Source organism: Capra hircus, chromosome 23 (genome assembly GCF_001704415.2).
Source record: "Capra hircus breed San Clemente chromosome 23, ASM170441v1, whole genome shotgun sequence".
Taxonomy (NCBI): Eukaryota; Metazoa; Chordata; class Mammalia; order Artiodactyla; family Bovidae; genus Capra; species Capra hircus.
In genome coordinates this window covers 3,603,982-3,676,070 of record NC_030830.1, presented here as the reverse complement: position 1 = coordinate 3,676,070, position 72,089 = coordinate 3,603,982, and positions in this window count along the sequence as shown.

Below are 72,089 nucleotides of genomic sequence, written 5' to 3'. Positions count from 1 at the left end.
TTTTCTGTGACATCTTATAGAAAAACCTGAAGAAATATTTTGGCCAAACCAATACAGTATCAGCCTTATAAAGCAAATCCTGCAATGTGTGACAATATGGATGAACCTTGAGGACACTATGCTAAGTGAAATAAGCCAGTCACAGAAGAACAAATATTCACAACTCCACTTGTTTGAGTTATCTCAAATAGTCGAATTCACAGAAGCAGAAGGTAGAATGATGATTGTCAGGGGCTGGGGCCAAGGTGAGTGCAAAGCTGCTGTTCAAAGGGTATAAAGTTTCCGTTAAGCAAGAGGAAAAGTCCTAGAGATCTGCTGAACAGCATGTGCCTAACAATACTGCGCTGTATGCTAAACACTTTGGTAAGAGGGACCATCTTATGTATCCTTACCACAATAATTAAAAAATGCATTGAGGAGTGTTATATTTTAGACTAGCATTTCATTGTTTTCTATAATTTCCTCAAGCAGTATTTAAAGCATCAAGAGTAGTTATCATAAACCAAAAAAAAAAAAGCAATTACTGGTGAGGTTTTCATCACCTTCTTATCACTGTTATTGCATATTATTGAATTATGTTACCAATGCTACAGAAGCCTGCAATGCTCTCACTACACTTGGCTGCTAAATGAATCCTGTCAAGCTTAATACGCACGATGGGCAACATCTGGACTGGCCTATACGCATTGACTGGTCATCAGCAGCTTCACTGGCCACGGGAAGCTGCACAATGACAGCATATAATGAGGTGTGGGCTTCCCAGGTGGCTCAGTGGTAAAGAATCCACCTGCCAATGCATGAGACACAAGAGATGTGAGTTCGATCCCTGGGTCAGAAAGATCCCTTGGAGAAGGAACTGGCAACCCACTCCAGTACTCTTGCCTGGAAATCCCAGGGACAGAGGAGCCTGATGGGCTACAGCCCATGGGGTCGAAAAGAGAAGGACACAACTTAGGGACTAAATAGCAGTCAGGTGTGAGGGGAGGTAAGCAAGAGGCCTCTGCCTTTGGACCCCTTTTTTTTCTGAAGCCTCTCCTGGATCCTTTTTTTTTTCCCCCACTTTTTTCTTTTTTACACAAACAATTATATTCACCACCACTTACCACCGCCAAATAAAATAGTTATTTTCACATTTTACCCAACTGAAAACCAGACAATTGAGAAGTCCAACTGAGTCAGAATTATTACTATATCCAGTACTTAGGCATAAGTCTCATTGGTTATTAAGGTCAATTAATCCAATTATTCTTCATGAAAATCAAATTGGCAATGATATTCAACATTTCAAACGCTTGAATTTAAAATAAAAATTGTACTTCGAGCCTGGTGAAACCTTTACAGATTAGTTGTGTTGTTATAGATCAGATATTTTATTAGAGACTATCACTTATAAGATCACTTTTATTTTCTTCCTGGAAATCTTTATATTCAAAATAAGAAAATGTCTGTGCTGTGCTCAAAATGGAAGTGAGTTAGTTAGTAGTGCATTATAACCACAAATCAAATGAACTTTAAAAAAATAATCAGCTTTTTGGAACACGTAGAGTAAAGGAAGTTGCAGCCCAAATTAGGAGGGAAAAAAAAAAAACAAACCAAAAGTGCACCCTACCCTAGGGCAGTGGAAACCTGACTAGGAACATTGAATCAACGCCCGAGTGTAGATCACTGATGGATTGAGATGATTGTTCTGTGTCATTTTTGAATTATTTAAGAGACGTATTTAAGAATACTAACTAAAAGCATTTAATGCAGCATCAATATTCTAGATTTACCTATGAGTACTTTTTAAATGTTTACCTTAAATAGTATCTAAAATTGAGAATTTCAGTGAGTTTTAAAGTGAAAGATAACCTTTTACTTACACATACCTACTGTGATACTATTTATCTTTTATTATTGAATTTGTCAATTCTGAGTTTGGGGCTTGGCTCTGCATTTTGGCAAGGTACTTAACACCTGTGGCTCTCAGCTTTCAGATCTAAACTATGAGGGGTAAAAGCGATAGTACACACTTATCTTTTAGGTTACTGTAAGGGATTCGGTGAGGTTATGCTCACAAAGTGCCTACCCGCGCAGGTCTTAGCTATTATTTTTTGAATTAGATGCATGTTAGAACTCTGAACTACCACTGTCTGGTGTGATTTGGAAACCTAGGATGGGGGATGGCTCTGTCGTGAAGAATCTGCCTGCGATGTGGGAGACCGTGGTTCGATCCCTGGGTTGGGAAGATCCCTGGAGAAGGAAATGGCTGACCACTCCAGTATTCTTGCCTGGGAAATCGCATGGACATAGGAGCCCGGCGAACTACAGTCCATGGGGTTGCAAAGAGCTGGATACGACCAAGCCAATACCACTTGAACTGTGATCTTTATTTTGTTTATTGTGCCCCTAAAGTTTATAATGCCATGTGGTGTTGGTTTTACACAATGATCTGCTTCCCCGGTGGCTCAGACGGTAAAGCGTCTGCCCGCACTGCGGGAGACCCAGGGTTGATCCCTGGGTCAGGAAGATCCCCTGGAGAAGGAAATGGCACCCGCTCCAGTACTCTTGCCTGAAAAATTCCACGGACAGAGGAGCCTGGCGGGCTACAGTCCATGGGGTCGCAAAGAGTCGGACAGGACTGAGTGACTTCTCACTCACACTACATACACAGTAGATCATATTTTAATTTCTAAATGCTTCATCTGAATTTAGAAAGCAAATGTCACTATCTTCCAGCTTTAGTGCTCACTATTCCCTGGTGTCTCAGACCGTAAAGAATCTGCCTGCAATGCAGGAGACCTGCGTTCGATCCCTGGGTTGGGAAGATTCCCAGGAGGAGGGCATGGCTACCCCACTCCAGTATTCTTGCCTAGAGAAACCCATGGACAGAGGAGTCTGGTGGGCTACAGTCCATGGGGTCACAAAGAGTCGGACACGACTCAGCGACCAAGCACATCCACTCATAGGAGCAAAAAATTCTGTACGCAGAACGTAAACCTACTGTGCAAGAGTTTAGCAGCTACTCTAAACCAGATAATGCAAACAGGCTGGGTTTTTAACACCAGTCCACATCAATCTGAGGTAATTGTTTTAAACGCTGTAAATATTCATTTGATACCTCTACCATAGGATAAACAATTTCTCATCTACTTCTGAGATTTCCAGAATACCATAAGGATTTATTTACTTCCTGTAAAACAACAGGGGTCCTTAATCCTGTCAACAGATTATGGAGCTGTTTTCTCTTTGGGAGGAAAGAGCAGAAGGGCCCCAGGCTCGGCGCGGGCGTTGTTTGTGAAATGCTGCCATCTATGGGACCGCAGCGGGCACTGCACAGAGCCCGGTGCAGCCGACCACAGGGCCGACCGCTCCACGCCGCGGTTAGCTCAGTAAATGAAGCAGTTCTCGGTCAATACACAGGAATACAAATTATAGCACTGGCTAGAAAATAAATTTTAGAAACTCAAGCTGGCAGTGCTCGCTACCACAGCTAATCCTTGGAGAAAAAAAAAAATATATGAGTTCTTCTGCAGTTACTCTGCCGTAGCTTGGATCTAAATTTGTTTCTCCATTTTTCATTCCCCAAACACACCTGTACTTTTCATCTGAAGGGTTGCAATGTTTGCAGAACAATACCACCTCCCATACACTTGGAAACAGCTCTGCTAATTCGTTAATGAAACGTTTTTAAAAGCTGCCCCTTCAGAATAATGACATAAGCCAAGTTGCCACCTACTCCTGTTAAAGAATCTACCTGCAATGCAGGAGACATGGGTTGGATCCCTAGGTGGGGAAGATCCCCGGAGAAGGGAATGGCAACCCACTCCAGTATTCTTGCCTAGGAAATCCCATGGACAGAGGAGCCTGGTGGGCTACAGTCCATGGGGTCACAAAGAGTCAAACACAACTCAGCAACCATCATATGTACTTCCTGACCTTCCTGGATATAATTTTTTTCTCTTTAGACTTTTCATTATTTTTGTTCAGTTTTGAAACAGCACATGCTCAAAAAAAAAAATTCAGAGTACAGCAAAGTGTTAAGAAGAAAAAAGAAGTCACAAGAAATCCCTTCCTCCAGAATTAACTCGGCTAGACCTATGAGACAATGCCACATATTTCTGTTCAGAACGCTGCAAAGAAATATTGATTTGACAATTTCTCCCCCTCCTCATTCATCCAAAGTCCATACAATGATACCATAAAGACCCTTTTACTGTTTGAAAGACTCTTGTGTGTTTATTGAAAACACCTGGTCAAGCTCTTTCAACAATAATGTCATTTCATGCCCACTTCAACTACAGGAAGCAGATACTGTCATTGTTGTCTCTATTTCTTAGAAGAATAAATAGAATGTTTAAAAGTTTGAGTCACATTGCTTAGGTTTTAAAGGTAAGTAAGCGTTGACACAGGATTCAAACACGGTTCCTTCTACTTCTTCACAAGACAGTAGGTACCCACTCTCTTGCGCCTTCCTTGTGGTCAAGGAATAGGGACTTAAACCTTGTTCTTTGTGATTTTTTTCCATTTATGTAGCCTTGAGGGAATTGTTTAACTTTCTTTAGTCAGTTTTCTCATTTTTTCAGCAATAACTTTAGATTTTGTATTTCTATGTTATCTTCTAGCTCTAAATCATAATTCGCCTTCCTTGCTAAAGACAGCAAAAATTAGAGTCACAGATTGCCATTTGGATAGAATTCTGAAAGTTCAGCTCACTCATTTTAAACATGAAGGAGCTAAACTTGTGGGAAAAAATCCAATAGCTGTGAGGCACTGTCCTAGGAAGAATTACATTCCATGTACCAGCACCTTACAGAGATTTTATTTTAGTCTCCTCCAAGCCCTCTGGCTCTTACCTGGCCAGCGGAATGAGGAAGTAAAGAGCAAAGAGGAAGCCTGGAGTGTCTTCAACAGGCAAAATACTGGAGTGTCTTCAAAATGCAAAATAGTAATATGGTAGTGGTTACTCATCTGATATAGTCTAGGAAGCAACCAAGGATCTCTAGACTTAGAGGCCATTCTTAGGAATAAGTGAAAGTGAAGTCACTCAGTTGTGTCCGACTCTTTGCGACCCCATGAACTATAGCCTACCAGGCTCCTCCATCCATGGGATTTTCTAGGCAAGAATAGTGGAGTAGGCTGCCATTTCCTTCTCCAGGAGATCTTCCCCACCCAGGGATAAAACCCAGGTCTCCCGCATTGTAGGCAGACGCTTAACTGTCTGAGCCACCAGGGAAGCCCTGGACCTCAAATGTGATAACAGGTTTGCAAAACTGTCTCACTTCAGTTGGAACAGGAGAGAAAGAGGCAACTTTTATAGAAGTGAATGCAAAAAGAGTAAGCAAAAATATTTAAAGACTCCTTCAAGGCCAAGAGTGGGCTAACGTGTTAGTTTGGAATAGCTAAAGGTCCTAGGCAAACAGCAAGTTTGCACTTGCTTGCAAGATTCTATTCCAAGGTCCTTGACCAGATGCTCAGGAGAAAGACGAGGACCAGGCAGTGAAGGAAGTGATTGGCGTTGGTGAGGATACAGGCGTAAATCCTGCCCATTTTTCTGGATAGTTCTTACAAAGCAGATGCTGTAAGCCATTGACAGAGGAGAAGGGAACACAATCAAACTCTCGGGGTGTGTAAGGGAACTCAGACAAAGGCAGGAGCCCATTGCCTCCTAAGAAATGGCTGGAGGAGAGACACAAAACAGACACTTTGGTTGAAAGATTGAAAAACCTGAAAATCCACCAATATGAGATTAAAAAATATAATTTGACCCTCAATGGATGATTTTTTTATTTTGAAAAAATAGTGGTCTACACCTGAAACGAATATGTCAATGATATCTAATAAAAAGTTAAAAATACTAGTCAATAAGCAGTCATGTTTTAAATGCTTATGACTTAATGTAAAATGAATAGGCTTGATAAAAATCTATTCATGTATTAGTTCAGTATTTAGGGATATGCATAAAGTGAAACAGAATGAAAAAAGTTAAGCTTAGTTAGAAATGGCTAAGGTTTTCCAACAAATCTCTACTTACATTCCTCTGAACTTAAACATGAATGAATTTCTCTTCCCTTTTCTAATATTTTTGTCATGTGCCTATTAGTTTTACAATGAAAAATAGAATTAAAAATAATTTTTAAAACTGTGGAAAAACAACATATTTCGATACAAAAATTTCAGATGTTTTTCTTTATTTGATGACTAGGGCACCACAGCTGCCTACTTCCCCCCGCCCCCCGCCGCCCGTTATACTTCTCTGATCCATCCTCATCATAATCCTTGCTTGGTAGATTCCATCATTACAATCGCTTATTGTTGGAGAATCTCGGCTCAGTTTCAGATATCTTGTTTCTGTCCACATTTCCCTCCTTTCTTATGGCTTTAAATATTTATGTCATCATGACCACAAGCTTTATGCATTCAGCTAAGACTTCTCGCCGCACTCCAGGCTATTAAGGCCAACTGTATCCTTTTCATATCTACTAAATCTTTAAAAGACACCTTGAACCTAACACGTCTAAATTGAAATGCTGACCTTTTCTATTCCACCCTCTAAGGTCTGCCTCTTTTGCGGTTGTCCCCATTCTTCCTTTTTCTCAGGCAACATATGTATTACATCTTGGGTTTTCATATTAACATTCCACTTGAATGTGAATGTGTGAATGTGAAAGTCGCTCAGTCATGTCCGACTCTTTGTGACCCCATGGACTGTCCATGGAGTTCTCAAGGCCAGAATACTGGAGTGTGTAAGCCTTTCCCTTCTCCGAGGGATCTTCCCAACCCAGGGATCAAACCCAGGTCTCCCTCATTGCAGGTTGATTCTTTACCAGCTGAGCCGCAAGGGAAGCCCGAAACTCAACTTAGTGTTTCAAAAACAAACCAACTTAAAAATTCGGTAATGTCTGAAAAATAAGTGAGTAATCATGAAAGTATTAAATTTTCTAACATGACATAATAAACAAGATAATAGAATTCTGACTCATATTGTAGAGATGTTTAGAGGAAAGATAAAAATGCTTTTCAGAAAAAGGTATTTATTATTTTAAATACTCAGTACCAAGGCTTTTCAGAGTCTTCCTTGAATGGGGCTGCAAAGTGAAAAGGGGCTTTGGAGGCAACCAAATGCCCCTTTAAAGGACACTCCCTCCTTGTGCTATTTACTTTCTCTCATTTACTGATTTAACAACTATCACTTGAGCACCTAACTCTGTAAAGTATATTTTTCCTGACACTGGGGAGACAGGGATGGACAAAACCTACAAAGTTCTTGCCTTCATAGAACTTATATTCTTGTGAGGAAGACAGGCAATAATCAGATGAGTAAAATAAAATTATAATGTAAAAGCAGCAAAAATGTAAAGAGGGTACTATTTAGATGTTACCAGGGAGGGAGGCTTTTAATAGATAACCTGTGGCTCAGTGGTAAAGAACCTGCCTGCCAATGCAGGGGATGTAAGAGACATGGGTTCGATCCCTGGGTCAGGAAGTTGTCATGGAGAAGGGACCCACTCCAGTATTCTTGGGCTTCCCTGGTGTCTCAGATGGTAAAAAATCCTCCTGCACTGTGGGAGACGGGTTCGATCCCTGGGTTGGGAAGATCCCCTGGAGAGGGCATGACAACCCACTCCAGTTTTCTTGTCTAGAGAATCCCCATGGACAGAGGAGCCTGGCTGGCCACAGTCCTTGGGGTCACAGAGTAGGACACGACTGAGCAACTAAGCACAGCACTCTGTACATGTTAAACTTCTATAGCCAATTGACATGCATCACTGAACAAAACAAACCTTTCTCTCATGAAGCTTACATTAGAGCAGGAAGAAATAGTAATCGACAGATATAATAAACAGATACATTGTTTAGCGTAGTAGATGAGAACTGTAAAGTTGAGCAAGAAAGTGAACTTAGAAATGCCAGTATAAATGAGGGGGTACATTTCCAAACAGGATGGAAAGATGAGTAAAGGATGTCTGAATGTGAGCTATGCAGACACAAACAGTTAACATTCTGTGATTGTATGTGATATGGATATGCACTTATATATAAAATATATTTATATTCCAGATTGACATATACATAATACATGTATTACGTTCACCATTTCCATTGGAAAAAAATGTTTTCTTTAAGCACCTTAATGTTTTCATCAATCTATTTTACATTTTTAGTAAATAAAATATTCCTGATCTTCACTTGAAAACACTCAATATTAATTTCTCATAGATAAATGGAATAAAGTATAGGTAAATAAATACATGTGCAAATTCTTCCCACATAAGGTTTTGTTAACTAGCTTTAAAGGATAAGTTCAGTTTTCTACACACAAATGGGAAGGGGCTCGTGATGGATGAGATATGTACTGACCTGCCTTTGGAATTCAGATATTACAAACCTGCTTTTGGAGACAGTGGTCAATGCGTTGCCTGCCAAGAGAAGAGACATGTAAGCATTTCTAACGCCATTATATTGGGCTCTAGTTTTCTTCACGGCCTCTGTCTATAATATAAATGCACATGCATGGGTACGAAATCACTTCGGTAGTGTCTGACTCTCTGCAGAGAGTGTGTGCGTGTGCGTGTGTGTTCAGTTACTCAGTCGTGTCTGGCTCTTTGCAACCCCATGGACTTTCTTCCTTCCGTGTCTTTTCATCACTTGATAGCTCATTTATTTGTGTGTGTGTGTATCTTTGTGTGTGTGCTCAGTCATGTCCAACTCTTTGTGACACCCATGGATTATCGCCTGCCAGGCTCCTCTCCATGGAATTTTCCAGGCAAGAATGCTGGAGCAGGTTGCCATTTCTTACTCCAGGGGATCTTCCCATCCTAGAGATCAAACCTGCATCTTCTGCACTGGTAGGCAGATTCTTTTGCCACTGAGTCACCTGGGAAGCTCACTTATTTTTAGCACTGAATATTATTTCATTATTTGGATGTAGCACAATTTATTTATCCATCCTAGTACTGAAGAGTATCTTGGTTGCTTCCAGGTTTTAAAATTATGAATTAAGCTTCTATAAACATCTGTGTGCAGCTTTTTGTGTGAATATATTTTCAGGCCCTTTGAGAGAATACCAAAGAGTCCTGTTGTTGAATTGTGCATGGTGATAGTATGTTTAGCTTTGTGGGAGAGTGCCAAACTGTCTGCCAAAGTGGCTGTACCATTTTGCATTCCCACCAGCAATGAATGAGAATTCCTGTAGTTCTGCATCCTTGTCAGCATTTGGTGTTGTCAGTGCTTTGGACTTTAACCATTCTAGTAGGTGTGTCGAGGTCAGGATACAATCTTTAAAAACATTTTAGATATCTATTATCACATTATATTAGTACCAGGAAAAAATTATTATGAGTTTCATAATTAACCTTAAAGAATCTGATTTTTTTATTTTAGAATAAATCAGAAAAGCATCTGGAAAAGAATGCAATCACATATAGATCCATTTGACAGTGGTGAGTTTGATAGCCTTTGGTTAAACAGAAAATAAATCATAATTAAAATCTAATTAAGTTGAATCTTCAGCAGATAGTATTCTAAAAATATTAAGTTTTTTTCTTATTCTACCAGAGGAGGAAGGGAAATAAAACGTGCTTTAAAAAGTTCTCAGGGATGAGGCATAATCAACTAACTGTTCCCTACAACAAGCTGAAGTATATTATCTTGATAGACCCCACCCACAAGCTATACTGATTTAGGGTTTTGTTTGTTTGTTTGTTTGTGCTTTATTTTATTTATAGGAATTCTCACAGTGGTAGTTAAGGCAGAGATTTTAAAAGTCGGCATTTTCATGCCAAACAGTAAAATTGTTAAATGTTTAGCACAGTTTTAAAATATACACTATTCTCAAACCATTTCCAAGATAGAAGACATTTTTGCAGGGAGAAAGCGATTATTTAATTTGGCAAAACATAGAAATCTCCAGCTGAGGCACATTAAAACATTTTTACAATTGCCTCAAAGGCAGAAAATTTTCACCATTCCTTTAACTATAAAAATCTGTCTCTACTGAACAGAAATGACCAGTTTTTCCTGAAAAAATGTTAGAGTGCACACGCATTTTTTATCCATCCAAAGACTTAATATCTTTTACCCACTTCTACAATTTAAGTCTAATGTTGATTTTCTGTATAATTATTATTTAATTTTTAAAGATTTACTTATAAATTATTAATTAAAACACAATCTTTATACTATTTTTTAAAAGGAGATAAGTTATAAATAGTATGCACTCAATAAACTTAGTTATCCTTTTTGACAATGCACTTAGTTTCAGGTAACTTTCACATGAAACCAAATATATGAGAATGCCGATTGCAAGATAGGAAATTTTGCATGGAGTTGAAACATTATATAACAAGAGAGTCAAATGGGAATGAAAGAAATTAAAATAAAATGGTAAAAATGAAGACTCTCTCTTATAGTTTTGTCATCTGGACGGACAGAGCAAAGGAAAGGTTCAGTGAATGTACAAATAAGTCAATAGAAAAGATCCAAATTGATACAAAAGAAAAAGGAAAAAGGAAACAAATATATAAAGGTGCAAGTGAAATAAAAGCATACTCATAAAAGTGAAATTAAAAGATAGTTTCCCCAAGTGCTGTGAGACAATAGCAAATAATCCAACATACAAATAATTGAAGTTTCAGAGTTGGAGGGGTGAAAATGCGTGACTGGTATTTCTCATTTCAAGTCTAGCATATAAAATGCTTGGTAGTTATTATTCCTGGCCTTACAACAAGAAAAAACTGGAAAGTGAAAAGTGTTAGTCACTCAATCGTGTTCGACTCTTTGCGAGTCCATGGGGTTTCAAAGCCCGCCAGGCTCCTCTGTCCGTGGGACCTCCAGGCAAGAAGCCTGGAGTGGGTTGCCATGCCCTCTTCCAGCTGATCTTCCTGACCCAGGGGTCAAGCCTGTGTCTCCCGCATTGCAGGCAGATTTTTTGCCAGTTGAGCCACCAGAGAAGCCCCATAGACAAGGCTGGAATAACTGAAAATCCCCAACTTTTCTTAGATCCCTCAGAGAACTAAAGAAACAGGGAAAACTACGACCCCCGAATCAAGAAAGACAGATGAAGCTAGAGCGTCACAGCCAAGATAAGCTGACCCAGAAGAGACGCTGCTAGGGTTATGAAAGGTGCAAATAGTTTTATAATAATTTTTTTCTATGAATTGTTGGGGACTGAGTTTGGATTCGAGAGTGAGAAATTCCTGGGGGCTGCAGTTTCAGAGGGGTGCTAAACTCTCTTGTGGTTTTGGCCTTGAGGAACCCCGCCAGATTCTCACATTTTTAAAAAGCCAAGAGAAAATGTTCTCACGGCTTTGGCCGGAGGAAACGTAACCGTGGTGAACTATGCCAAGAGTGTTCTCCATAACAACGATCTACTTGCCAAGGAATGCATCCTTACCTGAGCCGTATTCCACACGCAGAAAAGGCATTTCTGGGACGCCAGCTTCCTCCCTCCATCCTGTCTCACCTCAAGCAACAAGAGTCAGGGGAGGACTGGGTGATGGTCACAGTTCAGGGGCACAGGCCCCTAAAAGGCTAAAGAAGGCCTTCCCTCCCCAGCAGCTCAGTTCCATACGCACAGGTCTTCAATATAGTAGCAGGGCACTGTAGTGGGAAGAGCTACAAGACAGACCCTGGGTCAGGGTACAGCAAGCTTTTTCAAGGCAACAGGGGTGCCGACAGGGTCCTAGAAGACTCTGAAGGCTTCATTCAACACAGCCCAACTCCTAGCCAGATAAGTTAAAACCTCATGCTAAAGCCCTATTTCCCTCAGTTCCTATTACTTGATGAGCTATTTCTGACTTTAGGTGAAGATTGTTATAGGTAAGAAAGAACATAAGCTGAAGAGACAAGACAGAAATGAAACAAAGGCCATCACTACTGAGCCCAGAGACATACAAGAAGAATAAAGCAATAATAAGAACTCATCTCACTATTTGATCACTTAGATGAAATGGACCAATACCTTAAAAGATCAAAATTACCAATTCACAAAGTGAAATAGATTATCTGAACAGGAGTACACACCTTAAAGTAACTGAATCAATAATTAGTAATTCTCCAAAGAAGAAAACCCAGGCCCTAATGGTTTCGATTGAGAATTCTATCAAACACTTAAAGATGTGACAGCAACTGTCCATAATCTCTTTGGTAAAATACAAGCAGAGGGAACATTTCCTAGCACAGTCTATGAGGCCAGTAACATCATAACAACAAAAACAGAAAAATAAAAGAAAGGAAAACGACAAGTCAGTTTCTTCCATGATCACAGATGCAAAAATGTCAGCAAAATATTAGCAAATGAGATCCAACAGCATAAAAAACATTACAATACAACCTGACCAAGTAAGATTTATCCCAGGAATGCAAAGTTGAATTAACATCAATAATTAATTAAAGTACTACACTGTAGTAATAAAAGACAAATCCACATGGTGATCAAACTGATTCAGCAAAATAATTTGATAGAAAACATAAGCTTTTCATGATAAAAATATGCAGTAACTGGGCTTAGTTAAAACCATCTTTAATCAGGTGAAGGGCATCTCTGCAAACTCACAGATAACATCATACTGAATAGTGAAAGGCTGAATTTTTTCCACTTATGATCAGAAACAACAATAAATGTGATAAATCACACTGATAGAACAAAAGGTAAAAACCACATGATCAACAGATGCAGAAAAAGTGTTTGACAAATTCAGCATCCATCCATGATAAAGACTCAACAAACTAGATAGAGAGAGAACATATTTCAATGTATAAATTTCACATATGACACACAGCCAACATCAAACTCAATGGCGATAGTTTCAAAGCTTTCCTTTGAAATCAAGTACAAGAAAAGGCTGCCCACTTTCCCTACTCTTATTCAACACAGTACTGGAAATCTTTCACAGATCAGTCAGGTAAGTTAAATATGAATTTCCACATGACTCAGAAATTCTTCTTCTGGGTACTTATCCAAAAGATGGAAAGCATATGTCTCCAAAAAAACCTGTATGTGAATTGTCAAAGCATCATCATTTGTGGCATCTAAAATTTGGAAGGAGTCTAAACGATCAATTGGGAAATATATACACAAATTGGGGTATATCCATCACATGAAATGCTATTCAAAAATAAAATGTAATGCTACATTTACATATGTAAAAACGTGATTGAATTTCACAAACATGATGCTATGTGAAAAACTGAAAGTTACTCAGTCATGTCCGACTATTTACGACCCATGGACTATACAGTCCATGAAATTCTCCAGGCCAGAATCCTGGAGTGGGTAGCCTTTCCCTTCTCCAGGGGATCTTCCCAACCCAGGGATTGAATCCAGGTCTCCCACATTGCAGGTGGATTCTTTACCAGCTGAGCCACAGTCAAAGATAAAACATCACATGCCATATAATTACATTGATATGGAATTCTAGAAAAGGCAAAACTAGACAGTGAGAAAGAAGATGAGTCCTCACTTGGGATCAAGAGTGGAAAAAAGGATCAAGAGCAAAGGGGCAGAGAAAACTGTAGGGTGAGGGACCTGTTCTATCCCTGCTTGTGGACATAGTTAAGCTGTTGTACAAATTATCCAAATATACACTTAATAATGTTTAACTTTAATATATCTGTAAATAATGCATTAATTAAAAAGTGAATAAATGAAATAGAAAATATAACCTTTCATGTAAAAATCTCCCCAGTCAACTGCACTTGCCTTCAGTGTGATATAGTAACAGATGGTCTAATAGATGAGGGCCATCTCTGTCATTGTGTTATACAGCTCAGAGCACCACATATTATCTTAATGTTTAGATCTAATGTCAAAAAAGAAAGCAAACTCTATCAATTATTTCTATTTGTCCTACTTACTTAATTCATAGTCTCAAATTAAGAAGTCCAAGGCCAAGATGTTCATAGTTGTAAACAGCAGTAGCCAATATAATTGATGCATTAGCAAGATAATGTGGCAGTCTTTGTAAGGAATACAAATATTTAACAATCGATTACGTATCTAAAACCTGCTACTCACAAACAGAAATGTGTGTGTCGCTACATATACATTGTAAGATGTGATATGTATGCTAATGTGCTCAAGATATGGACTAATTTACTACTGTGGGGAATATTGATGATGTTTGAATTTTAATTGTGCCTGGACGTGTTGGTGGGATTTAACCTAGACAAGGAAGATCATTCTAGATAGAGGAAACATTGTGAGATGATCCCAAAGGTTTATTTCACAATATTTGCCTAGGAAATGATGTTTTCCTTGATGTGGGTGAAGCAGAAAAGGAGAAAATGAGTAAGTATGAGAAGATAGCTGAAATCCTGAAGATAAGCAGAACTGATTGCTGTGGTAAGAACATTAGAACTTCTGATGTAGACAAAAACCATGAAGCTTCCAGAGAAGGGTAGGCATACTCATGATCTAATCCATATTCTCAGAAAAGACGAAGGATAAATTGCAGCAAAAAAAAAAAAAAAAGAAGTTAGAGAGAAGAGTTAGGAGACTTAAATGAGAAGAGCTACAATGGAAACAGGCAGTTTGGCAACTATGCTGATTAAACGGAAGGGTACAGGCTAGAAGGAAGTTAATAGATAGCTCAAAGATTTCTAATCTAGGTGAGAAAGAATGATGACACAATTGTCCAAACTAGAAGACAAAGAGAGAAGGTTTAGTACTGAGTTCAATTACAGCTATGGTGAATTTGGCATGTGTTTGGAAGCACAGTAGGATTTTAAAATAGTTTTCCTAGATCTCCAAGTAGAGTCAGGATGGAAATATGCATTCATAAACCATGTACATGTCAGTGGCACTTGAATCTGTCAGTGAATCACATAGTCACTGTTTGCCAAATGAGGAGAAAAAAGGAAAAATGATGGATTGTAAAGAGATATCTATTCAAGAGAATATTAGTTACTCAGTCATTTCCGACTGTTTGCAACCCCATGGACTATAGCCCACCAGGCTCCTCTGTCTAGGGATTCTCCAGGCAAGAATACTGGAGTAGGTAGCCATTCCCTTCTCCAGGGGATTTTCCCGACCCAGAGACTGAACCCAGGTTTTTTGTATTGCAGGCAGATTCTTTCCTGTCAGAGCCACAAGGGAAGCCCATATCTGATCAAAGGAAGAACCAAGGAAAGAGGCTGAGAAGGTCAGAGCTAAGGGGAGTTCCCATTGCAAATAATGTTTCGGGAGCAAGAGAAAAGTTTCGTGAAAGAAGCCCTGGTTAATAGTCTGTATGCTACAGAAAGTAGAAAGTGACTGGAAAAAAGACAATTAATTTATCAATTAGGACATCTTTGGTCTGATTAAAGAGATAAAGTACACACATATGAAAAATTAAATAGCAAAGTAAGAAATGAATTTTTTAATTACATCTCATTTGATCCTATAGAGTTGTAGCTCCTAGCTTTAGACCTAGCTCTGACCTCACAAGTTCCTATTAAAATAACAGTGTAGTGCGTATTTTACAGAGTGGTAATTTTAGTCATTATCTTATTCTAGTAACAACACCAAGATTAATAAAATCATGAACTTAACAAAATTGAGGTACAGTACTTTTAGTTACTTCGCCAATTGATTAGATATTCACTGTGATTAAAGATCTGTGATTAAAGGTTTTCCTTCAGCAAAAATTAGACATCTGTAATCACTTACAAATCCAGAAGTTTTCTCTGTGTACACGTTCAAAATTAGGTTTTCCCCTTTAGGTGAGAAGAGTGCTGATAACATCCTCAAATTTTCTTAAAGGCTTGAATCCTATATACTTTCAAAGACATACATACTGTGTACTGTAAAAAAAGGTATCTCATAGAAAGGAAAAAGGATGAGGAAACAGAAATAATTAATATGGATATGGCCCCACAAGTTCCAATGGTTCCCTCTCACTTTGGTCTCTATATCTGCAAGGCAATGATATTTATTCAAGTCTGTAAATAAACCCATCATGTTAGATCCTGTATTGTACTGCACTCTGATTAAACTTAGTCTCATTTATTTCTATGTTAAAGTTTCAAAAGCACTTGTGGACTGCTGTACCATTTCATTTATGTGCATAGTGTTAGTCTTTAAAGGTTAAGGTTTTTAGTGATTATATATATTGCATTATGCTTGAGTTTTCTAAAATAATCATAGACTGCTTTTCATACATAAATATAATAAACATTATTAAAATTGAATATTTATAATAGATATGTAAGTTTTTAATTAAAGCAGCTTTACAACTTTCTTAATGAAGCATTCTATTTCATTGAAGCTATATTCAGCATTTTATTGACAGAAGAAAATGTTAAAGGAATAAATACATTACTCAACATCCCCAAATAGTAAGATTCAAAGTGGCCAATTGAGAATGACGTTTGCCTCTCCTTGTTGTCACAAGAAAATAAGAAAAAGAGAAAGGGGAAAGAAGGAAGGGGAGAGAGAGAGAGAGGGAAAGAGAAAGAAAGAGAGAAATTATAGACAGAAAAGAGACTGGGGAACAGAAGGAAGAAACAAAAGGAAAAGCAGCGGGAAGAAAGAAAAAATAACTCTGAAATAATAGTTTAGGGAATAAAAACTGTATAAATAAATGACAGAAAAATCAACCGGCATGGCGGCTGTGAACATAAATTGCATCAGATTTCTTGGAGATGAATAATGTGAATGAAATAGAAAAAGTGCAAATAGAGACGGGTGTGTCAAAAGATAAGCTAAGATGGCAAGAATCCTAGGACTCAACAGTATCCTCAGTCTTGAAACCAATAGAAAAAACAAATGAGCAAGCATGAGGAATGAGGATGGAAACAAGCTAACTCAAGATCTACTTAGGAGAAACTTCCGTTGTGGCTCTTAGCTGGTAAAGAATCTGCCTGCAATACAGGGGACCTGGGTTCGATCCCTAGCTTGGGAAAGATCTCCTGGAGAAGGGAAAGGCTACTCGCTCCAGTATTCTGACCTGGAGAATTCCATCCAGTTCATGGGATCGCAAACAGGAGGACACAACTGAGAGACTTTCACTTTCACTACTTAGGAGAAACTGGCCCTCCCTATCTAACAACGGCCCCCACCCTTTCACTTGCCCTGGTGTACACAATACAAGAAGGAAATTCACCCTCAGGCAAAAATTGAAGACTCTTTTTTGGAAGTTGATGAACAAACTAAACAGAACTGTAACAGCTAGTGTGGTGGTGGACATCAGTTCAGTTCAGTTCAGTCGCTCAGTCGTGTCCGACTCTTTGTGACCCCATGAATCGCAGCACCCCAGGCCTCCCTGTCTATCACCAACTCCTGGAGTTCACTCAGATTCATGTCCATCAAGTCAGTGATGCCATCCAGCCATCTCATCCTCGGTCGTCCCCTTCTCCTCCTGTCCCCATTCCTTCCCAGCATCTGAGTCTTTTCCAATGAGTCAACTCTTCTCATGAGGTGGCCAAAGTACTGGAGCTTCAGCTTTAGCATCATTCCTTCCAAAGAAATCCCAGGGTTGATCTCCTTCAGAATGGACTGGTTGGATCTCCTTGCAGTCCAAGGGACTCTCAAGAGTCTTCTCCAACACCACAGTTCAAAAGCATCAATTCTTTGGTGCTCAGCCTTCTTCACAGTCCAACTCTCACATCCATACATGACCACAGGAAAAACCATAGCCTTGATTAGACAGACCTTAGTCGGCAAAGTAATGTCTCTGCTTTTGAATATACTATCTAGCTTGGTCATACTTTTCTTCCAAGGAGTAAGCATCTTTTAATTTCATGGCTGCAGTCACCATCTGCAGTGATTTTGGAGACCCAAAAAATAAAGTCTGACACTGTTTCCACTGTTTCCCCATCTACTTCCCATGAAGTGATGGGACCAGATGCCATGATCTTCGTTTTCTGAATGTTGAGCTTTAAGCCAACTTTTTTACTCTCCTCTTTCACTTTCATCAAGAGGCTTTTTAGTTCCTCTTCCCTTTCTGCCATAAGGGTGGTGTCATCTGCATATCTGAGGTTATTGATATTTCTCCCAGCAATCTTGATTCCAGCTTGTGTTTCGTCCAGTCTAGCATTTCTCATGATGTACTCTGCACAGAAGTTCAATAAGCAGGGTGACAATATCCAGCCTTGACGTACTCCTTTTCCTATTTGGAACCAGTCTTTTGTTCCATGTCTGGTTCTAACTGTTGCTTCCTGACCTGCATACAGATTTCTCAAGAGGCAGGTCATAGTTACCACCAGTTTCTCATTTGCTCACTAAATAAAAGCCAACCATTGGCCAAATGCTGCCTACATTTACAAAGATCCCAGTCAGCTCTTTTACTGCCTCAATTTAAAACATGAATAGAAAATCAAGGAAGTTGTCCTAGCAAGACAGAGAAGGACCAAGGTAAATAGAAAAACTAACAAAAAGTAAACAAGATAATTTAGAAAAATAAAGTTTTAAATACACTAGTGTCAGGGAGAGGCTATTTCATTCATAAATAAAAATAGGATACTATTAAAAAAGAAATAATCAAAGGAGAAGATTTAAAATAATAATGATCAAAATTTAAAATGTGAATTCAAGGATTTCAAAATAAAATTGAGAAAATCCACAGAATGTAATGCAAAAGACTAAGAAAAGACCTTTAGAAAGAGAAGTGATGCCAAAGTGAGTGTATGCATTAAAAAATCCAGAAATACAGAATTTTTTAATGGAGGAAAAAATATCAAAGAAACAATGGCAAAAAAAAAAAATCAGAACAAATACTTCAGTCAGTTCAGTCACTCAGTCATGTCCGACTCTTTGAGAGCCCATGGACTGCAGCACGCCAGGCTTCCCTGTCCATCAACAACTCCCAGAGCTTGCTCAAACTCATGTCCATTGAATTGGTAATGACATCCAACCATCTCATCCATTATTGTCCCCTTTTCCTCCTGCCTTCAATCTTTGCCAGCATCAGGGTCTTTTCCAATGAATCAGTTCTTTGCATCAGGTGGCCAAAGTACTGGAGCTTCAGCATCAGTCCTTCCAATGAATATTCAGTACTGATTTCCTTTAGGATGGACTGGCTTGACATCTTTGCAGTACAAGGGACTCTCAAAAGTCTTCTCCAATACCACAGTTCAAAAACATCTATTCTTCAGCGCTCAGCTTTCTTCATAGCCCAACTGTCACATCCATAATGACTATTGGAAAAACCATAGCTATGACTAGACAGACATTTACTGAAAAATAATATCTGCCTTTTAGTGTGCTGTCTAGGTTGGTCATAGCTTTTCTTCCAAGGAACAGGTGTCTTTTAATTTCAGGCTGCAGTCACCATCTGCAGTGATTTTGGAGCCCAAGAAAATAAAGTCTCTCACTGTTTGCATTGCTTCCCCATTTATTTTGCCATGAAATAATGGGACCAGATGTCATGATCTTAGTTTTCGAATGTTGAGCTTTAGGCCAGCTTCTTAACTCTCCTATTTCACTTTCATCAAAACACTCTTTAGTTCCTCTTCACATTCTGCCATAAGGGTGGTGTCATCTGCATATCAAAGGTTACTGATATTTTTCCCAGCAATCTTGATTCCACCTTGAGCTTCATCCAGCCCAGCATTTCAGCATAATGTACTCTGCTTATAAGTGAAATAAGCAGGGTGAAAATATACAGCCTTGACGTCAGTCAGTTCAGTCGCTCAGTTGTGTCTGACTCTTTGCGACCCCATGAATTGGAGCATGCCAGGCCTCCCTGTCCTTCACCAACTCCTGGAATCTACCCAAACCCATGTCCATCAAGTCGGTGATGCCATCCAGCAATCTCATCCTCTGTAATCCCCTTCTCCTCCTGCCCCCAATCCTTCCCAGCATTACGGTCTTTTCCAATGAGTCAACTCTTTGCATGAGGTGGCCAAAGTATTGAAGTTTCAGCTTCAACATCAGTCCTTCCAGTGAACACCCAGGACTGATCTCCTTTAGGATGGACTGGTTGGATCTCCTTGCAGTCCAAGGGACTCTCAAGAGTCTTCTCCAACACCACAGTTCAAAAGCATCAATTCTTTGGTGCTCAGCTTTCTTCACTGTCCAACTCTCACATCCGTACATGACTACTGGAAAAACCATAGCCTTGACTAGACAGACCTTTATTGGCAAAGTAATGTCTCTGCTTTTAAATATGCTATCTGGGTTGGTCATAACTTTCCTTCCAAGGAGTAAGCGTCTTTTAATTTCATGACTGCAGTCACCATCTGCAGTGATTGTGGAGCCCCCCAAAATGAAGTCTGACACTGTTTCTACTGTTTCCCCATGTATTTCCCATGAAGTGATGGGACCAGATGCCATGATCTTCGTTTTCTGAATGTTGAGCTTTAAGCCAACTTTTTCACTCTCCTCTTTCACTTTCATCAAGAGGCTTTTTAGTTCCTCTTCACTAGCATGTGAGATAAGTGCAATTGTGTGGTAGTTTGAACATTCTTTGGCATTGCCTTTCTTTGGGACTGGAATGAAAATTGACCTTTTCCTGTCCTGCGGCCACTGCTGAGTTTTCCAAATTTGCTGGCATATTGAGTGCAACACTTTCATAGCATCATCTTTTAGGATTTGAAATAGCTCAACTGGAATTCCATCACCTCCACTAGCTTTGTTTGTGGCAATGCTTCCTAACGCCCACTTGACTTCACATTCCAGAATGTCTGGCTCTAGATGAGTGACCACACCATCATGGTTATGTGGGTCATGAAGATCTTTTTTGTATAGTTCTTCTGTGTATTCTTGCCACCTCTTCTTAATATCTTCTGCTTCTGTTAGGGCCATACAGTTTCTGTTCTTTATTGTACCCATCTTTACATGAAATAGTCCCTTGGTATCTCTAATCTTCTTGAAAAGATCTGACAAAACACAATCCACTTGAGAAGGGAATGGCAACCACTTCAGTATTCTTGCCTTGAGAATCCCATGAACAGTATGAAAAGAACAAATAGTAAGTAATATCTATTGAAATTCACTGTCACTATTTTCTTTTCCTTTTTTTTTTTTTTTTTCTTTTTTACGTACAGAAGTTGGTCTTCCCAGGTGGCATGGTAGTAAAGAATCTGCCTGCAAATGCCAGAGATTCAGTTTCTATCCTTGGTTCAGGAAGATCCCGAGAAGAAGGAAATGGCAACCCACTCCAGTATTCTTGACTGGGAAATTCCATAAACAGAGGAGCCTGGTGAGCTACAAGTCATGGGGTTGCAAGGAGTTGGACTGCACTGAGCCTCTGAGCATGCACAAACACACACAGGGGACTTAGACCCTACCAAATAAAATAAATAAATGGATAAATATTTTTTTCATGTTGATGTATGGCAAAAACCAATGCAATGTTGTAAAGTAATTAACCTCCAATTAAAATAAATAAATTAAAAAATATTAAAAAAATAAAAATTGAACCCATAGAGACAGCATTCCCCTTATTCCTCCAGCTCACACAGACACCTTTTGTTTTTTGTCTTTTGTTTCTTTCTAAGCCCATTGAGAATGTAGATTAGAAAGCAAGGGGTAACAGGAATAGCCCATTGATATTATAACTGATAACTCTGGAAATTCACCTAGTACCATCCCTTTCATTAGCTCTTATGTTAAACATGTTGTCTCTCATGGAGAATGTAGAAACCTATTTGACTTGAAATCTTAGAGCTGTAACAATTCCAAAACATTGGTTTGTTTAACCCAATGATTTAATTCAATGATTTTTTTCCATGTAATAGGATTATACATTCTCACTCGTTGTATGACTTGCCAATTCATTCTGTGATAAAACAAATAGATGTATCTATCTCTTTGAGAATAGCATGTTACATGCTTTACTCAATTTTGTTGGAGTTGTTTGCTAACTAATACCTAGACACCCTACTTCAAATATAACATGTATTTCATCTTCTGATTTAACAGACTCTAAGGGGGACTTAATCCCCCAACTCCTTGAATGTGGGCAAGACTTATGATATCTAAAGATAAAATACAGCAAAGGTGATAGGATGTCTGTCCTATGATTGCCTTATTAAGACTCCATCTTATTAGCAGTTTGGCTCTCGAGACTGTTTCTCTTGCTGGATTTGAAGAAGTTACTGGCCAGTGTTAGGACACTCTTGTGGCAAGAAGCCATTGCTTGATACTGGTGGCTAATAGAAGCTTCAGGTTTCTAGGTAGCAAGAGGTGAGGACCCTAAGACTTAAAGTCATGAGGGAATGAATTCCTCCAACAACAACCACCTCAGTGAAATTAGAAGCAGACCATTCACTAGGCAAGCTTTGACCAGTCCTGGCCAACACTTTGCTTGCAGCCTTGCAGACACATTCTTCTAAACCACGCATAGGCTCCAGGAGATAGTGAAGGACAGGGAAGCTAGGCATGCTGCAGTTCATGGGGTCGCAAAGAGTTAGATGCGATTTAGCAACTAAACAACAAGACTCCCAAGGTGATAAATGGGACCGTTATTTTAAGTTTCTAGGTTTGTGGAAATGTGTTATAGTAATAGAGCAATCATACAGCAGAATCAAACTTAAAATAATAGGTATGTGTGTGTGTAAGTAGGGAATATAGTACAGTGAACAGGATTTTTCAAAATTCTGTGAAACATACCTCTATCTATTATCTATCTACCGAGAAACACACAGAAAGAAAGAAAGAGAGAGAGATTAAATTTATAATCATTAGTTATTAAGTTCAATGACTTCCCGCTTAGGGTCGTAGAATTTTGCAGTGAGTGGATCATGGGGAACAGCAATAAGAGACAAGGTTCTTGCCTTCCCCATACTATCTTTTCTGATCGAATTAGCGACAACAAAATTAAAATATGTATTTAAAAGCTATTATTTAATATTGTTGAAAGAAATATTTCACAATTATAATTTCAAATTATAAATGATGCATAAGTTTCATTTAGAGATTTTTGCCTATCTTGCATAAAATCTGCATTTTATAGCTTGAGATGGTCATAAAGATTTTATAAAGACCACTTACTTGTAAGTGAAAGCTACTAAGACCAATCTTACATTTTATCTTATAAATTAATACGACCGTGAAAAATGCCCTCAATAATTATAGAACAACATCTGTTTATTTGTACAGCATGTAATCATCATGGTATTTTCACTGTTTAGTCATTGTTTACTGATAACAAAAGTAATACATCAGGAAAGTATCTTTGAAAGTCATTACTAGGGCATTTTAAGAACACACCACATTAAATGCACTTGATTTTCCATGAGTTGATATTTCTGCACTTTAGAATGTTGCAGACAATAGTCTTTGATGATTTTAATCACAGAAAATCAGAGATATTTACAAGGACCATTGCTAAAGAAGAAAGGACAGATCTGCATGAGTCATTAGTTCAGCCTCTAAAATAGATCAAAGAGGCATCCAAAAACGAACTGCTATTTACTGCTCTGAAGGCAGTCATGGTATTCAGCTGACCACAATGTAAACTTTCCTCCAGCTGTGTGAAATGAGCATTCCTGTTTCAAATCCTTATTGAGTTCTAGAAAGGAAGGAAAATGCAATGCAATTTTAGTGCCACCTATTATTATCTTTCCAAAAATAGTTCTTAAGAGTGTAACAGAATTTCATCAATCAATCATTTTTTAAATAAATTCATTTGAATTTCTTTAGCTCTGTCCTTTATAAGTGAATTTTTGACATTTTCCCAAATCCCCCAAAATAACAGCAGCAACAAAAAAAATACCAAGGAGTGTTCTATGTTGGCAATGTTTCGTCTAAGCCCATTGGTGTCCAAAACCAGTGATGTAATAAACCAATTTCCATTTATTACTTTCTTAATGCCATTGACTTTTATAGGCTGAGCTTATGTCTAGCCATCTTGATGAACTCATACAGATTCTATACTTATCATTGATTTTATGGAGCTGGTTCCCTATGTAGAAATATATCTCAAAAAATGACTATTTTTCATTTCCCTTTCCAATCACTATACTTTTATTTATTTTTCTTTTTCAGTTTCACTGGCTAGGATATCCAGTAGAATGATCAATGATAGGAGCGATTCATATTGTGTTGCCTTTAATATAGATATTTCTCAAATTCTGCCATTAAGAACGGTGACACCTATTGATGTTTACTAAATACAGTTTGCTCAGATTATGAAAGGTCTCTCTCAGTATCAAGTTACTAGAAGACTATTGTTATGATTATGTATTGTATTTTATGCATTTTATTCTTCTACATCTACTACAACTATTACTGTTGGCTTGCTGTCTTTTTAACCACTATTTGGTTATAAGGTGAGGCATTTTAATTGTATAATTTCTATTAGGTTACATTTTATTACTGGAAATCATCTCTAGAATTTCCACTGATCTTGTAAAATTAAGCATGCAAATTCATTTATTTAGTCTATATTCTCAAATAGTCTGACTTAGGGATTATGTATGTATTGAAAACCTTGCAAAATTTCTCTGTAAAATCATCTAGTCACTTTTAGGAGTTGTGGGTAGGTCTGTTTCATTCCTTAAATGTATACTTGGATATTTAGTTTTTCTTCTTTTATCATTTTGAGAAGTTCTATTTTTCTAGGAAATTGTCATTTCATTTTTACTTTTAAATATCCTGGCATTAAACTCTCCATAGCATTATATATATACATTTCACTCTATTTGTAATTACAGCTAATTTTATTTTCATCTTGATATATTTATTTAAATTGTTTTTTGATCAGTATTTCCAATATGACTATTTTTAGTTCATTCAAAGATTTATCTTTTGTGCTCCTGATAAGTTTTATGTTCTGTTTCTTTAACTATTATTTTCAGTTAATATTATTTCAACATATTCAAATTAATTATTTGTGTTCTTTTTTACACTTTATTAATACAGATGCTAGTATAATAATTTTCAGTATTTGTTTTCTTAATTAAATGCATTGAGGATACAAATTTTCATATAAGTGCTTGTTTCACATGAGTCTTGAATTACTTACTTGAATTACTTACTTACTTGAATTACTCTGAAAATAATTCCACAATTTCTTCAAGTTTTATTATTCACTGTATAAATTATTTAGAATGGTGATTTTTATTTTTAAATATAAGGTTATATTTCAACTCCCTTTTATTTATTTATTTAAAATTTTTTATTTTTACTTTATTTTACTTTACAATACTGTATTTGTTTTGCCATACATTGACATGAATCCACCACGGGTGTACATGCGTTCCCAAACATGAACCCCCCTCCCACCACCCTCCCCATAATATCTCTCTGGGTCATCCCCATGCACCAGCCCCAAGCATCCTGTATCCTGCATTGGGCATAGACTGGCGATTCGTTTCTTACATGGTAGTGTACATGTTTCAATGCCATTCTCCCAAATCATCCCACCCTCTCCCTCTCCCTGATCCAAAAGTCCACTCTACACATCTGTGTCTCTTTTGCTGTCTTGCATACAGGGTCATCATTGCCATCTTTCTAAATTCCATATATATGTGTTAGTATACTGTATTGGTGTTTTTCTTTCTGGCTTACTTCACTCTGTATAATCGGCTCCAGTTTCATCCATCTCATTAGAACTGATTCAAATGTATTCTTTTTAATGGCTGAGTAATATTCCATTGTGTATATGTACCACCGCTTTCTTATCCATTCATCTGCTGATGGACATCTAGGTTGTTTCCATGTCCTGGCTATTACAAACAGTGCCGCGATGAACATTGGGGTACATGTGTCTCTTTCAATTCTGGTTTCCTCGGTGTATATGCCCAGCAGTGGGATTGCTGGGTCATAAGGCAGTTCTATTTGCAATTTTTTAAGGAATCTCCACGCTGTTCTCCATAGTGGCTGTACTAGTTTGCATTCCCACCAACAGTGTAGGAGGGTTCCCTTTTCTCCACACCCTCCCCAGCATTTATTGTTTGCAGACTTTTGGATCGTAGACATTCTGACTGGTGTGAAGTGGTACCTCATTGTGGTTTTGATTTGCATTTCTCTAATAATGAGTGATGTTGAGCATCTTTTCATGTGTTTGTTAGCCATCCGTATGTCTTCTTTGGAGAAATGTCTATTTAGTTCTTTGGCCCATTTTTTGATTGGGTCGTTTATTTTTCTGGAATTGAGCTGCATAAGTTGCGTGTATATTTTTGAGATTAGTTGTTTGTCAGTTGCTTAATTACTAGAGCTAATCAATGAATATAGTAAAGTTGCAGGATATAAAATCAACACACAGAAATCCCTTGCATTCCTATACACGAATAATGAGAAAGTAGAAAAAGAAATTAAGGAAACAATTCCATTCACCATTGCAACAAAAAGAATAAAATACTTAGGAATATATCTACCCAAAGAAACTAAAGGCCTATATATAAAAAAACTATAAAACACTGATGAAAGAAATCAAAGAGGACACTAATAGATGGAGAAATATACCATGTTCATGGATCAGAAGAATCAATATAGTGAAAATGATTATACTACCCAAAGCAATCTACAAATTCAATGCAATCCCTATCAAGCCACCAGCGATATTTTTCACAGAACTAGAACAAATAATTTCAAGATTTGTATGGAAATACAAAAAGCCTCGAATAGCCAAAGCAATCTTGAGAAAGAAGAATGGAACTGGAGGAATCAACTGGCCTGATTTCAGGCTCTACTACAAAGCCACAGTCATCAAAATAGTATGGTACTGGCAAAAAGACAGAAATATAGATCAATGGAACAAAATAGAAAGCCCAGAGATAAATCCACACACATATGGACACCTTATCTTTGACAAAGGAGGCAAGAATATACAATGGAGTAAAGACAATCTCTTTAACAAGTGGTGCTGGGAAAACTGATCAACCACTTGTAAAAGAATGAAACTAGATCACTTTCTAACATTATACACAAAAATAAACTCAAAATGGATTAAAGATCTAAATGTAAGATCAACTCCCTTTTAAAAGCTGGTTTCTCAATGAATTGTATTATGGCCAGGAATGTGATCTACATAATCTGACTGAAACTTCCTTTGTGACCAATTACATGACAATTTTTGTAAATGACTCCATGTGTAGTTGGAAAGAATGAGTTTCTTTGGATATGAGTCTACATAGGCCTATTAGAGTAGGTTTATTCAGCAAGATAACTTATTTTTTAAAGTATATCTTATTTAAGTTGCTTAACTTTCTGAAAGATAAGCACTAATATTTTTATTATGACCTTTTCAATTTTCTGTATTTTTGTTCATTTTTTTTTTTACTTCATATATCTTTGAGGCTCTGTTGTTTGATTGATGTTGATTCCTGTGTTGATATAGTTTGGGGCTACATTTTCCTTTTTATGAGAAAAAAGATTTTTATTAGTTTCTGCATTGTTTTCCCATAGCTACTCTAACAAGTTACCACACATTTGGTGGCGTAAAACAACAATGTAGTCTCCCACAGTTCTGGAGTTCAGAAGCACAAAATCAGTCGCTGCTGTGTAGTTGCTCAGTCATGTATGACTCTTTACAACTCCATGGGCTGTAGCCCACCAGGCTCCTCTGTCCATGGAATTTTCCAGACAAGAATACTGGAGTGGGTTACCATTTCCTTCTTCAAGGGATCTTCCCCACCCAAGGATCGAACTTGTGATCCTGCATTGGCAGGCAGATTCCTTACCACTGAGCCACCAGGGAAGCCTCCAAAAATCAGTACTTCTGGGTCAAAATCAAGGTGTTGGGAAGGCCACACTCCCTCCTTTAGGAGTTCTAGCAGAGAATAGGTTCCTTGCAGCTTCTTGTGGCTACAAGCCAGTAGACCTTGGCTTGTCTCAACTTCTGTTCCCATTTGCCTCCTTCTTTCCTATCTCTCTGTTAAATTCCCTCTACATTTGCTATAAAGATTTTCGTGATGGCATTCACAGCTCACCTGCCTTGTTGTTGTCATTCAGTAGCAACTGACTCTTTACTGCTCAATGGGGTACAGCATGATAGGCTTTCTTGTCCTTCACTATCTCCTAGATTTTGCTTAAACTCATATCCATTGAGTTGGTGACACTATGCGACTATCTCATCTTCTGTCTCCCCCTTCTCTTGCCCTCAGTCTTTCCCAACAACAGGGTCTTTTCCAATGAGTTGGCTCTTTGCACCAGGAGGCCAAAGTATTGGAGCTTCAGCTTCAACATCACTCCTTCCAATGAATATTCAGGACTGATTTCCTTTAGGATGGACTGGTTTGATCTCCTTGCAGTCCAAGGGACTCTCAAGAGTCTTCTCCAGCACCACAATTTTAAAGTATCAATTTTTTAACTCCCACCTTCTTTATGGTCCAACACTCACATCTGTACATGACTACTGGAAAAAACCATAGTTTTGACTGTACAAACCTATGTCAGCAAAATGATGTCTCTGCTTTTAAATACACTCTCTAGGTCTGTCATAGCTTCTCTTACAAGGAGCAAGTGTCTTTATATTTCATGACTGCAGTCACCATCCATGGTGATTTTGAGCCCAAGAAAATAAAATCCGTCAGTGTTTCCACATTTTCCCCATCTATTTGTGATGAAGAGATGGGACCGGATGCCATGATCTTAGTTTTTTAACGTTGAGTTTCAAGCAAGCTTTTTCATTCTCCTTTTTCAACCTCATATCAGTTCAGTTCAGTTCAGTCACTCAGTCGTGTCTAACTCTCTGCGACCCCATGAATCGCAGCATGCCAGGCCTCCCTGTCCATCACCATCTTCCGGAGTTCACTCAGAATCATGTCCATCGAGTTCGTGATGCCATCCAGCCATCTCATCCTGGGTCGTCGCCTTCTCCTCCTGCCCCCAATCCCTCCCAGCATCAGAGTCTTTTCCAATGAGTCAACTCTTCGTATGAGGTGGCCAAAGTACTGGAGTTGCAGCTTTAGCATCATTCCTTCCAAAGAAATCCCAGGGCTGATCTCCTTCAGAATGGACTGGTTGGATCTCCTTGCAGTCCAAGGGACTCTCAAAAGTCTTCTCCAACAACACAGTTCAAAAGCATTCTTGATGCTCAGCCTTCTTCACAGTCCAACTCTCACATCCATACATGACCACAGGAAAAACCATAGCCTTGACTAGACGGACCTTAGTCGGCAAAGTAATGTCTCTGCTTTTGAATATACTATCTAGGTTGCTCATAACTTTTCTTCCAAGGAGTAAGCATCTTTTAATTTCATGGCTGCAGTCACCATCTGCAGTGATTTTGGAGCGCAAAACAATAAAGCCTCCCACTGTTTCTACTGTTTCCCCATCTATTTCCCATGAAGTGATGGGACCGGATGCCATGATCTTCGTTTTCTGAATGTTGAGCTTTAAGCCAACTTTTTCACTCTCCTCTTTCACTTTCATCAAGAGGCTTTATGCTCCTCTTCACTTTCTGCCATAAGGGTGGTGTCATCTGCATATCTGAGGTTATTGATATTTCTCCTGGGAATCCTGATTCCAGCTTGTGTTTCTTCCAACCCAGCGTTTCTCATGATGTACTCTGCATATAAGTTAAACAAGCAGGGTGACAATATCCAGCCTTGACGTACTCCTTTTCCTGTTTGGAACCAGTCTGTTGTTCCATGTCCAGTTCTAACTGTTGCTTCCTGACCTATATACATATTTTTCAAGAGGCAGACTAGGTGGTCTGGTATTCCCATCTCTTTCAGAATTTTCCACAGTTTATTGTGATCCACACAGTCAAAAGGCTTTGGCATAGTCAAAAAAGCAGAAAAGGATGTTTTTCTGGAGCTCTCTTGCTTTTTCCATAATCCAGCAGATGCTGGCAATTTGATCTCTGGTTCCTCTGCCTTTTCTAAAACCAGCTTGAACATCAGGGAGTTCGCGGTTCACATATTTCTGAAGCCTGGCTTGGAGAATTTTGAGCATTACTTTACTAGCATGTGAGATGAGTGCAATTGTGCGGTAGTTTGAGCATTCTTTGGCATTGCCTTACTTTGGGACTGGAATGAAAACTGACCTTTTCCAATCCTGTGGCCACTGCTGAGTTTTCCAAATTTGCTGGCATATTGAATGCAGCACTTTCACAGCATCATCTTTCAGGATTTGAAATAGCTCAACTGGAATTCCATCACCTCCACTAGCTTTGTCCATAGTGATGCTTTCTAAGGCCCACTTGACTTCACAATCCAAGATGTCTGGCTCTAGATGAGTGATCACGTCATCATGATTATCTTGGTTGTGAAGTTCCTTTTTGTACAGTTCTTCTGTGTATTCTTGCCACCTCTTCTTAATATCCTCTGCTTCTGTTAGGTCCAGACCATTTCTGTCCTTTTTCAAGCCCATCTTTGCATGAAATGTTCCCTTGGTATCTTTGATTTTCTTGAAGAGATCTCTAGTCTTTCCCATTCTGTTCTTTCCTTGATTTCTTTGCATTGATCACTAAAGAAGGCTTTCTTATCTCTTCTTGCTATTCTTTGGAACTCTGCATTCAGATGCTTATATCTTTCCTTTTCTCCATTGCTTTTCACCTCTCTTCTTTTCACAGATGCTTGTAAGGCCTCCCCAGACAGCCATTTTGCTTTTTTGCATTTCTTTTCCATGGGGATGGTCTTGATCCCTGTCTCCTGTACAAAGTCACGAACCTCTGTCCATAGTTCATCAGGCACTCTATCTATCACATCTAGCCCCTTAAATCTATTTCTCACTTCCACTGTATAATCATAAGGGATTTGATTTAGGTCATACCTGAATGGTCTAGCAGTTTTCCCTGTTTTCTTCAATTTAAGTCTGAATTTGGCAATAAGGAGTTCATGATCTGAGCCACAGTCAGCTCCCAGTCTTGTTTTTGTTGACTGTATAGAGCTTCTCCATCTTTGGCTGCAAAGAATATAATCAATCTGATTTCGGTGTTGACCATCTGGTGATGTCCATGCGTAGAGTCTTCTCTTGTGCTGTTGGAAGAGGGTGTTTCCTATGACCAGTGCATTTTCTTGGCAAAACACTATTAGTCTTTGCCCTGCTTCATTCCGGATTCCAAGGCCAAATTTGCCTGTTACTCCAGGTGCTTCTTGACTTCCTACTTTTGCATTCCAGTCCCCTATAATGAAAAGGACATCTTTTTTGGGTGTTACTTCTAAAAGATCTTGTAGGTCTTCATAAAACCTTTTAACTTCAGTTTCTTCAGCGTTACTGGTTGGGGCATAGACTTGGATAATTGTAATGTTGAATGGTTTGCCTTGGAGATGAACAGAGATCATTCTGTCGTTTTTGAGACTGCATCCAAGTACTGCGTTTCGGACTCTTTTGTTGACCATGATGGCTACTCCATTTCTTCTGAGGGATTCCTGCCGGCAGTAGTAGATATAATGGTCATCCTGGTTAAATTCACCCATTCCAGTCCATTTTAGTTCGCTGATTCCTATAATGTTGATGTTCACCCTTGCCATCTCTTGTTTGACCACTTCCAATTTGCCTTGATTCATGGACCTGACATTCCAGGTTCCTATGCAATATTGCTCTTTACAGCATCGGATTTTGCCTCTATCACCAGTCACATCCACAGCTGGGTATTGTTTTTGCTTTGGTTCCATCCCTTCATTCTTTCTGGAGTTATTTCTCCACTGATCTCCACTAGCATATTGGGCACCTACTGACCTGGGGAGTTCCTCTTTCGGTATCCTATCATTTTGCCTTTTCATACTGTTCATGGGGTTCTCAAGGCAAGAATACTGAAGTGGCTTGCCATTCCCTTCTCCAGTGGACCACATTCTGTCAGATCTCTCCACCATGACCCGCCCATCTTGGGTTGCCCTGTGGGCATGGCTTGGTTTCATTGAGTTAGACAAGGCTGTGGTCCTAGTGTGATTAGATTGACTAGTTTTCTGTGAGTATGGTTTCAGTGTGTCTGCCCTCTGATGCCCTCTTGCAACACCTACCATCCTACTTGGGTTTCTCTTACCTTGGGCGTGGGATATCTCTTCACGGCTGCTCCAGCAAAGCACAGCCACTGCTCCTTACCTTGGACAAGAGGTATCTGCTTGCCGCCACCATTCCTGACCTTCAACGTGGAATAGCTCCTCTAGGCCCTCCTGTGCCTGTGCAGCCACCACTCCTTGGGTTGCTCCTTACAGCTGTCTGCCCTGGCCTCGGGCATGGGTGGCTCCTCCCTGCTGCCGCCCCTGGCCTCGGGCTCGTGATGGCTCCGCAGGGTCACTGCCCCTTGCCTCGGGCGCGAGGTGACTTCTCCCTGCTGCCCCTGACCTAGGACATGGTGTGTCTCTTCCCGGCCGCCACTGGCCTCGGACGTAGGGTAGCTCCTCTCGGCCGCCGCCCCTGACCTAGGACGCGGGGTGTCTCCTCCCGGCTGCTGCCCCTGACCTCAGACTCGGGATAGCTCCTCCCAGCCACCACTGACCTCCGACGCAGGGTAGCTCCTCTCGGCTGTTCCTGTGCCGACACAGCCTGGCACTCTAGGCCGCTGCCCCTGACCTCGGACATGGGAAAGCTCCTCTCAGCCGCCCTTAGTGAGGCTATTTATTTAGTAAGTTATTAGCCTCACTGAATATTGCAGTCATAATTTCTCTTGCCTCTGAGATTCTGCCTATACTGGAAAAACCTCTGTCCACTGTTACATTTACTCAGATAACTCTTAAATGTCTTTCAAATCTTTGCTTAGGTCTTACCATACCGCTCCAGGCAATATTTTTTAATTTTTCTATACCAAATTAAGAAGTCCTTTTTTGTTAGCGTGGTAATCTAAGCTTCTTCCTACTGTAGTCCTTAGCATACTTCATTAAACATTCCTCTGTAGTTGTCATTCTTGAATTCAGTGAAAGTGGCTTAAATAGCATTGCACTACAAATAGTAACAATCTAAGTTCAATAAATAGGAATTAATTGAATGGATGGAAGAACTACTAGCCTGATTTTATTTTAAATCCCAGGTTTGACAGCTAATTATCTACCCCCAAGAACATCGGATATGGTAAAGGCTTATTATTGTTGTTTAGTCACTAAGTCATGTCCAACTCTTTTTTTCAACCCCATGGACTATAGCGCAGCAGGCTTCTCTGTCCATGAGAGTTCTCAGGAAAGAATATAGGGGTGGATTACTCCTTCCTTCTGCAATGTTGAAGTCTAAAAGCTCAGAAATGTACAAAGTCAGTGAGAGGAAGGGGTGAGTGTTGGAGGGGCCAATGGGTGCTTTGTGGATGGGAAGGTCAGCTACTTCAGTTTACATTTCATCTATATTGAGGATCCTATTACTCTTCTTTTGTCAAAGCTCGCAGTTCCACCCTTACCTTACATATAATGACAGCAAGTCAGGGGAAAAGTCTGAAACGGAAAACCAAGAAACTAAGATAAAGTGCTTTGGGTTCTAAAACCCTGGAAGATCCATTTTCCTGGACTAGTTTGCTGCTTAAAGAAATGAGTTTGTGGCTCCGAGCTACAGGTAAACAGCTAGGCTTCATGAATTACAGGTGTACATACTGTTCCTTAGGGCCCGGAATTTAAATTCATACCACTGAACAGTTTTTAAAGGCTTTTACGCATTATTTTGTTTGTATGCAAATGAGGACTGCTAATTTCAAATGAGTCTTAACCATTTATTTAAGCAGTCCCAAAGGATCTCTACTTGAAAACAATTTGCTAACAGTTATTTCAAGTACTAGACGCACTCAGAAAATAATAAACTGTAAGTTTTAAATTAATTTAGTAACATGGGTTTCCCATTCCAGAGGATCTCTATAATTAAAATGAATAGAAGAGTCTGCTGCCCTTGCAGACTTATTTTTTTTTTACCTGAATTTAAGATTTTGAGTGGAAAATGTCTTAAACACAAATGTATGAGGTATTATGATGAATAAACAGCCTTTACATACACTGCCCCACGTGAGCCTGGCAGCTGGTATATGACAATACACTCAACGAGTGAGGTGAATATTATTAATACAATTATTTAAAAGATGTTTAGCAACTTGCCCCTTTGGGAGAGCTGCAGCTTGAACCTGTGACTTAGGATTTAACCATAGTGACTCTAAATAAACTTATTTGCAGGACTGCCACATTGCATAATGCCCAGTGGCTCTCTTTCACATCGTGAGACCATTCAGTGTTCCTAATTTGCTGACCATGCATAAAACAATTGAAGCATTTACTGTCTTCCTGTAATATAAGTTGTAGCAGCCAACCCTCTGGATTGCTATTTTGGACTTGACCAAGGTCGTTTGTATCATTCTCAGGATCCCACTATAATAGAAAAGTTTGTTTTCCTTTCCCGAGAGAGGGGGAAACACTGAACCATTTAATGCAATATCACTGATTCTACCTGGATTCTCGATTTAGGATGTTTGCATCAGAATTATAGGTCTACACGTGGGAGAGATTTTAGAGTTCAATTAGCACAGTCCCTGAGTCTGCATTTAAAGATGTTCAGAGGTATATTCTAAAATGACTTGTTAAAATTTGCCCAAGTATGTTGTGGCAGAACCAGAACATATACACATACACACAAATTGGTCTGTTTGCCTACTCAAGATTTTCCCATAACACCTAGAAGTATCATATGAATATTTGTATTTTTTCAAGTTATTACTGGGATAAAGCTTTCTTCAGAGCCTTCAAAGCCTACTTAACTTCAGTAAAATAAATAATGGCTTATAGTTAAATGTGGAAAGAGTTATTTTCTGGATAGTGCTAAGCAAAATAGCAAATTTCAATAAGTTTTTATTGGTGACATGAAAAAGTAAAAATAATGAGTGGTATAGAAACATCCAAAATTATACATAAATGGCTTTATTACTACTAAATATTTAATGAAGTAAAAGTGTAAAGGAAAATTGACATTTATAAAGAAAAAATAGTCTCGTGTTGAAACTTCATTGATAAAATCTTTCATGAGGTTGCCAACTCTATATCACATAATGTACGTGGATTTACCATCTATGTAGAGCAAAGCAGTGATTCCACTAAGTCACTTAACTTAGACATCAGCCTCCTCATTTTTAAAATGTAGACATTAAAAATCTTATCTCCCAGGGTTGCATGGTCCTCTACATCTAGCCAATCGGCAACTGAAAATAGAAACCACATAGGAGGTCTCAGGGACATTTTATGGGCCAGACCTAGAAATGGCATGAGTCAGCTCTTCCCACACGTCATTGGTGGGAAGTCTCCATGTCTAACAGGGCGCTGAAATAAACAAGTTGCACATTTTGCACAGAAGGTTTCTTTTCTGTGTATTAAATGCAGTATTAACATTATGAGGGCACATACTGTTAACCTCCAGAATAGCCAGTCCAGAACACTCAGCATTTCAGCATAACTGAGTTATCTCTTGCTTGAGTCTCTACTCAGGGCAGGAAGGACTGCTTTCTCACTTGCACATTCATTCAGGGATCTCGGTCCTTCCACCTCCTGCCTCCCTTCAACACCTAAGCTGCTTAAACTCTAAAGTGCATCAGAATCACCCACCAGGCTGGCTAAAGCACATCCTTACTCCAACTCCCTGGGTTTCTGGTTCAGTAGGTTTGGGATGGAGTCCACTGGTTTTCATTTCCAACAGGTTCCCAGATAATACTGGTGCTATAATATTGTAAGTTTAGAGATTGGAGATCCTGTGTTTATCCTTGCTAAGCACACCCTGCTTCTTCATACGCTTCTACAACCATCCACCAAATAGCAGAGAGAGACCAGCGCAATGTGGGAAATCTTGAGGATGCCTATGGGCCCAGGTCTAGAGGTCATACATCACTTCTTTTCACATTCCATAGCTTAGAAGTCTTCGTATGATCCCCACCTACCTACATGCAAAGGAGACTAAACCTAGCAGGATGTCAAGGAAGGTGGAAAGCACACACATGTCAGCATTAGCAGTCCTAGTTCCACCCTCCACCTGGTGGGTGCACATCATTAAATTGTTTATAATAGCAGCAATTTATTAAAATTCCTTTTAATATTTCTATTATTACTTACATAATATATAATACATATATTTAATGTATATAATATATGATAAATCCATTAATATTAATGTAATTAGAAAATAAATTAAATTATAGAGCTATTTCATTGTCATTAAAATTCATTCATCGTCTGTTAGGCAAGGGAATCACGGTAGAATTGTCACTGATCCATGAGAGATCACACAAGAGTACTGTAAACTGTGATGCTACTGTTTGTCAACTTAAAAATATTCTTTGACCAAAAAAACATGTTTTTTTTTAAGAGAAGTAAAGAAATTGTACTTTTTGTAGGTTTCAATAAGAAAATAATAATAAGTACAATAAGGAAATTGTACTTTCTGTAAGTTTCAATAAGAAAAGAAACTACTCCAATTCAGTAATTCCCTCAAGTGACTTCCATGACAGAGAAATCCATGTGTGAAATTAAACAGCATGTGTCACGCTGTTGAGGTTTTTCCATGGGTTCTATTTTCCTAAGTGTAATCTGAGCAGTTTCAAGTCAGTTTTCACTGCTCCCTGTATAACTTTTCCTATATTTATTTACTCGGAAATATATTATCCTTCATGTCATAGTGCCAAGAAATCTGGTTAGTAAAAATGCCAGATTCTTTTATTTGATTTTATTTGATTTCATTAGGGACCATCAGCCTGGCTGCTTAAGCGCCCGACTACCGTTCGCAGTTAAACATTCATTAAGGAATCCCCAGTGGGTTCATCTGTTTCACTGAGGTCCAATTACAGTGCCACAAAAGCGGTTTTTGTAGCAATTAGCTGATTTTTCCTGTTTATGTTCTGTCTCTTTAGGAAGAGGACTAGCTTGTGGAGGTCAGATTTTTAATTAGGCACGATTTAAGGCCAATAGGAAAACTGATAATTTACTGAATGGCTGTGGTGGACTTAACAGCTCAAAGCAGGGTAAATAACGCAACAGGGACCCCACGACTCAGTTTTCCTGGTGTGCACCGCTCAGAGCCCTGCAGAGTGAGGATAGATTGCATGTTAAGTGGTTGTCATCGACGCTAATGTGCCGTGCAGGGCACCAGCATCTTAACCTCAGGTGCCATCGGGGTTAGTCCTCCACACTGCGTCTGCTTCTGGTAGCGCTGCATGAAAGAGAGGGATGCACATGTATTTTATTTCCCCAAAGTTGGTCTGAGAGAGAAACGTTTGATAAAATAGTGCAAGGATATATAATTATCAAAAGACTAGGGTGTAATCTACCAAATAACCCTGAATTGACACTAATTGTAAGATTAACATTCACAGTCTTCTGTGCACACTCTTATGGGCTAAATTATATCCTCTCAAATTCGTAAGTTGAAGTCCTGACCTCCAGTACCTCGGAATGTGACTATATTTGGCAACAGGATCTTTAAAGAAGTCATTAAGGTTAAATGAGGCAATTTGCAGAGGGCCCTAGTCCAACAAGACTAGCGTCCTTATAAAAAACAATTAGGACACAGATGCTTATAGAGGAAAGACCACGTGTGGACCACAGTTGGGTCTGACTCTGTGACCCCAGGATAGCTTCAAAAAAGATCAAATGATTTGTATCCAGTTTTTGCAGTCTTTAAACAAGAGCAAAGAGTGCTCTCTCAAATGACAAGTTGACTTAAAATTATTTCTATGATCTTAAGCAAACCAGCAATGCTGCTTTACGTAATCAAAGAAGTCCTGCAGATTCTAGTTTCTTCCACTCCAAACTATGGAAAGTAAACACATTTTTAGGAAATTTAAAGAGGCAAAAAGATTTTTAAGACTACAGTTGGAAGATTTAGAAGTGAGAAGCTGTATATGTTATTAAATATACAAATTTGTTAAATTTCTCATTATTTTGGTCATTCCTTCCTTTCATATGTGAAATCTATTTTTGCTAAGTGGTGTCGTTAAGAATTTTGTACTGTATCCTCAGAACAAAGTTATATCATGAGCTCCCCTACTTTTCATGGTGGAACTACACTGCTAACTGAAGCCTCATCGTCTTCTCCCAAAAGGACTTAGAGAATTGATAATGATCCAGCCGATACAGATGTATCTGGAGTTTTTTACCTATTTGTTCAGTTATTCTAACTATGAATTTTAACATGTGTCTGGATGATCTGTTATATCTTTTTAAATATATGTAGAAAATATAGGAAAGTCTTAGGAAGAGGAGAATGGGTATTTGACACTTTTTAGAAGCTTTCCCGAGTATTGCAAACCACAGATTTAAATGGAATCTCTTTTAACAAGTGACATTGAAACTATGGGAATAAGTCCAAGGATACTTGGAAACTTGCAGTACTTAGAGCAATGTTCAAAACTCAGTAAATACTTACAGATTGGTTTAAAACCATTTCAATAGAAAAGAAAACTCATCCAGATCACAATATTTTTATATAAAACTACGTAACAGAGTGACTGTTTTGGGATGGTGCAACCCAAACAGATACTCTGTGTGATATTTTTAAGGACTGCTAAATTTTCACTTATGAAATGACCCATAACTTCTAATTTTTTTCTTTCTTTGAACACTTATTGCACCATTTTGGGGGTAATTTTTCTCTTCACATTTCCCTGGTAGGTTGTCAACTGTTACTTCTTATTAAGGAATTCACTCCATTCTATAGATTTGCAGTTCACAATTACCAGGCCCTGGGCATCATATTAAGCAACTGAAACTGTATTCAAAGTGTATATGAAAGAAGAGAAATCCTATTTTAAATAAAGATTCAAAACATTCTCTTACAATACGCTATCTAAATCTTAGTTATTTTGTCTTTTTGTTTACCATTTTGGGGTGTTCACAACACTTTTTAAGTTGTCTCGATTCTCAGTCATTTTGTACTTTTCCCAGAACAATTCTAGTTTTTCCCCATTGACCTGTTGTTCATTATTATGAACAACACCAAGTTTAATGCAAGGCTTCCCTGATAGCTGAGTGGTAAAGAATCCACCTGCAATGCAGGAGACCTGGATTTGATCCCTGGGTCAGGAAGATCCCCTGGAGAAGGGGATGGCAACCCACTCCAGTATTCTTGCCTGGAAAATCTCATGAACAGAGGAGCCTGGTAGGCTACAGTCCATGGGGATCACAAAGAGTTGGACACGACTGAGCAGGCACACACATACAATAAATTATCAGTCAATGAATATATATCCAAGTTTCTAGGTAAATGTCCCTTAGGTCAGTAAAATATTTCAACCCAGCGAGGATCTCATGGGAAAGTCAAGTGTGGTTGCTCAGGTCTTGCCTGGAACAAACACGGGCCATTATCAGGATCTTCCTATTTCAGGGGGCGGGCGGGCGGGTGGGGGCTGAGGGTACGTTAATTTCAAAACTCAAGTTCTGTCTGACTTGACATTCTTTCCAGAGGGTAATTAATAAAAATCAGTCACCGAAGTCACTTTGTACAAACAATGAGTGGCACTAAATTCCCTACAGGCCAAAAATAAATACATGGCTTTCAGAGAACTCAGCTGACAAGGAAAAGGAGAGAGGTTCCTCCAAAGTTGCATGTGGAATTTGAAACCATAATCCAGTCTGCCTTTGTTTCATCCAGGGCTTTCACTTGAGTCCCTCTGTTTTCACAAATAAAGTCATTTTAGTTAGTTGGTCTGTTTGGGCACAATTTTTATATCACTTATAAACAAAAGATATCTTAGATGATAGCAGTTTTAGCAATCCTGGTTTTAAAGAGCATACCTTCTAGCTTTCCAGCAATCCTTATTGGAAGTGTAAATATAAAAACATTTAGAAAGATTTTGCTGGTTTATCTAGGATACTAACAAGATGTTTTTGAACCCTGGATCAATCTGGCTTGCTTGATTCCTGTAAGAGTCTGTCTAATAAGTTAAATTTTCCGGTAGCAGTCATTCCTAATGGAAATCTCAATAAACTTTCCTTCAATGAGTGTTTAAGTACACCTGAAGTAAAATCTGGCCAGCTATGAGATCAGAACATGGGCTAAGGCTATTTAATATTAACCAGTAGAGAAACCCACATTTAAATTTCTCATAGTTTATAATCAAGCTGTACATTTTGAATCCATAAGATTTTGACAAACTAGTATATTTGCTGTTAGAAAAAATTAGACATATACTTAGGGCTCTTTATACAGATATTATTAAACTGGCAAATTAAATACTAACAGAAAATTTATCAAGTCAAAATTATTTCATGTTATCCTAGAGCTTTTCGAAGACCTGAACTCTAGTGATGCAATACAGATTTATATAGAAAACGACCCTAATCCTTATGAAAATATTGAAGCCGTATATCAGGTTGAACTCAAGAAAAGCAAACAGCCTGATGATTTTGTGTTGGTTTAACATTTTCAGTGTTATTTCAGGCCAGATTTCCTTTTGCTGTTTTGTTATGGAAGGAGGAATCCAAGACAACAAATTACTAATTCTGTTATTTGCTTTATACATCAAGCCAAATTGAACATGTGTTTGTTTTTCTTCTTTCTCTTTCTTGTAAATTTCAAATGGCCTAAATCATGTTCAAGAATGATAACCGTGAATTTAATTTAAAACAAATAACATGTTGCCTCAAAAAAATTGAAGTAGAAAAATATTACCCATAAGCCAAGCTATCGTATTCAGGCCGTCGACACACCAACAACTAGAGCAAGCTGGCTTCTGAATTTGGGCCACAGGGAGCGCTGGAGCTGCTGGGATTCACTGTGCAGTCGTGCACCACCAGCCCCTTAATCTAGGAGCCCTCGGTCTCTGCCTGGGCTACTGAATCTGCCTCAAGGGTCTCCTGGCATCCACTCAGCCTCTTCCACTTCAGATACATTTTCTAATTGTTTCCAGAGCGAACTTTAAAATATGCTAATTCACTGAATGCTTTTATTGGCTTTCCATGTTCCAAGGACAAAGACCAAAATCTGGACCCAGCCCATGAGGCTCGAACTAGCCGATCCCTTTCTCCTGCCATCTTGGCCTCATACCTTGTTTTTGTCCACACCAACCAGTTTCAGTTCCTCCACTGAGTCAGACTTCCCTCTGCTCCCAGACCATAGCTCTTCCCTCTGACTGGATGTGTGAGTAAAGGGTCACATTTTGGGCAAACATTGGGAGCTTTCTACTGCTAAAGGGTAGTTGTTACCGAACTCCTGCATGAAAGGATGTGCGTGGAGGACCGCTTCTCTCAGACTCCATGGAGCAGCAGCTCAGCTCTTTCAATTCCCGTCTACCTAACCTTGGGATGGTTACCTCGCCTCTCTAAACCTCAAGTTCAACGCTCATGAAATGGTAGTAACTAAAGCACCCAAAGGGCTTCCCTGGTAGCTCCGCTGTTAAAGAATCTGCCTGCGGTGCAGGATTCCTGGGTCGGGAAGATCCGCTGGAGAAGGGATAGGCTACCCACTCCAGTATTCTTGGGCTTCCCTGGCGCCTCAGATGGTAAGGAATCTGCCTGCAAAGTGGAAGACCTGGGTTCGACCCCTGGGTTGGGAAGATCCCCTGTAGAAGGGAATACCTACTCCAGTATTCTGGTCTGGAGAATTCCATGGACAGAGGAGCCTGGCCGGCTACAGTCCATGGGGCTGCAAAGAGTCAGACATGACTGAGTGACTTTTACTCACTAACTCACTCAAAGTACCCAAATCAAAGGTTGGTGTCAGAATCAAGAGAGTTAATGGATGTAAAGCCCTCAGGTCATACCTGCTACAGAGTAACAATTCCATGCATATTGCTGTTACTATTACTGTTATTACTACCTAAGTTCCAGCCAAACACTCATCTCTAAAAGTCTCATAGACTGCAAGGGCTTTATGTAAGGTCTCACATATAAATCAGTTCTGATCCTAAATTACATGCTGACACAGAAAAGGAACAATTTGGAATGCACAGAAGAGGATAAGCAACATTTAATTCAAAAGTAAACTTCATACGGATTCTCTTGATCACACCTATCTCAAGGTTTCTTGTTTCACTGTGTGCGTGTGTGCCAAGCTGCTTCAGTTGTGTCCAACGCTTTGCTACCCTGTGGATTCCTCTGTCCATGGGATTCTCCAGGCAAGAATACTGGAGTGGGTTGCCGTTTCCTCCTCCAGGAAATCTTTCCAGGGATCAAACCCACATCTCTTACATCTTCTGCTTTGGCAGGTGAGTTCTTTACCTCTAGCATCACCTGGAAAGTCCACTTGTTTCTTTAGTGAGGCAGAGTTAATATCAGACTCAAGATTCGTACCATCACAGCTTTGATATCACCATAAACATCCTTCTCCTGAGAGCTCTTCAAAAGTATCCACACTAAGCAGGCACTGTCTTATCACAGCCCAGCCTGGGTAACCTTTTATTTCTGTCTGGGTATGTCTTACATTGATGCTCCCATATTTTGAATTTGTTCAACTAAATATAATGAGCCAGAACTGATTCCAAATTCTCCTTGCTCTTTTGGATTGTATTCCAGGAAAATAATTGCAATAGTTAAAATGGATTTTTCTCCCAAAAACTCAAATTCTTTTCTGGAATGCAGATCTGGCCTCGGTTTTAGCAGTGCCAGTAGTCTGAACACACTAGATTGCATGCCAGCCTCGCTGCCTTCCATGACAGAGCAAACCATTTGGCTAGTGGATGCCAGAATGGAACTGGAACCTTTTTTTTTCTTTCTTTCTTGTCAGCCTTTTGAATCTAAGAAAATAGCTTTTAGCTGCATCTTTATTTCATTTATTTTTTAAAAAATGCCCTCACAAGCCCTCTTCTCTTCCAATTTACCTTCTTATGAAGTATGGATTGAGTTCTCAGACTGTTGTTGGTGCAGCTGCCAAAATGACTGAAAGCAATTAAACCAGAATCAGAAGATACGCCAGTACTCATAACGCCTAGGCTATGGACCACTGTGGCTCCACTGGAATGCCTCTTGCTTTCGTCTCATATGAGCCAGAGGTTTTAACTCCTAAGCTTTGTTTAGGTGTATGATTGCTGGTTTTCTAAACACATTGTACATTTTAAGCACATGCAACACAATTTTAAAACAATGTGTATAGACTATACATGAAACCTATACAAGTGATATATACTTTTGGCTTCCCTGGTGGCTCAGCAGTAAAGAATCCACCTGCCAATGCAGAAGACGGGTTCCATCCCTGAGTCAGAAAGATTCCCTGGAGAAGGAAATGGCAACCTACTCCAGTATTCTTGCCCAGAGAATCCCATGGACAGAGGAACCTGGTGAGCCATGCGGTTGCAAAAGAGTCAGACATGATTTAACAAGTAAATAACAACAACAAATATATACTTTTAAGGAAATTTATTAATACTCATTTTAACATAAAGAAGAATCTCTAAAAGTGGTTGTTTAGGGCTATGCCTTTTCTACGTGTTGTAACTCCTCAAATTCTATGGACATTCCTTTCAGAACTCACCATGCAAGATGATGGTCATTCTTGGAGATGAAATATAATTTTTTAAAACACTCATATAATGAGGCAAATACATAAACTAATCTAGGGTATTGATGTTATTGATATATGCTAATTATATGCATATATAAATTTTATATACATATAATTTAACAGGTAAGACTGATGAAATAATAAAGTTTTATTTACTTCTGACTCAGATTGCAAATAAAGATAATTCCGAAATTGGAATAGCAAAAAATGATATGGACAGTGACAAGATAGGCCTTTCAAGGGGACTGTTCTATTCAATTTAACAAGTAAGTCTGCTTCTGAGTTATATGTTGTAATGGAAGATAATCAACACACACCCATTTTAGCTGAATGGACATTACTCATTCGAAAATACTGATTCCAGTATTTTTGTTTCAGATCAATGTTATGCGTATTTCACAACATAAAACCAGAGGCAACATCGTGTCATGGTTAAGAACATGGACTCCGGACTCAGGCAGATGTGGAGCTGTGCCCTTGGGGAATCATCTAATTTCTTTATATTTCACTTTCTTCACAAGTGAAATATGAATGTTTGCTGTCTAGATGAAGTGAGCTAATGTAGAAGACAGCTTAACAAGGTGTGTGGCACAATAGTAAATTTCCATTAAGTATGTTACTAGTAATCGTAAAAAAGACTTATCTCAGTTGATATTTATTGCCCATCATCAACAAGAAAATCATTTCAACACATCTAAAAGAATGGAACAAACAAGTCAGTACAGAAAAATCTAACAGCATTCTACAAAAAATACTTAATTTGCTATAGACTGGGTCAGTTATTAATATATGCCATTAGCAAGTGGCCTACTCATGCCAGATACAAACTCTGTCATAATTTTAGTCTTTTACATTTTTTTTTTTTTTTTTATTTTTTTTAATTTTAAATCTTTATTTTACATGGTTACATAATACTTACAACATCTTCTTTATCATTTTAATTTGCTTTTCTTATTTGGTTGAATGTTGATTATTTGGGTCACTTGGGATGGGAGAGGGGAGATAAAGGGTTTTTGTTAAAAAAAAAAAAGCAAGCTTAAGAAAGGCTTTACTGGTTTACAACATAGTGATTCACAATTTTTTAAGTTTATACTCCATTTAGTATGAGATTGCTTATATGTGGCATCTAAAAAATAAAGCAAACTGGGGGAAAAAACCCTTTGAAGATATTCCAAAATAACCACCATGGGAAGGGTTACAAGTACTGTATTTCAGAATGTTTATTTTTCTTTCTCGCTGGTTTCAAATGGGTCAGCATTATCACTAAAACAAGAAGTAAACGAAGACCTATCTCAGATTACATCAGCTCCTGGGGCCATCAACAAAGTAAACATCAGTCACCCCATGAAAAATACAACGATTACCTGTTATTGGACACCTGCAGGCCTGGCCTAGCCACCAAGTGCCACAGTTAATGAATCCACTTATTTCTAATACAAATAAACCAGAGAGAGGAAGTGGTCAGCCAAAGCTGAATCTGAAGGCAAGATGGTTAATAAAAACGCTCAAGGCTGACATTTCCTTTTTATTTGAAACATGCTTTTCTTGAGAATGACATGATCTTATTGATACAGTTTAGTAAGCCTCAGCTGATGTCAGGTTTTAAGTTCATTTTAGATGCTTGTTCTTTTTTCTAAGTGAAAAAAAAAAAAATCCAAAGGAAAAAATCTAAAGTCTATCATGGTTCCATAGCACAGAGACTAAATAGGAGAAAACACAATTTCTTTCATCTTTAGTCACTAGTTAAAAATGATGATGTTTACAAGATATGTCTTTTATGCAAAACAATTTGTCAAGATTTGTGAAAAGCCTTTAAATTGTTCATACCCTCTGCTTAAGTAATTCTACTTGTAGAAGTGTAGGTTAAGGAAATAATCAGAAATGTGTTTAAAATATATGGAAATGATGTCAGGAACATTTAATTTAATAAGTACAAATAGAATAATCTAAAGGCTTAAGAATAAATTGATTAAATAAATCATGACATGTTTATATAATAGAATGTTATGATAGCTTCAAAGGCATTAGATAAAGACAAAGTTTTTTTAATGTTAAATGAAATAGGTAATATATGCAACAATAGAAATGATTTATATTCTTTTTATTTTGTTTTTGTCATCTTTTCAGAAATTGTTATTAGTTTTTATTAAAACACACAAATACATAAAGTTGACAAAATATTTGAAGAAATAATACATATGTGATGTTAACATCAATTATTAATATCTTAGAAGGATGATATTAAAGGTGATTTTTTGACTTACGATTTTCTATGCTTTTATGCTTTGTGTAATGAACATGTGTTTCATAAAGTTTCATAGAAAATATTGTATATGCTGTACATCTTGGGGCTTCCCTGGTGGCTCAGTGATAAAGAATCTGCCTGCAATGCAAGAGAAGCGGTTTCGATCCCTGAATTAAGAAGATCCCCTTGAGGAGGGCACAGGCAACCCACTCCAGCGTGCTTGCTGGAGAATTCTGATGGACAGAGGAGCCTGGCAGGCTACAGTTCATGGCTCACAAAACAGCTGAACACAACTGAGTGACTGAACACGCATTCATGCATACATCTTGGCCAGGAAATTATATATGTGCAACTCAAATAAGAATATAATCTGCCAGTCCCAAAGCAGTGTCCTTTAGTTTCCCACTTTTATACATGGATATTTTCTTGGTGTCTAATCTAAATTCATCATGATAGAGTTTTACGTATTTTCTCATCTCCTTTGCTGACATAAATAGCAACTAATTACCATCTGATGTTTCAGTTCAGTTCAGTTCAGTTCCTCAGTCGTGTCCGACTCTTCGCGACCCCATGAATCGCAGCGCGCCAGGCCTCCCTGTCCATCACCAGCTCTCGGAGTTCACTCAGACTCACGTCCATCGAGTCAGTGATGCCATCCAGCCGTCTCATCCTCTTTCGTCCCCTTCTCCTCCTGCCCCCAATCCCTCCCAGCATGAGAGTCTTTTCCAATGAGTCAACTTTAAAACCCCACATATTTGAAGACTTTCAGCTTTCTCTCTCTTCCTTAGGCTGCGTAATGGCAAATCCTTTTAAACTTTTCCTATTGATCCTCTTTTCTAGTCTTTTAATCATTTTTGCATGACTACCAAAAACAATTCTTTAACTACAAAATTTGAGAAAAATTGTAAAAAAAGTACTTACAATCCTATAATGCCTAGCTAAGCCCACATTTCCCCTGCATTCTTATCCTTCCTTTGAAATAACTAAAAAGGAATCAAGGCACTTACAATTTCCTATTTCTCTTTTAAATAAATAACATACCAAATTATTTTTATAAACAGGCAATTAGAAACTACTTTGGGGTAAATTAGGATATATATATTCTATTATGCCAGTTCGCAAATGCCACAGTATAATAAATATTATCACATAGAGTGAGTTTCAAAATATATGAATACTTATGTTGTAATAAATGCAAATTTTTAAAATTAATTCATCATGTATATTGAATTCATTGATTCAAACATTAATTAAGAGCATCCATAGTTGGCACTTGTAATGTGTTAAATAATTATGACTCATAAATATTAATGGCATAAGTATTCCTTCTTTTCATCTGTTTTTTTTTTTTCTGTTTATTTGCTTTTCAGTATTTTACTGTTAACTATTTCATGTTTACTGTATTCCAGGGTGTCTTTATGCCTCTTATATAACTTGATGTTTTTACCAAAACCAAGCATTAGCCAGTGGTACAAGATATAAACATGACTGTGACTGAGTTTACATTTAAATACATTATATATATATGTATATACACACCATATATTATACATTTTAACATAAACCTTTTCTTTCCACCAACTTGCTTCAGTGAACATGCTGTGGCAAGAGTTAGATGCTCAGTCACGTCCAACTGTTTGTGACCCCATGAACTTAGCCCACCAAGCTCTTCTGTTCATGGAATTCTCCAGGCAAGAATTCTGGAGTGGGTCACCATTTCCTTCCCCAGGGGATCTTCCTGACCCAGGGTTTGAACTCAGGTCTCCAGCATTGCAGGCAGATTCTTTACCATCTGAGCCACCAAGTAAATTATACACATGTAATACATAGCATATTTCATAACATGCACATGAAATTGTCTTTATGTGTCTATAAACATATCACATACATATGTGATATATACCTGATACATGTATATAATTATACATGTATATCATACAATATATTCAGTGTGTATATAGTAATATATCATAGTATTTATTTAGATATAAGTAAATACTTTTCAATCACTTTAGAAAGATATATGAAGGAAATTCTAAGTTTTAAAATAAAATAAAATAATGTTTTTTTCACTGCCACCTGTTTACTCTCACACTTTAAGAATATAAATTTCTAGTATGATATAGTTTGATCTACTGAGTTGATTACATTTTAAATTTCTATAGGAAAGTTCTTGAATTAGCATATTTTCAGTTTTCCATTATTGCTTTTCCTTTTCCAGAAAGTAATGGGCACCTGTCAATTACTTCTGCAAATCTAAATTTTTTTACAACTATCTGTATGGATATTGAGCTCATTAATAATTACTGTTTTGTCTATCTATAATTCTGCTTTTATTATAGCTCACCTGAGTCTCACAGGCAGCTCCCGTATCTCTTCAGTCTCACACAGACAAGCTTACACACTTTCCATTCAGTCAAACGTGATTTCTTATGGTCGTGCTTGTGTTTTTCTCCTCGGCTGTCATTCTACTTGGATATAATTTCTTAACATAACCTGTCGAAGGAAAGTCCGTGTGCCCCAGATCCCACTTCATCTTCAGGGGCTTAACTTGAGCTGCCAAAGGTGCAAAGGTTAATCTAATTTAGGGAAGTCATTCTTTCGTTTCTCCCTAACTAAAATTCCAGTTGTGCAATGTAATAAAAGGAGTCATAGCAGCAAGAAATGGCCTTGCCATGCCCATAGTCGCAGTGTCCACACAGGCACATTCTAATAAATTATCAACTTACCCAAAGGACAAAAAAGAAGAAAAGGAAAAATTCTGTTCGGAAATTCTCTCTTAATTTAAACATGCCAAGTATAAAATTGTCACTCACATATTGAAAAATGCAAACCTACACTCTAAAAACTCAGGATAGTATTTTGAGTTCTGTGTATTTTCTTACCAAAGATTACAGGACTATTACATGAAAGTGAAAATTAAAGTTAACGTGTTTCCCATAATGTTACATTCAACATCATTTTATCGTAACTCTCCAACAACTGCCTGCCTGGACTTTGAGGTCAGATCATGTTCTCAGTCCTGCCGCATGAACGTTGAGCAAAGTTATTCAATCTCTCTGACTCTTAGCTTTTTCTTCAGGAAAATTGGTGGTTGTGTCGGGGGCGGGTGGGTGGGTGCAGGGGGCAGGCAACACATACCTATAGGATTGAATGTGAGTTTTATCAAGGAGTATATGTAAAGTGCCTAGGGAAATCATGGCTTTAAAACAAAACTTAGTTCTTTTCTTCCCTTTTGCTTTTCTGCCTTCTTTTTGGGGCATATGTTTTCTTCTTTATCTATTATCAGTTACTATTTCTGAAAAAAGGACACTTTCCTCAATTAATAAACAGCACGTTAACTTTAAAAACAGGAATAAATTCCTTTAAACTTTAGAATGGAAACACTTGGGAAAGATTACTCATTCTCTTTCAAGAGATTCATTCTCAAAATAACTGGAATAGAGCCTCATTAACTATTTACATGTTGGATGTAATTATTAGGAAGGGAACTTTGTTTCCTTTTTAGCTACAGAGTTAGGTGACATGAAGTAGTTTAAGAAGTCAAATTTCTCAAATGTAATTTTTTCGTGTGGAATAAAAAGACGCACAAAGTAATGTCCACTATCTTACACACATATTGATGTATCAATATATCATATAAAAATAAAAACTGGGAAAGTTAAGAAAAGTTGTTGGTAGGGGCAGGAACCATGCAAATTAAAATACTTATTTTAGGAGTTTCATATTTTTAACATTTTCATAAATCATTTCTGCTTGTAATCACAGTGCCTTGGTCTCTCTACTGCATGATGAGTTCTCTATAAAATTGACCTCTTAGCAGAAACTGAAATTGAATACACTGTAGGGAAGGTTATTCTATGATGTCAGTCTTCTGTGAAATTTGACCCCTCAAGTACGTTCTTCCAAGTTTTGTTTCAATTTATATCTGTATAACCTTAAAACTCTCATTCACATGGCTCAAGTGGGAATAACCCATTTTTTTCAATCACTATCCATTGTTACGCAAGTCATAACAGCAAAAGCTTCTAGCTCTATAAGTATGGGATATAAAGTAAAACACACTTGATGAGTAGCTGAGCTACTATGCTGTTGCTTTGAGTTCCTATCTGATATGCCGAGAGATATTTTCCTATGGATCCTCAAACCCATCACAAGCAATCATATAAAGATATGATTGGAGAGAAGGTATTCTCCAGTATATGAAAGAATACAGCTTGTAGTAACCAAAGTAAATAGGCCAACCCATTAGAAAAGACCCTGATACTGGGAAAATTGAGGGCAGGAGGAGAAGGGGATGACAGAGGACGGAATGGTTGGATGGCATCACCAACTCAATGGACTTGAGATTGAACAAACTCCAAGAGATGGTAAAGGACAGGGGAGCCTGGTGTGCTGGCGTCCGTGGGATCACAAAGAGTCAGACATGACTGAACACTTGGGAAAGATTACAACAACCCTGAAATAAAGAGCTCTCGATACTTTCATGCATTGGAGAAGGAAATGGCAACCCACTCCAGTGATCTTGCCTGGAGAATCCCAGGGACGGGGGAGCCTGGTGGGCTGCCGTCTATGGGGTCACACAGAGTCAGACACGACTGAAGCGACTACACTTTCACTTTTCACTTTCATGCACTGAAGAAGGAAATGGCAACCCACTTCAGTGTTCTTGCCTGGAGAATCCCAGGGATGGGGGAGCCTGGTGGGCTGCTATCTATGGGGTTGCAAAGGGTCAGACACGACTGAAGTGACTTAGCAGCAGCAGCACACTCAAAGTAGGGATAGTCACAATTCTGATAAGAAGACTCTGAGAGAGTACAATTCTTTCCCTCTGGTGACCACTTTCTATTTTGATTCCAAGAAAAGAACAGGAAAAAGAAAAAAAAAAAACATAATTTAGACACTTCTCATTTAATTATTGGCCTATTTAGCTTTCTTTAATCACATTGTCTAGGTACATACAACTCAAATTCTTTCTGAAATCTCATTATCTTCTGGGCAAGGTATTTATTTCTTTTGTTCTTTTGCCTTCTTGATTTCTTTGTTCTTTTACTGAAATCTGATGATTGTCAATGTGAGTTTCAAAATATGCAAACTGGCTATATTCAGTTCCAGAGACTGACTAGGATCCCTTTTTTCCTCCAAAATTTAAATCCATTTGACAAGTTTTTGCATTGATTCTTTGAATGCCCTTAGGGTAAGTATTCCTAGCTCTCTTCTAGATACAATTAAAAAGGCAGAAGAAGAATTATATTCTTTCAGTTATAATGGTTGAAGAGTAAACAGAATGGTGTTCCTGTCTCCTGAAATTTTAAATTAGTCTATTTCTTTGCTAATCTAGCAATTTTGCCTTTTCCATTTCTTATATAAATATTACTTTCTCCTTTAAAAAGCAACATAAAATATACATAAGATAATAGATGTCACAGGTCAATTAGGTGCACCATTTTACAAGAACTAATACATGAACCATGAACTTCCAGATGTTCAAGCTGCTTTTAGAAAAGTCAGAGGAACCAGAGATCAAATTGCCAACATCCGCTGGATCATGGAAAAAGCAAGATAGTTCCAGAAAAAACATCTATTTCTGCTTTATTGACTATGACAAAGCCTTTGACTGTGTGGATCACAATAAACTGTGGAAAATTCTGAAAGAGATGTGAATACCAGACCACCTGACCTGCCTCTTGAGAAATCTATATGCAGATCAGGAAGCAACAGTTAGAACTGGACATGGAACAACAGACTGGTTCCAAATAGGAAAAGGAGTACGTCAAGGCTGTATATTGTCACCCTGCTTATTTAACTTATATGCAGAGTACATCATAAGAAATGCTGGGCTGGAGGAAGCACAAGCTGGAGTCAGGATTGCCGGGAGAAACATCAATAACCTCAGATATGCAGATGACACCACCCTTATGGCAGAAAGTGAAGAGGAACTAAAAAGCCTCTTGATGAAAGTGAAAGAGGAGAGTGAAAAAGTTGGCTTAAAGCTCAACATTCAGAAAACGAAGATCATGGCATCTGATCCTATAATTTCATGGGAAATAGATGGGGAAACAGTGGAAACAGTGTCAGACTTTATTTTAGGGGGCTCCAAAATCACTGCAGATGGTGACTGCAGCCATGAAATTAAAAGACGCTTACTCCTTGGAAGAAAAGTCATGACCAACCTAGACAGCATATTAAAAAGCAGAGACATTACTTTGCCAACAAAGGTCCATCTAGTCAGTGCTATGGTTTTTCCTGTGATCATGTATGGATGCTAGAGTTGGACTGTGAAGAAAGTTGAGTGCCAAAGAATTGATGCTTTTGAAATGTGGTATTGGAGAAGACTCTTGAGAGTCCCTTGGACTGCAAGGAGATCCAACCAGTCCATCCTAAAGGCAATCAGCCCTGGGTGTTCTTTGGAAGGACTGATGCTAAAGCTGAAACTCCAGTACTTTGGCCACCTCATGCGAAGAGTTGACTCATTGGAAAAGACTCTGATGCTGGGAGGGATTGGCGGCGGGAGGAAAAGGGGACGACGAAGGATGAGATGGTTGGATGGCATCACCTACTCGATGGACATGGGCTTGAGTGAACTCTGGGAGATGGTGATGGACAGGGAGGCCTGGCGTGCTGCGATTCATGGGGTCGCAAAGAGTCGGGCATGACTGAGTGACTGAACTGAACTGAACTGAAACCATCAGATCATAGGAAGGAAAACCATTCTTGCTTTTGCCCAAAATTGTTAAACACCATACATTTGAAATCTTTGGCTTATAACTGAAAGAATATATTTTTAATTTGCATTTAAATAAAGCAAATTTCCCACTGTAAAGAATTTTCTTTTATTAGTTCCCATAAGCAAGATGGCATTAAAATGCATAGCCAGCTTACGTTGGACAGGAAAATAAATCAGAGGATAAGCAAGGCAATATCAGGAAGAAAATGAAAGCTACTCTAGGTACATTTATATAGTTAACATTCTGATACAACCCAGGAATCCCACTGCTGGGCATACACACAGAATTGAAAGAGACACGTGTACCCCAATGCTCATCGCAGCACTGTTTATAATAGCCAGGACATGGAAGCAACCTAGATGTCCATCAGCAGATGAATGGATAAGAAAGCTGTGGTACATATACACAATGGAGTATTACTCAGCCATTAAAAAGAATACATTTGAATCAGTTCTAATGAGGTGGATGAAACTGGAGCCTATCATACAGAATGAATAAGCCAGAAAGAAAAACACTGATATAGCATTCTAACACATATGTATGGAATTTAGAAAAATGGTAACGATAACCCTGCATGCAAGATAGCAAAAGAGACACAGATGTATAGAACAGTCTTTTGGACTCTGTGGGAGAGGGCGAGGGTGGGATGATTTGGAAGAATGGCACTGAAACATGTAAAACATCATATGTGAAACAAATCACCAGTCCAGGTTCAATGCATGATACAGGATGCTCGGGGCTGGTGCACTGGGATGACCAAGAGGGATGGGATGGGGAGGGAGGTGGGAGGGGGGTTCAGGATGAGGAACACGTGTACACCCATGGAGGATTCAAGTTTATGTATGGCAAAACCAATACAATATTGTAAAGTAATTAGCCTCCAATTAAAATAAATAAATTTATACTTTTAAAAAACCATTCTGAATTCTGGCTATCAATTAAAGAAATGTTAAGCCTTACGAAATTTCTATATACAAAAATTATACTTTAAGAAGATGCAATATTATCTTAATTAATACCTCATTTATTATTACCTAGTATCTATGCTATTTTACCTCATTTACATACTAATTATAAGCTAACTGTCTACAGTGCGCTTTCCTGGTGGGTCAGTGATAAAGAACCCACCTGTCAAAGCAGGAGGCTTGAGTTCAATCCCTGGGTCAGGAAGATCTCCTTGAGAGAGAAATGGCAGCTCACTCCAGTATTCTTGCCTGGGAAATCCCAAGGACAGAGGAGCCTGCTGGGCTGCTGGACACCTGGTAGCCCATGGTGTCACAAGAGTCAGACACAACTTAGCGACTAATCAACAACACAGACTCTACAGTAAGCCCCCTACCTGTGAATGAGTTCCATTCCAAGAATGTGTTGGTAAGTGCAATATAAGTCCAACAAAGTTAGCCTCAGTTCAGTTCAGTTCAGTCGCTCAGTCATGTCTGACTCTTTGCAACCCCATGAATCGCAACACGCCAGGCCTCCCTGTCCATCACCAACTCCCGGAGTTCACTCAGACTCACATCCATTGAGTCAGTGATGCCATCCAGCCATCTCATCCTCTGCCATCCCCTTCTCCTCCTGCCCCTAATCCCTCCCAGCATCAGAGTCTTTTCCAATGAGTCAACTCTTCCCATGAGGTGGCCAAAGTACTGGAGCATCATTCCTTCCAAAGAAATCCCAGGGCTGATCTCCTTCAGAAGGGACTGGTTGGATCTCCTTGCAGTCCAAGGGACTCTCAAGAGTCTAGGTCCCCAAATAACACAATAGGCTATATAGTACTGTATTTTATTAGGTTCATAATACTTTTCACAGAGATAATACCTAAAAAACAAACACAAAAAAATAAAGAAAACAACTTTAATTTACCTATCTTGAAAAGTAACAGTAGTATAGTACAATAACGAACGTTCAGGGAATGACTCATCTGTCCATGGAATTCCCTCAGCAAGAATGCTGGAGTAGGTAGCCATTCCCTTCTGCACAGGATCTTCCTGGCCCAGGAATCCAACCTCGGTCTCCTGCACTGCAGGCAGATTCTTTACTGTCTGAGCCTCCAGGTAAGATTATGCAACCCTAAAAATAAAACAAACCAGTGGGGTAAACATGGCTGATGTTATTGTCATTATGTTACCCATGAGGCAAGCGGGTATCTGTGTTTTGCCCAAGTTCATGGAACTAGCTCAAGGAAAATGCAAACCACTAGCCCAGGTGCAGCGCCATTCCCAACACAACAAGTGCCGCCACTTCCCAACTAGAGTCAGCACAATTAATTTGCCTATGCTTTCACTCAACACTTATTTTTTGAGCATCTTTAATTTTTAGGAGTGTTTATCTCTTACAGATGATCCTCCTTCTACTCAGGCTTTCTAGATGGCTGAGGGGGAAGCCATGAGGACATTTTGTTCTTCATGTACTGTATAGACAAACTTACCTCAGGAACCAACAAGTAGGAAGTTGACCTGTTCAGTGATCATTATTCATTTTAAAGCAAAAAAATTCCATGACTTTTGCCCTTGGATTTTCTACATATTCACAGTGATAAAAGTTTTAAGATAGGTACCCGTGACCAAAGACTTCTGAAAGGAAAAAATCGTTAAAGAATGTCCAGAACATATTTTTATATCAAATAAACATCTGAAAAAAATAAAGTTGCAAATGACCTAGTCTGCTTTCAAATAATAAAGAATGACATTTATTTTTCTAAATTCAGGGGCTTAGAAATTTTGTAATTGATTGGACCACAGACATGATTTGTTGCATATATTTATCATAAACTTCTCTGTCTCTCTTTCTCTCTCTCTCCCCACTCTCTGTCTCTCTATCTCTTTCTCTTTTCTTCCTGTGGGATTTCTTTTAAGGTTTGCCAAATTATCAACAAAAAGACTTATGAAGTAAGAAAAATTAGTGCATTATTTTAAATTGCTATTTGTTTGCTCAAAATACATTCAACAAAAATGTTCAACATATATTTATGAATAGTGGTGATTAAAAAGATAGCTTATGTTCTTATTGAACTTCAGGGAGTTGTTTAACCTTCTTAGGACTCGAATACTAAACCCACCTATCTCAAAGGACTATTGTGAGGATATTTGTGAAAGACTTAATATTGTGAGATTTAATGCCGTGTAGCACATTAGAGCATGGGTTTTAACACATGCTGTGCTGTGCTCAGTCACTCAGTCATGTCCTACTCTTTGCTCCCCGTGGACTGCATAGCCTGCCAGGCTCTTCTGCCCATGGGGATTCTCCAGCCAAGAATATTGGAGTGGGTTGCCAGGCCCACCTCCAGGGGATATTCCCAATCTAGGGAGCTAACCCAAGTCTCCAGCATTGCAGGCAGATTTTTTACTGTCTGAGCCACCAGGGAAGACCTTTTAACATATAGTAAGCTCTTAATAAACTCTACTACTTTTATTCACTCCGTACCAGCAATGAGGAAATAAGGGTGAAAAAGAAGCAGCAAAAACATGTTGGTAGAGAAATATAGTGTTAAATAAAATAAAATTTTAGCTTGAATTATGCAGATAATTTTCCCCTTTCTGCCATATACTTTAAAATATAAATCAAAATATCTTAAAATTGAGCAAATCTATATGTATTAGAAAAAGGTAACAATGTTTTCCATATGCTTAACTAAAACAAAAATTTCATTTATCTAGGTATTTGTAAAATTGTAAATGTTCACTAAATATTGTTTTTGAGGCTGTAATATTATAAATACCTTTCAAACAAAAGGAGGTATTTGGCAAGATCAATTAACATCCAAGACATAACCAAGTTTCCATGTTAACCATAGGCTATGATTATCTGGCCCATTTGCCTGCACTCTGCTAATGAGGATATCTTAGGTCCAGTTAGTTTCACCCACCAGTTTGCTTTTCTATGTCCCCTGTTGATTGGCAGTAGCCCAAATCACAACCAGGATGCAAATGAAAATGAGGCCAGAGACAAGTCCCCTGAGTAAGTTGGGTGAGTAATGAGTATTTTACTGTTAAACCCAAGTGGAAGTCATTCCAGGTCAGTGCTGCTCATGTCTCTTGAGAGCTTACTGAGCCAAACTCTGTGATACATGCTAAGGGTTCAAACATGAACGAGGTCTTTTCCCTTGAGGTATTTATGGTCAATTAGGAGATGCACGTATGAACAGATAACCACAGACAGCACGTGCTAAACAGTATGATGAAGTTCCACACAATATGCTGTGCGTTTCGTATCACCAGGATTGTGTGGTAGAGACATGTGTGGGTAGGGGGCAGCAGGTAGGCGAGCAGAGAAGACCTCCTGGAGAAGATAAAACTACTACTGAATGTCACACCTTTCTTTCTGGAGCAAATGAGACAACATCATTCAATAGAGGTGAAACATTAACTGTTCTTCTCCAGCACATTTTCCCAATATTTGAATTTTCCATACGTAAAACACCTATCAATTTACAGAATTTCAAGGGTACCACAAAGGGCACCACCCAGGCTCAGAACAGAAATTCCATATTCTAAATTAGTAGTTGCACAAACGCATAATGGTATAATACTTTGTGTGGTAGAAGGTCTACTGGGTAAGCCCATACAAAGGCAAATATATTTGATATTCTTGCCCAGAGAACCCATCAACCTGGGGGCACTAACGTGTTTGAACAAACATATGTACCTAGACTAGAAAATAAAAACAAGAAACCTGGCATATCAGTGTCTATCCTTACAAAAAAGAGACTTCATTGTTAAAAAATACCATCACATTTGTTATAACTAACTCCTTTCATCACCTTAGTTTGGCAAGCTTTTCTTTTCGGCACTGTAGGTACCGCATATAGATGATGAAATGATGAATCAGTTGTGTCCTCTTCTCTCAAGGAGGTCACTGTCGGTCAGGCTTAGCACTGAATAAACACCATACACAAAAGAGCACAAAGGTCTTGGTATGAGAGGAATCAGGCACCGCCTCCTGCACGCCCATTATATCTCCAGGAGGACTCGGAGGAGCCCCTGCTTATGGAATCTGCATCTTCCGTTTCTCCACCTGAGCTTGCTGGCGTCTGTTTCCAGCCTGTGGTCAGATTCGTGCTCGATATGGCTGGCTTGCATCTGTAGGAGTCCCGTGATTCTCTATTAAGATGTCTTTCACTGCTGGGAAAAAACAAATCTACACGGGGCGAAAACAGGTCATTATGGAACTACTGGTCACGGACGAGAACTGCATGCGGCCGTTTCCAGCTTTAGCACAGCCTGTTGACGGCAGACAATTATCACAAGTTGTCTTCAAAATACAGACTATCCAGCTGAAAGAACTGCTTGTATGAGTATCTTTAAAAGTTGTTGGACCTCTGTGTCTAAATATTAGGTTGCTTGTCAAAGCATCTTATTTACTTTACATGAATAGCTCCTGCAAGTCCTAGAAACAGATTTTGCCTCTTAAATAAGCAGATGTCTGTGTAATTTTTAAATCACTTGCTGAGATTTAAAACCCATTTTATCCATGTTTGGCTCAGATTAACAGGAAGAGAGTTTAGGCTGAACTAGATGAGCACGTAGTCTTTAAATGCTCCTCAAATCTCACTGATATGATAAACAGATATATGATACTAGCTTCACCGATTATGGCCAGACCATATTAAAACAATTTCCTTCCAAGAACTGATTTGGCGCTCATTGATGTGGCCCATTTTTGCCTTGAAAAAAAAATACATATATATATATTATTTTTGACAGCAGCTACAGAGAGAAAAGCAGAGATGAGGGAAATATTCACCACTTGGAAATCCTGAGATTCCAAGCACTGGGCTTTCTACTCTCACAGACTTTTAGGAACTTTGGTCAGTTAAAAAAAAAAAGTTCCTTTAAGTCTGTGAGAGTAGAAAGCCCAGTGCTTGGAATCTCAGGATTTCCAAGTGGTGAATATTTCCCTCATCTCTGCTTTTCTTTCTGTAGCTGTTGTCAAAAATAATTGACTCCTCTCAAGTCACACGGACAAAGAATGCCCTCAGACAAAAAGAGAACAAAGGAGGATGGTAACCATTCAGGTGACCCGAGTAAGTACATGTGATGAAATAGCTAAGGAGAGCTGCCTGGGAACAAGAGGAAAGATGTCTATTTCCTGACCTGGCTGACCCTCGCATCAGGAGACCATCAAAGCAGCCTCTTCCACCGGAGTTCGTTTAATACCAACTATCCTAATGGTTTTCACTCTCTTCTCTCCTTTTTCACTCAGGGTTAAGTGAGTTTTCTATAAAAACACAAAGGATGAATAACCTTCACAGGTTGGCAATCTTTAATAACATATTTCTATGGCTCCTTTCTACAACTGGATACAGGAAGGTTTTAGTTTAAAAATCAAAACTTTTTTGCAAGATTAATTTAGCCTTATATTTTTCTTCCCTATTTACTTATTAATATTTACCACCTTCCCTCACTAAACTGAAAGCTGTGTGAGAAGAGAAACCCTGTCTGTCTTTTTCCGTGATAAAATCCCAGATGGAATCTTGCTCAGAGGAAGGCTGTCACTAAATATTTGCCGAGTGGGTGTAAATGAATGAATAAATTCATTTACCCTTAATTTTGAAGCCTGTCTTTCCTGGTTTTAGTAATGTATTCTACCTTTCTCCCCACAGAATATAGAAGGCACTAAAGTACTAATACCAGATTTTCTTGCTGGTATACGTTGTAAATGTTCTGTGTGCCATTCTTAATGGAGAATTACAGTTTAAAAGATACTGCAAAGAGCTATGACCATAAACAAGCCTTTGGTGGTCAAAACAGACGTGTAGTTTGCATTTTCTTATACATCTCAAGTGCAAATTCCTTTGCATTTGCAGAGAAATTAAAGCAAAATCATTTAAGAGCTTGATTAATTTTTAAAAAGATTGCCCAGGTAATTGAAGCATTAAACTAATTGTGCAAATAAAACTGTTGAAAATGGAAGATTTAGCTATTTATCCTAGAGGTAAGCAAAGGCTATTTGTTAGGTTAATCTTCTCTATTCCCTGAGCTCACCCTATTTTTAAAGTTTACTATGTTTAATTGGAGGGTAATTGTCTTACAGTATTGTGTTGGTTTCTGCCATGTATCAACACGAATCAGCCATAGGGATACATATATCCCCCCATTTTGAACCTCCCTCCCTTCTCCCACCTCATCCCACTCCACTAGGTTGTCACGGCACTGAGTTTGAGATCCCTACTTCCCACTAGCTATCTATTTTACATATGGTAATGTATATGTTTCAATGCTACGCTCTCAATTCATGCCATCCTCATTAGAAAAGACCCTGATGCTAGGAAAGATTGGAGGAAGGAGGAAAAGGGGATGACAGAGGATGAGATGGTTGGATGGCATCACCGACTCGATGGACACGGGTTTGGGTGGACTCTGGGAGTTGGTGATGGACAGGGAGGCCTGGCGGGCTGCAGTCCATGGGGTCACAAAGGGTCAGACACGACTGAGCGACTGAACTTCCCCTTCCCCCGCTGTGCCCACAAGTCTGTTCTCTACATCGGTGTCTCCTTTGCTGTAATGCAAATAGAGTCACCAGTACCATGCTTCTAGATCCCATGTGTATGTGTTAACAGGTGATATTTGTTTTTCGCTTTCTTACTTCACTCTGTATAATAAGCTGAGCTCGCCTCTCATCCCACTTTGATTTAAGTTGATAGTTGTTCTGAGGGCACAGTTTTTCTCTTTTCCTGAATATGGCCTGAGTTTTCATGTCCAAGAATCATTCTGAATATCAGTTCAGAAAGCAGAAAACAGATACAAGCAAAGTTTAAAGAATATTTTATGGAGGAGGGTGGAATCTATAATGAGCCAAATACCCTGCTGCTGCTGCTAAGTCGCTTCACTCGTGTCTGACTCTGTGTGACCCCACAGAGGGCAGCCCACCAGGCTCCTCCATCCATGGGATTTTCCAGGCAAGAGTACTGGAGTGGGGTGCTGTTGCCTTCTCTGGCCAAATACCCAGAGGCCATGATTCTGTTCTGCACCCGGTACTGGAGTTAAATATCAACCAACTGTGAATGAAACCCAAGCATCACAATCACCTTCTTCCACATGTCCTACCTTGGGATCTAGGGTGACAGCAAAGATGTTAGCCAGCAATTCACCATGTGGTGACATTTGACAATGACGCAAACTCAGGCAAAAGCCTTGGGTGATTCCACAATGCTAAGGGAACCATCTTTGATGTGACGAAGGCTATGGCAAAGATGGGCATCCTCCCACCTGGTGGCTCAGGAAGAGACAAAGAGCAGGACCTAAGACAGACAGAAACAGCCCTGGGTGACTGAGTTCTGTTGAGTCTGCTGGTCAAAGAAAAATTCCCACTTCCAAGGCCAGGAGGACACTGATTGGAAGGTGCTTCTGCTGTTCATTGTTCCTAGCTTCCACTTACATAAAACTGACATACCTGGAGAGCCCAGAGTCAGCATGATCTCATATTCGCCACTCCTTGGAATTGGTCCTATGTGGGTTATGCAAGTTTCTGGTGCCTGACACAGCCACTTGCTATGAAGATCACTGCTCATTATCATGAAAGGGGGAGGGTTTTTTTTTTAGAAATACGACTTCCTGAACCCCATTCAGATGTTTGCCTTGGTGGTTGTTAACCAGATTTCACTTTAGAATTCCTGTGGGATGTTACGCACACAGCCAACCCTGAAGTTTCTGGCTGAGTGAATCTGAGGAAAGAACCAGTGAAGGTGACACATGGCTGAGAAATACTGTTTCAAGTCACACACATACCAGGAAACACAGATTCATCTCACAGAAATATATGGCCAATATTTCAAGATGAGACCTGGTGAGATAAATAGCATGATAGTGAACTAGAAGATAGTTTCATTTATGTAATGAATTTATAATAAATTATTGTTATTCATAGTAATCCTTAATGCAGATTGAGCACCTATTAAGTGTCAAAGATCTTGACTAGTCATGAACACGCAATCTCATTTTAATACTATTTAAAATGAGAGGAAGGAGTATTACCTCTATTTCATATAAGAAGAGACTAAATGACTTGGCTCTGGTGTAAAATCTATTAGGTGCTGAGCATTCATTCAAGGGTAGTTTGCATATGCCTGATACACAACCTCTTTTCCACTGCACACTTGACCTCCAGGGTCTTTCCTCAAGAGGTCAGCAGAGAACAGGCTCATCCCCAGGACATAGCCACACCTCTGGTTGATAGATGAATGATACATTAATTAGTAGCTATATGTACGGTGGCGACATTTTCTTAAACAAAAATGAGGCCCCTTTCACTGAAAACGGGACAGCATATTTTAAATCACACAACTTTGCACATTATAGTACACCTGGTAAACATATATAAGTACGTGATAAATAGCATATGGAAGGAAGAGAGGTCTGGAGATAAAAAGAGCATTCTAAGCTGATGGTTAATCAAGGTTAATCTTAAAAACATAGAACAGAATGCAATATTTTTCTTAGAAGTCATTGAAGTTTTTCATGTAAAATTCTCTGATAACATTAATTTTAAATTTTTTTCTTTATTTATTTTTGGCTGTGCCAAGTCTTCATTGCTGTGCCAGTTTCCTCCAGGGTTTCTCATTGCAGCGGCTTCTCCTGCTGAAGAGCATGGTCTTTAGCGCATTCGGGCTTCAGGAGCTGTGGCACATGGACTCAGGAGTTGTGGTTCCTGGGCTCTAGAGCACAGGTTCAATAATTGTGGCACGTGGTCTTGGTTGCTCTGTGGCATGTGGGATCCTCCTGGATTAGGGATCCAACTCACGTCTCCTGTATTTGCAGGTGGGATTTTTACCACTGAGCCGCCAAGGAAGCCCCTCTGAAAACATTTAAAGAGACAACATGTAACCCAGATGTCCTGAGTTTATAGGGTGCGGAAGGTATGCTATGCTGAAATTATATTGCTTTAAAACGAAATGCATTTTATACAAAACAAAGCTTTGTTCACAAACAGTGTAAGAATGCAGTTTTCTACTAAGTTGTCTGAGATATGAAGTGATATAGAAAATGGATATCATATAACCTTATTCTGTTTATCAATATATAATTATGAAGTAATTTACAATAATGCAGTTATTGATTTAACTTCGCCCATGTGCCTTCAAAGGATATTTATACTTTGAGAATGAAATTTAACTAAATTATTGGGTGAAAATTGCCACTAAGCAGTCCTAATTAGAAAACAGATGCTGTTGTGAAGATCATATTTTATCTTGGGACTCTTCTGATCCCAGTATAGTTGCCTTTTTAATAGATTGATGTTGCTGTAGCATAACAATTGGGAATAGCTTATATCAATTCTATTGAAGTGAGCCTCATGCATCAGCATATGGTAAATAGAAAAACATTCCATCAGTTCAGTTCAGTCTCTCAGTCGTGTCCGACTCTTTGCGACCCCATGAATCGCAGCACGCCAGGCCTCCCTGTCTATCACCATCTCCCGGAGTTCACTCAGACTCATGTCCATCAAGTCCGTGATGCCATCCAGCCATCTCATCCTTGGTCGTCCCTTTCTCCTACTGCCCCCAATCCCTCCCAGCATCAGAGTCTTTTCCAATGAGTCAACTCTTCGCATGAGGTGGCCAAAGTACTGGAACATTCACAAAATGAAGATCATGGCATCCGGTCCCATCACTTCATGGGAAATAGATGGGGAAACAGTGGAAACAGTGTCAGACTTTATTTTTTTGGGCTCCAAAACCACTGCAGATGGTGACTGCAGCCATGAAATTAAAAGATGCTTACTCCTTGGAAGAAAAGTTATGACCAACCTAGATAGCATATTCTAAAGCAGAGACATTACTTTGCCGACTAAGGTCCGTCTAGTCAAGGCTATGGTTTTTCCTGTGGTCACGTATGGATGTGAGAGTTGGACTGTGAAGAAGGCTGAGCACCGAAGAATTGATGCTTTTGAACTGTGGTATTGGAGAAGGCTCTTGAGAGTCCCTTGGACTGCAAGGAGATCCAACCTTGCCCCGAAATACTATGATACCTCACAAAACCCAAGAGGAGGAGAGTTACCAGCTGGGCTGCAAAGTTAGGAATTGTCAAGATATGTGTGTGGGCTTGCCTCGATGCGGATTCACTCAAAGCTTGTGAAAGAGAAAAATTAGAAAGAAGGAAGGAAAGAGTGATGGACCAGAGGAAAAGAAATGAAAGGGAAAGAAGCTAAAGAAAATCTATTGGAAAAAACACAAGGTCCACCATATGCAATCATATCTCACTTTGAATGATTATAGTAAAATAGTGATAATAACATAGTATTTATTGGGTTATTACCACTTGCAAGGACCTTCCTGTTATGTACTAATTTATTTACTCTTTGAGCAAAGTATTGTTGTCCCTCTTTTGCAGATGATATGACCAAGACTTTGAGAAATTAGTAACGCAAAGCCAGGGTTCGAACCCAGGCAGTCTGGCTGCAGAGTCTGCATCCTTAGTTAGTAAGCATTGGTACCTCGGTATCAAACTTTCAAATTCAGTTAATATTGAAAACAGAATTATGAACACAAATTAAACTGGAGGGACAGAGTGGAAATTACTCCTAAAGTTTGAGGAGGATAGTTGAAGACAAAATGAGATTTCAGCCCAACTATTTCTTGCTCCTCATGTCTTCAGTCTGCAATTATGTCACCAGGTACCCAGCACAGTCATAATGTGCTAATAATTAAAAGCATAATCATTAAAGTAGGCATAATGATTGACCTGGGCTTCCCAAGTGGCTCAGTGGTAAAGAATCTGCCTGCCAATGCAGGAGACACAGGTTCAATCCCTGGGTTTGGAAGATGCCCTAGAGAAGGAAATGGCAACTCACTCCAGTGGGTTACCTGGAAAATCCCATGGACAGAGGAGTGCTGTGGGCTACAGTCCACGGAGCTGTAAAGAGTCGGACATGACTGAGCATCTAAACAACAAATATTTGACCTAGGGTGTAGACAATGTACCCATTGTGAAACAACTAAAAAGCTTCTTTACAAATTGAAAACAATCAGGAATTAGGAGTTTACAATACATTTAACAGATCCCAACAAGCAAAGCTAAGATTTAGGCTAATAAATATAATAACTTGAAATAGGAACAATAACATAATTCTCTCCCTAGAAAGTGCCAAACTAAACTTTACCTCTAGGAATACCAAGACCAAAGTGAAAGAGCTCAGCCAAGTATCCTTCTGAATCTGATTTTGTTACTTCCCTAAAATTTGTTTTATTTTTGTTATCTGTGAAAAATTTATTTCATATGATTATATCAGAACTGTAGGAAACAAAGAGTTTTCCTTCCCTTTCTGCTATAAGCAGAAAGGAAGTGGAATAACCATTATTATAATTACCAAATGCATAGGCTTTGAAATCAGATGACTCAGCAGTTCCATTTGCCAAAGATGTCCTTTAAGATACTGTTATGGGGTGGTGTAGGTGCTTGCCCAGCTCAGGGGAAGACATGAAGTTGCTTCATTTTAGTTTTCTTCAACTTGGGGAGCTACAGAGAGACTTTCACTTCTAAGCCTATCAGGTGGTCTAGAACTGCATCCTATGTTTTATATAATTATGTGTTTCTTAAGACATAGACAAGAGGATAGTTTTATGAGATAATTTAAAATAATAGTTTTCAAACCTGTTTTATGCAATACATAAGTTCTTTATTTACTAACTTATTCAACAAACTATGAGTAGCCTGGGTAGAGATGGGTCTTAGGAAACAAGGATTATTTTACCATTTTAACTACCTTCCCACAATATGAACAAACAATGGAGATTATTTTGCATAAAATATCACCCCGACAAGAAAGAATCAATATTGGTGAGAATGTATAGAAAAGGGAACCCACATGCACAGTTGGTGTAAATGTAAACTAGTGCAGCTACTAAGGAAAACCGTGTAATCATTCCTCAGAAAACTAAAAACAGAACTACCATAGGGTCCAGCGATCCCAATTCTGGGTATTTATCCAAAGAAAACAAAAACACAAACTCAAGACAGAGATGTATCCCTATATTTATTGCAGCACTGTTTTCAACAGCCAAGATTTGGAAGCAATCTAAAAGTCCATTGAAAGACGACTGGACAAAGAAGACGTGCTACATAGATATAGTGGAATATTACTCAGTCATAACAAAGAATGAAATCTTGGCATTTGTGACAACATGGATGGACCCAGAGAGCTTTGTGCTAAGTTAAATGAGTCAGACAGAGAGAAAAATGCTATATGATTTCACTTATATGTGGAACCTAAGAAACAAAACCGAAACAGACTCAGCGACAGAGAACAAATTGGCCAGAATGGAGGAAAGGGGCGAGGTGGGAGCGGGGCTGCTGGTGAGCGAAACAGACGAAGGAAGTTAAGAGGTACAAACTTCTAGCTATAAATAAATTTAAAATAGAGCTCATTCAAGTCCATGGGCAAAAATATCCCTAGATGCTTATCTCTAGGACTCCAGTTGTGAAGTAAACTAGAGGACTTCATGATGACAAAGATTCTTCTGACCAATGCACCTAGCTCATTCTCATCCTCAGGTCTCTGCTAAACAGCAGTGTCCTGGAAGTTTCCCATTTAAATCCAGCCTCCCGTTCTCCATGCCTCACTACCAGTCAGATATTTTCTATCACTCCTCTTGACTGGGTTTCAGCATTTGCACTTTTACTAAAGTTTTCATTTGTTTATTCACTTCTTTGTCACTGCTTTCTTACATTACTTTTTAACCCCTTGAGAGTAAGGACCACGTTTACTTTGTTCACCAAATGTGTATAATTGTTCACATTACCCGATGCAGAGTGTCACTCAAGAACATGTGCTTACTGATTAGTTTAAGGATTGAATGGACTTGCAGTGGTGCCGTGTGAGGTGTTATTCATAGAGAACATATATGTCTCTCACCTCCACGCTCAAGCAAATTATGTCTCTCACTTTAGCATTCAAAGAAATTATTAATGTCCCACTTATGCTAAGACACTGATGCAGTCCTTTCCTATGCCTTCAATTTGTCTAAGGAATTTTTTTGTTTAATTCACAAGTTACTGTTGCCTAAAAAACAATGAAGATCAAAATATCTTCTCACACATATTTAAGAAAACAAAACTTGGCTATAAATAAAAGCTCAAAGAAATGATAATTCTAGGTCTTCTATTCCTTGAATATGTCAAGAATCAAATATATAATAAAATGAAGCTAAGTTTACTTACTGATTAAGACCCATCCATTCAGCCAACAGATGTTGTGGTGCAGAGAAGGTAATATAATAAAATATAATACAGCTTGATGTAAAGGTTAGAGTGGTTGATATATGATTGTGACAAGACACCATTATTGAAAATTGAGTTTCTTAAGATTAAAACAAAAAGGTTTGGGATATTAGTAATATTTGTAGTCAATAGTAAGCAGATAAAAGTTTCATAATGACATATTAGTAAAGAATTTTCTTTTTCCAAATGACCAATGCATCGTGTACTAAAAAAGAATTTTTTATGATTAACTGTTGCAGAAGCATTTTATCTGAAATCATTTACTATTATTTAATATAGAAACCCCTCTGATACTATCAGGGAAAGCTGACAATGGCGGATGGTTTTGAAAGATTATTTTTAATATTTGGCATAATAGCCTGTAATGGTTCCTATGGCTCTGATCCCTCAAGAATGGAATAAAAAAGCAAAGGTGAGGTTGGATCCTCTCGTATTGCCTTAATAACAATAAACATTTATGTGGTGCTTTATACCTGTGATTTCATTTGCCCTTTGGTTTATCTCTTGAAATGTTCCCAGTTGTTTTTCAGATCACAGAAACACCACAGTTGTTATTCTGGATGCACATATCCTAACTTGTGTTAAAGAAAAACTCCTGAGATAATGAAAACACATTTAGCTTTAGCATCAACCAAGAAATGATGTTGATATTTTGATCGCATGTGGAAGAACATGAGGAGTGTGTGCAACTGTGGTTGGTACGAAACTATGAGCCAGGCTCAAAGGCAGAATCAGTGTGTTCTTTGGGTAGATATTAAGAAAATAGGAGTCAATGAATCAAGGACAGCAGTAAGGGAATGTAGTAGGAGAAAGACTTTAAAAGATCACTCAGAACTGATATTCCAGTAATAAACATCTCCACTTGGTATGTTAAGGGCTTCCCAGGTGGCGCTGGTGGTGGAGAATCCGCTTGCCGATGCGGGAGACTCAAGAGATATGGGTTCAACGCCTGGGTTGGGAAGATTCCCTAGGGAAGGGAATGGCACCCCACTCCAGTATTCCTGCCTGGGATGTCTCATGGACAGAGGAGCGCTCGGACTATAATTCATGGGGCTCCAAAGAGTCAAACAGTGTTGCGTGATTGAGCACACTCTATGTTAGTGTCTTTTTCAGTTAGAGTTTCCTCAAGACATTTGCCTAATAGTGGGATTACTGGGTCATATGGTAGTTTTAGTCCCAGTTGTTGTTGTTTTTTTTTTTTTTAAGAAATCTCCTTACTGTTCTCTATAGTGGCTGTATCAGTTTGCATTCCCACCAACAGTACAAGAGGGTTCCCTTTGCTCCACGCCCTCTCCAGTCAAATGATAGTCAGTAGAATTTGCTGTATGACACAGGGATCCCAAAGTTGGTGCTCTGTGACAACTTAGAAGGGTAAGATGGGGCGGGAGGTGGGAGGGAGGTTAACAGAGAGGGAAAAAATTGCATTCTTATGGCTGATTCATGTTGACACAGGGCAGAAACCATCACAATATTGTAATTATCTTCCAATTAAAAAAAAAAAAGATAAAGCTTGCTATTTCTGGCCAAAGGATTGGAAAAGGGGCAGTCCAGTAGAGACCTAACAGGGAGGTCCACCACTGCCCAACGCCATTGCCAGGAAGGCCTCTCCGGGAACGCGTGCACTCTCTTCCCAGGGGACCCTCAGCGGAAGCATTGGGGGGGTCAGCTCCACACCCTGGGCCGTCGCAGGCCTGATCTGCCACTGTCAGTATCAGGAGGGCTCCTGCTCCACCGAGGGCCGTGGTGACACCATCCACCATGAGCCCAGTGTTTCCTGAACCTCCCACCCCATGGCACTGCGAAGGGCAGGTAGTACTTGCAAGGATCAGCCAGAAACCCCAGGAACGCCACAGGAATAAATGATCAGAATAGCATTTGCAAAGTCTCTAAACATTCAATCGTCATCAGAACTACAGCTCCTAAAACAATCCAGGACTTACATGGTTTTTCCAGTAGTCATGTATGGATGTGAGTGTTGGACTGTGAAGAAAGCTGAGCACGGAAGAATTGATGCTTTTGAACTGTGGTGTTGGAGAAGACTCTTGAGAGTCCCTTGGACTGCAAGGAGATCCAACCAGTCTATCCTAAAGGCAATCAGTCCTGCGTGTTCTTTGGAAGGAATGATCCCAAAGCTGAAACTCCAGTACTTTGGCCAACTCATGCGAAGAGTTGACTCATTGGAAAAGACTCTGATGCTGGGAGGGATTAGGTGCAGGAGGAGAAGGGAACGACAGAGGATGAGATGGCTGGATGGCATCACCGACTCGATGGACGTGAGTCTGAGTGAACTCCGGGAGTTGGTGATGGACAGGGAGGCCTGGTGTGCTGCAATTCATGGGGTCGCAAAGAGTCGGACATGACTGAGCAACTGAACTGAACTAAACTCAACTGAACTGACAACTAAAAAAAAAAAAAGATTTTAATAGGATAAAGAGTATCCTAATATTATATTTAATGCATCAAGGATACATGTAGAAAAGTAATTTGTTAAACCAAGAAGGATTAAAAAAAAAAAATGAAGGAAAAAACACAAGACGACCAGCCAACACCGAGATGAATGACTTGTTAGAATTATCTGATAGTATTTTAAAGCAACTATCATCTTGTCATTGTTTCAGTGCTAAGTTGTGCCCGACTCTTTGTGACCCCATGGACTACAGTACATCAGGCTCCTCCATCCTCCACTGTCTCCCAAAGTTTGCTCCAGTTCATGTCCATTGAGTCAGTGATGCCATCCAACCATCTCATCCTCTGCCATCCCCTTCTGCTTTTTCCTTCAGTCTTGCCCAGCATCAGGATCCTTTCCATCTAGATACTTCAATAAGCAATCACAAATTCTCTTGAAAAAAATGAAGAAAAAAAAAAAAAGGAAAACCTTAGCACAGTAATAGAAGTTATGAAAATGAACCAAATAGAAACTATGTAGCTGGAAAATGGAATAATTTCAATAAAAACTTCCTGGGTGGGTTCAGTGGCAGAGTAGAGATGACACAGGACAGAAACAGTGACATTGAGGACAAATCAATGGCTTGTTCAGCCTGAACAACAGAAAGAAAATAGACTGAGAACTGAATGACACAGACAAAGACAGGAACGGAGACTCAGGGGATCCTGGGACAGCTACAAATGATCTGATGTTTGTGACCTCGGAGTCCTAGAACGAGACTAGAAAGATTGTGGCCCTGAAAATTATTTAAAGAAACAGTGACTGAAATTTTACAACTTTAGTGAAAAGCGTAATCCTAGAGACTCAAGCTGAACATACCCCGAATAAGATAACAATTTAAAAAAATCATACCAAGGCCAAACATAAGTAAAAATTAATTTAATTAATATTAAATTAACTAAGTAAATTAATAATTAAACTGAACATTAAAAGAAAGTAAAATATAAAAATAGCCAGAGAGAAATGGCATATTAACTTATAGGGAAATATTAGTTCAAATCATGGAGATTTTCTCATCTGAAGCAACAGAAGCCAGAAAGAAGCATCAGAACATCTTTTAAACACTGAAAGAAAAGAACTGTCAACCCAGGATGTGAAATCCAGTGAAATTATTCTTCAGAAATGCAGGTGAACTGAAGACATTCCCAGAGGAATGAAAAATAATGCAATTTGTCACCAGCAGATCAACCCCAAAAGAATAACTAAAGGAAGCAGAACCCGTAAAAGGAGAATTAGGCCAATTTACAGGCTTTTGCTCAGCAAAATGCCCTGCTAAGATGTTAAAAAGACAAATTATAACTATCAGTATATACCTACTCGGAGAAGGCAATAGCACCCCACTCCAGTACTCTTGCCTGGAAAATCCCATGGACGGAGGAGCCTGGTAGGCTGCAGTCCATGGGGTCGCTAGGAGTCAGACACGACTGAGCGACTTCACTTTCACTTTCATGCATTGGAGAAGGAAATGGCAACCCACTCCAGTGTTCTTGCCTGGAGAATCCCAGGGACAGGGGAGCCTGGTGGGCTGCCGTCTATGGGGTTGCACAGAGTCGGACACGACTGAAGTGACTTAGCAGCAGCATATACCTATTAGAATGTTTCAAATAAAAACTTGTGATAACAACAAATACTAGTAAGTCTGCAGAAAAACTAGATTTTGACCTGAGTGTACATAACTGGTGAGGGTACAAAAGTATGCGTAACAAGTATACATAACTAGCTATGCCTGATGAGTACTTATGCATACGAGTACACAGAGTGAGTATTATGAGCATAACTATAAACTATCAGTACACATAACTGATGGTACGGCACGGTACAGTCGCTGGGAGAATGCTAGTCACTCTGAAAAATAGTTCGGCAGTTTTTAAGACACTGTAGAAGGTCTTAGCATATAACTGGCAATTGCACTCATGGGCATTTATCCCAGATATATTAAAAGTAAAAACAAACTTATTTTCATACAGGAACTTGTACATGGATGTTTATAGCAGCTTTATTTGTCACAGTTCCAAATTAGAAACTACCCAGATGAGTCAAAGCTTAAGCCTCAGAATGATACTTAGTTTATCTGACTTAATTTTCATACTAATATTTTAGGTCACTCATTTGAAGATTTTACCAATTTTTTAAAAACTACTTGAAACCAGTTGTGCTAATCTTCCTCCCTCCCTTCTTACATGCTTCCTTAAACATTATAAAACCAATAAATTGTACTCCTTTGTTGCCTAATTTAATATCTGACTAGTACGGCTTACCTAACATTGCTCTGAGACAGAGTTACAAAGCTGACTTTAAAAGTTACAAAGATGAATACTGTCACATGACTGCAAAACTCAGGCATGAGGATCATAGTGTGATAAATTAACTTAGAAATTATAAGTTGCTGTTAAAACATACACACACATATTTTAATATTGATTTCAAGATCACTCTGCCTATCTGAATTATTTGATCCAATCAAATAAAAAATTTGGCACAGTGAGTTGTACAGATAAGTATCAAGAATGTATTAATTTTTAACTTCAATAGCCACACATGCTCATTTGTTACAAGTAGAGAGAAACATCAGCATCCTTATTACCATCTTGACATGATCAAAGCAGAACTATTCGTAAATACTGGGCATGAATCAAGAGACTCCAGTCAGTTTAGTAGCTCAGTCATGTCCAACTCTTTGTGACCCCAAGGACTGCAGCATGCCAGGCCTCCCTGTCCATCACCAACTCGCAGAGCTTGCTCAAACTCATGTCCATTGAGTTGGTGAAGCCATCCAACCTCTCATCCTCTCATCCTCTGCTGTTGCATTCTCCTCCTGCCTTCAGTCTTTCTCAGCATCAGAGTCTTTTCCAGTGAGTCAGCTCTTTGCATCAGGCGGCCAAAGTATTGGAGCTTCAGCTTCAGCATCAGTCCTTCCAGTGAACACTCAGGACGGATTTCCAAGAGACCCCAGTGCTCTCCAAATCCTTCTCTCACACACAACATCAGAGTCAGCCTGAAATTCTCATTTCTCCCTCTTCCTCTGGGTTTAGTCACAGAGGGTGTTCTGTTAAAGTGTACATACACTATTTAGAAGGGTCCAAATAGTATAATAAAAGTATTACTCAACCCAATAGCTCTAGCCATGCTTCTGCCACAATTGAGTTACATGAACGGGGCGGGGGGGGGGGGGGGGAGGGGTGGGGCGCGCGGGAGAATGCTACTTCATTATATTCCCTTTGTGACAATAATACGAACCAAGTTAGCGGTTTGCAAGCTGTTTCGCTGGCCAAGGAACGTTTTGTTC